Below are 72,089 nucleotides of genomic sequence, written 5' to 3' on the forward strand. Positions count from 1 at the left end.
GCAATACACAAACGACTAAAGCTTTTTATAGTCGTGGAGCAATTCCAATTGCTCGATATTATAAATTTCATATGAAACTTCACGCTAAATGTAAAGCGAGTAAAGATTTTTTTATTTGGCGCGTCATGCAAAAGCACCATATTTTTTATACTTAGAAAAATCTCAGTTAAAGATTCAATTTTGAAATCAACATAACCTCAACAATAACTCCAAGATAGTACCGAAAACGTGCGATTTTTTCATATTATAAATTACTTCGATTTTTTCACTCGTCTAATTTAATAGTCGTTATAGAAATTTATGCAATCAGCACTTATTTAAATATTTTAACCTAAAAATCAGTTTTGGATTTTCGAAATAAATTAAATAACAAAATAACCTAATCAGAACTCGTAAATGCCTAACCGCATGTTTGTAAATCTAACATTTTTATTTTTAATCATTTTTAAAAAGTTATTACGAAGTGGAACGTAAGATCGATATCAAAGTTGAATGTTTTTATTTTATAAGCTTAATATATTTTTCCTTACACTTATAGAGCCTCTAATTTAAATGAAGCTCCAGTTCGTTGACAGAAAATCGCAGAAAATAGCTCATTGTGGTTGTATTTCTTGGAACATTATCGTGCATTTACTAATTGTTAGATGTTTCTTTAATGCGCCTCATCTTTCGGCGGAAGCCCAAATTCAAAGCAATTCATCTTTGGAGAAAGAACCTATTTTCCGGAGACTCAATCCATTTCGCAGAGTGTCTCTTCCTGCTCGTCAAGGTTTCCCTTCCGATTGGTCTCCATCGTCTGGAATTTCTCTAACAGTAAATGTGACTCTCGTAACGAAGCCTCCGTTTCCACAAAAAGAACATGTTCCGGCGATCGAAACCGTTTCGGCCAAAAGTTCTCTTCCGTTCAATGGAATCAAAAAACTTTCGCTTAATGAGCCATTTCCGGTTACTGAAGCATTTCCAGTGATCGAGCATCAACCGGTGAACGAACCTCTCCCCATGGCGAAACCGATTCCGGGATTAGTCCTTGCGGTAAGTGCTTGTTTGCTTTATTGAAGGGCCACAGAATCTGTAAAATTTCGAATACAGGGTTTGAAAAATGTCAAATTATCTAAATAAGATCTGCTATCACCAAGTAAGGAAAATGAAAAGCTACCTGAATTTGATACGAATTTTTCAAATGATTGTGTCCCTTTTATCATAGTCTTCAGTGCCGCATTTACTGAAGCCTAGGCACTAATGACGTAAGTTGAAGGGGGCCAATGTAAGGAAAGCATAAAAACGCAAAAGTCGCATGTCCCGAAGCTGAGCTTACGTCACGAGAATAATAATTCTTCAAATAAAAAAGCAACCAGCATGATATGTTTTTCTCTTGATCCGAATCAGTGAAAAATCCATTAATTTCAAGAGTGAGTGAAATTGTAACAGCAAAACCAGTGAAACAGTATTTGTCCACTGATTTTTCGGTACACAATTTTTTTTGCCGTTGGTGGGGGCCCATAGGCCTGTGTCTGGTAGGCCTAGCCCTTATTCGGCACTGATAGTCTAGTCTATAACTCAAAATATGGGAAGAAAATGCGGCAAACCAGTTTAAGGAAATATTTCGGTGTAGGTTTTGGCTGGTGTGTAAAGGCTTGGTTTGGTTGGTTAAGCTTTAACCAACTCAAATAGGAAAATCGATACATTTTTTTAATTATAATGAAAATCAATTTTAGAGGGTGGCCAAGAAATGAAACATTTATACATATATAATTAGAAAGAAGTCCGGCATGAAATTATACTTAAAACTAAGGGTAAATATTTTAACCACACTTGGTGGCATGTGCACACTCTAATGAAAACAAGTATAAATATATGTTGACGGCAGATCCACGTAACGTGGATAATAATAATTTAAGCAATTGTCAATTGACGCAAGTGGATCCGCCTAAAAGTTATCCTAAAGTTAAATTTAGTTAAGTTAAGTTTTAAGTTCAACTTGCAATGTATATTGTCCAAGTCATGTACAAAACCATTCTTCGATGTTCGGATAAGTTGCTGGCGGTGACGACAAGGTGTTCTGATACTGGGTTCATTCATGGTTGATGGTGAGATACCGTTTTGTTAACGCTGCATGACCACAATTTAAAATTGAACGTAGTTTTTCTAAAGAATGGAGAACGGTGGTGAATATTTGGCCTGTCACGTGTTTAATCGGAGTTGGTCGAAAACACACACATCAGTATAAATATTATCAAATACAATTAGCTTGAAGCAAATCTGCAATTGTTAGACGATTAATAAAATAACCGAACTCTTTTTGGTAGCCCTAAATCATCAAAATTTAAAACCACCACTCTCTTATATTTATCGCGAGCGTGCCTTACATTTTCGAAAGACACGACTCATAAAATTCACGCGCTTATCTCTTCTCTTTAAAAAATATCTATTTATATTAATAGGTGTTTCTGTAAAATACGGGAGGTCACGTGTAAATTATTTTTCTATTACACAAGTTATAGTTATTGAAGATAGAGAGCATGCGCTCGAGTTGATAAAGATTTAGGAATTTGAAGTCCACGTTCCAAACGCTCGTGCCGATAAAGTATTAAAAAGCTTAAGCTCGTGACGAGAAGAAAAATAATTTATAATTTAAATTTTTGTATTTATTTATTTTATGGAAACACCTATAACAGGCTTGGTAACCGTCGTTTAGGTTTCTTAAAAAAAAAGTAAAAATGAAATAATCCGCTCTAATCCAAAAAGGGTCCCGCACGTTTTATATCGAAATGTGATCTCCGTGAATATTTCTGAAAATCGGCTTGTAGATAGATCTCGATACGCTTAACAATGTTTCAAAGGAACAAAATGTTCAAAAATCTACCGTTCGTCCTCTTGCGGGTCCTAAAGTTGTAGTCGCGAGTATAGTATAGTCTAAATAATTTAATACCATCTTTAATTAAATGGTTTTTTAACATAATATCGTAAGAATTGATGTCGGCCGCATGGTTTTTTACTGCGCGTTTTGAATTCGATTTCCGACGAGACTGGTTTTTTCTATCGTTATTTACTTTGAACATTGCGACCACCTAACTAGGTTGGGCAGATAAATCGTGAAATCACATGAAAGAATATTTTTTATTTTAAAGTCCTAAAGAAGATTGTCATATATCTTAGGGTTATATATATTTTAAGAATATGGTTCGCATTAGAACATTATTGTAACCTAGTTAGGTGGTCGCGATGTTCAAAGTAAATACCGATAGAAAAAACCAGCCTTATCGGAGCATTTAATTAATTATAATGTGCGCCACCATAACCCCCTGTATTTCGGTTTCACCTCTAAATTTTCGGACCGTGTCCTAAATGGCTGCTGTAGCAAGGCCAACTTCTTTGACGAGCTGTTAGCGCGAACATCACCTCATCGAAATTGGCTGTAGTATTCAATGGAATCAGTAGATGATCCGGGCACCGGCTTTAACATAGAAATAAATAAATAACATCATAATGCCAGTTTGTATAATGCCAGTTTGTATAATAAAAGAGTGTAAAATATTCTTTGCAAAATTTGGGGTTTCTTTATATAGAGTTCCTAATTATTTGAAAAACCCCGAACTCGCGCAAAAATGGCTTCTGTTCGCGGAAGAACATGTAAGAGCACCGTATTTTAGGTCACCGTCTGCGTCTAAGCCTTTGCCACTCAGCAGTAACCTAAGGGTTTGTGAAAATCATTTTACTAGTGATTGCATAGAAATCAGAGGCACTGGTCATAGAAAAATTAAACTACTCAAAATTGGTTCAATTCCAACATTAAACCTTCCTGAATTGATTGAACAGACCACTGAAGAAACTTCTGAAGTTGAATTACAACTTCAAACTCAATGCGATGGTTTATCAACTAAGTTTAGCGATTCAAAAGTAATTGGTTCTCAAGTTGAAAAGGTTCATGCTGGAATTAATGCAATACCATTACAAGGTCTATTTTCGTACAAACTATCTCTGATATGATGGTTGAAACTGATAAAATTAGTGTTGGAACTGATACATGTACTGAAGAAAGTATAAAATTGGAATTGGCTACTCTCAAAGATAAATTAGTCGCGTTAGCCGTGAAAGATCACTCTTATGCTACAAATTCAATTCACACATTTAGTGCAAGTCGTACGATAACAACGCCAATGGTTTTTACCTCTACTCCATTGAAAAATGTAGGTGTTGCGTATTATAATAAATCACCTTTTTCTCTTGGTGAAGTGTCTGAACAGTCGGAGCAGGATAATTTTGACTATTCTATTGACTCATTATATGCGCCTATTATGGAATCTCCCTCTATTATGGAATCAGACGTATCGTTGCACACAAATTTACTCCAGGAGAAAAAATACAATATCTTTGAAAGTCAACTTGACAAATTGTTATGTCATTTGCGATGCCACGAAAGTAGTTGTTCAAGCCCAATTGATATTTCAAGGTGTTCGAAAAGCGTGAACGATCGAACACAATTGAGTATTAAATTTATTTGTACAGGTGGTCACAAGAGTGTTTGGAAATCCCAACCAGTCTTAGGTAGAATGCCTGCGGAAAATTTGCTTCTAGCTTCTAGCAGTTTACTTTCGGGGTCAACTTTCCACAGGTTAAATTCTGTTTTTCAATTTATGGGTTTGAAGTGCATTTCCAAAAGTGTTTATTACGATATACAACGAAATATGGTAATTCCTGAAATAAAAGCAGCCTGGAGAAAAGAAAAAACTAGTGTTATAGCAGATTTAAAGCAAATGTCAGAAAAGAAGGTCGCTGTTGATAGCGCAAAGTACTGTAGTGTTACTTTCATGGATCAAGACTCAAACAAATGTGTGCATTTTGAAATCGTGAACAACTCGGAAGTTAACTACAAATCTACTAATATGGAGTTGGAAGGGGTTAAAAGAGGTTAAAAAAAGTTGGAAGAATTTGGAGTCAAAATTAGTCAATTAACAAGTGATCGCCATATTCAAGTTAGGAAATTTATCAGAGAAAATTATACTGAGATTAATCATTAATTTGATATTTAGCATCTATCTAAGAACATTAGAACGAAACTGAAATGAATTGCTCGAAAGAAATCAAATCAGGAGTTAGAGCCAGGGGTTAAATCGTTGAGTCGTCATTTGTGGTATTGTTCAGAACACTGTTACCAGAATGTTGATGTATTAATTGATATGTGAAAATCGATTTGCTTTCACATTACTAACGTACATACTTTTCCAAACCTTCCTCACTATCGATCTTGCATTCATGAAGATTTATCACAAGATGCGGCTAGGAAAAAATGGCTTAAGGCTGACACACCTGGTCATGGTGCACTTGTAAACATTGTTCTGAACAGATATCTACTAAAAGACCTTAAACAAGTAAATGCATTCTCACATACATCAACTTTGGAGTCGTATCACAGTTTAATGCTAAAGTATTGTCCTAAACAGAAAGAGTTTGACAGTGACGTCATGGAAGCTAGAACCATGCTGACTGCATTAGACCACAATTTTAACATCAGCCGAAAATTTCATTTTAAAAAAGAAGAATATTTAGATGCACAGAAACAATGCAAAGAAGAATTTGATATTTATTTCTCCAAAGCTACCGGTGAATTGTACGCTAGGGCGCTTAAAGAGCCTAAAACATATGGTTTCATATATACTATCCTAGAAAAAATCCATTAACAGAAAATTGACGTAGGAAGAGGATATTCCTCTAGTATATTTGCCAAAAATAAGAAAAAAAAAACTAATATGGCTCCAATTCCTTGTCCTGCTAAGACCGAGTTAATCACTGCAGCTAAAAAGCGCAGATTTTTTTAGAGAAATTACCATATTTCAAAACTTGGCAAATTTTTAATGTAGTTTTATTTAAAATATTTTTAGAGAGCCATAGTTGCCCTTAATAAACATTGAAAAAAACAGTTTATAGGAACCATAACAATCAAAATCATTTGTTTATATTTATCACTTTAATTGATAATTCTGTTTAATGATAACTATTACTAACATTAAAGGCACACTGTCAAGGGCATTTTTGTACAAAAAAATTGAAGTAAGCTTCCTATTTATAGTGTGTCACATCGCAGCAGTGGCGCCACCTGAATTCAAAAAAGGAAGCTCATTATCGATTTTTGAAATGCCCTTGACAGTTTGCCTTTAATGACTTTGTTTAAAGAGTTTGTTAAAATAAACCATCCATATCATATTTCTCATTCAGATTTGTCCCTTTATTTTTTGACTAAAAATTAAGGTATAAACACAAATTTATTTCTCACTTAGATTTTTTTTACCAAAAACAATTCTCACCTTGGTCTGTTTTTAGTATTTACAAAAAATATTTTAACAGAAATAAAAAATTTCTAATTTTTGGACCAAAGGTTAATGAATTACTAGTAAAATTATTGACGCACTTGTCAATATCACTAAAAACAATAAACAATAGGGAACAAAATTAACTTGTTTTTTAATTTTAATAAACCATCCATCTCGTATTTTTCATACAGATCCGTTTAATTATTTTTTGACTTAAAATTAAGTTATATCACAAATTTGTTTCTCACTTAGATCTGTTTTACCTACAAACATTTCTCATTTAAGTCTGTTTTGACTAAGTTTTTCTAAAAATTATTTTAACAGAAATAAAAAATTTCCATTTTTGGGTCTAAATATGACTAACATAACCAAACATTTAAAGGTCTATGAATTACTAGTAAAATAATTAAGGTACTTGACAATATCACTGAAAAACAGTAAACATTAGGGAACCAAATTAACTTGAATTTTAAAACAAACTTTGAGTAAAATATTTACCCTTACTAATATGGATCAAATGGTAAAAGATCTTAATCAATTATTCTAGGTTAATGAGCCTAAACTGTTCAACTTCAGTCCAAGGCTTGTAATTTTTATAATCATACACGTTAACTTCGGGATAATTCTTTCTTACATGGAGAATTACGCAAACTGGCAAAACACGTCTAACATGTCTTCCAAGTTTTTCGTAACTAGATGAGTGCGGCTCCTATATGCAGTATATCGATAAGTACGATTGGCTAACACAGCTGGGGCACGTGGAAGTCTCGTAGAATGTAAATAGCTTGTATAAAATGCCCTTAAAATTCCCACTCTAGTACCGCGCAAGACTTGATAATCTTCCTGTTGAGTAATACATTGACAAGGATGATCAGTGTTTTCATTTAACAATTGTCTCGCTCATTCAGAAATTTCTTCAATATTAGTGTTTTTTCTTCATTGGTACCAAGGCCTAACCAGTCAGGAACAAAATTTCCACAATAACAGTTCTCAATCATTTCCTCGATATTTATATGGCCTACATTTTCATCACCACGGTATTGTTCTACCCTCTCTAACTCTCTTAGCTCTTCTTCCGGTTCAACGTCAAAAGGATTAATTCGTGGCATTTTATATTTACATGAAAACTTGAAAAGGTGATTAGGGAAAACTAATTTCCTACAATCGTGAAAAAGAGAACAACGAAAACAGCCAATCCCAGCTTCGCGACCCCTTTTCCAATAAACATCCTGTCCAGTCGTTTCACGGAGAAGCCCATCGCTTATTCGTCTACTCAAATTTAAAGTTAATTATTTAATGATAGCAATATTTCAATAAAAATATATTAAACATTTTATTTTGCATTTTAAGTCTATGCCATTGTTTTAAGACCAAAAGTTAGCTATCCCGGAACTTGCCTTTAATGGTAATGCCAATGAAGACCGATTGTCTCCTACAGACCCACGTGACCAACGCGTACACCTGTAGGAAAACATAAATCCTCAGCCTAAACACAGTGAATTTGTTCATCTATTTTATTTAAATTATTTATTTTTTAGTTAATTGGATATTTGTAAAATACTTTTTTTCGTGGTAAATCGACGAGGGTTAAGTTAGACTATGTTATTTTGAAATAACGCTGTACTTCGGCATATATTCCTTCGATGCGAAGAAGAAACTAATAATTGAACAATTTCAAAATTACGTATTAGCACGTGACAGTACCTTTACATTGTGAGGTGCTTTTATACCCTAACATGGCGACGTAAATTTACGAGCAAAACGAATTCTAAGATCCACCAATAAAATAAAAATCCAAGAAGTGCGTTCGAGAATGTGTTACATCACGTGAAAAATAAAATGGGAGTCAAGACGGAGGAAAACGCGTACAAAAGGGTATAATACGGAACTAAACTTGAATTTTGATTAATAAAACATTATGACTAAAATTATAGAATTAATAATTTACAATTAGCTTTGATTTTGATTAATTAAACAATCACAGAACGAGGAAACACCATAAATCACAGAAAATAAAGATTTTCGTTTAGACCGCCGGAGAATTCTGTTCCGAACTTGAATAGTAGTCGAATTTCTTGCCGTTTAGAGACTTTAAACACGAACCGACAGTGCCTGGATTGTATGCACGTACATGTAGTTGAAAGGTCGAGCAATTTTTCTCCATGTTACACAGTAACCCACACGATGACCGGTTTCACCGATATTTAACATGTCACAGACTGCACACACCCGGGCGTAGATTCGGTTCGACGTCGTGCACGTAAAATATCCCTTGATGATAATATTCCACTTTGGAGTGATTTTTGCATTTTACAGTCTCGGAAACATTTGCGGCTGAGTCTTTCCAGGTAGAGAGCTAGACACGAGTAGAGAGATTTGATATTCTGGTCTAAGCGATAGCAAAATCGAGGCGGATCTGCGAAAATATTTAATAATCATCTAGGCTTATACCCAAAGCACGTTCTTAGGCCCAAGTCATCTAGCAACTTATAATGCCTTTAAACAGGTGGCCGATTTACAGTGCGTAGGAGGGTGGTGGCAAGCCCTTCATGCCACGGGAGCCAACAGCTCCCTACAATAACTAATATCTTTAGTTTCTGTATGAAGCTGCAGCACCCTGAACTTATCTTGAAGTATTATCTCCACTTTAAGAAGTTGTCCATACTTACTAGCGCCTTCCTGACATCCGAAACCAACTACACCGTTGAAACCTTATTCACAGTTTCTACGTTTCCAAACGACAACGATTTCAAGACCAAAGCCAATGAAATGTTTGATATTTTCATGACAAGCGTTTATTCGGAGAGTGTTTTATAGTCGTCTCTCAATAAAGTATCGCGCTAACGAGAGATCACGCACTGATAAAGAATACCGTTTCGTCGGATACCTCCAATGTTGTATTGACTTTCCATCCTCAACTTCATACAGTGGAAAGAATACTTCGAAAGAACTTCCAGATCCTGTATCTTGACCCAGAAACTAAAGATTTGACTCTCAGTGAGACCAGAATATCAAATCTCTACTCGTGTCTAGCTCTCTACCTGGAAACGATTCAGCCGAAAATCATTTTGGAACTGTAAAATGCAATCAGCCACTTTGTAATAAAAATGCGTACGTTAGCTCAGATTTAATTGTCGTCACTCCAAATTCTAATTTAACCATCAAGGGTTCCTTTACGTGCACCACGTCTAACCTGATCTACACTGCGTCATGCGAAACCAGTCGTCGTGTGGGTGACCTTGTTAGAGAACATCTGCTAGACATATCAACTACGTGCATACCATCCAGGCCCTGTCAGTCGGTGTTTAGAAGACGCTTAACGGCGACCGACATCATAGAGTTACCGAAGAAAATAGACTAATAGAATACCCTGCGGTCTGAACAAAAATGTTTCCTTTCAGTAATTTATGGTGTTTCCCTCGTCCCGTAATTGTTTAATTAATCAAAATTATAGCTTAATACTATAATATTTCTTCCTTAATTTTATCTATAATGTTATATTAATAAAAATTCTAGTTTAATTCCGTATTATACCCTTTTCCACGTGTTTTCATTCGTTTTGTATCCCAATTTCTTGTTCACGCAATTTAAACCATGCTCGAACGCGTTATTTCAAATTAAAATGGTCCAACTTAACCTTTGTCCATTTACTTGTAATATTTTGAACGTTGGTCGTTATTCATTGTTTTATTATCGTTGCAGAATTATTCAAAATCCAAAGAACTATTTAGAGTTTTCGAAGTATGCATTTCTGAATTTTACTCCCGCCGTCAAGAAATAACATAAAATACGAAAGTATGTTTTCTGGTTTTTCAAAAAAATCAGTTTCTATTTCTTGGTACTTTAGAAAGGCATTTTCAATTTTAATATTAACGTTATACTTGATTTGGTAACCTTTTGAAATTGGTAATGCTACAAGGAGGTGAATGTTTCACGAAACATATTCACTTGACACCCAACAGTAACAACTGTATTGGTTTGAAATACCAAAACAAGGATTATGATCAAATTAAAATACGGAACGTCGTCTTTAAGTACAAATAAATCGGAACTGATTGGTTTGAAGAACAAAAATAAATATTTTATGTCATTTCTTGGCGGCTGGAGTAAAATTCTAAAAAGGAATATCTCTATAACTCTGAATGTAATTTTAAAATTTTTTACTGATTGTTATGTAGTCGATAGTGAGGATTCAAAAATTGCTAAAAATTTTGATTTTTATCGTCATTGAAATGATCTAAATTATATCATATTAAATAATTGAATAAATATCTTATTAAGGTAGGCAACATCTTTAAAAACCCTTACTCAATATGTTTCAATAATTACGTAAATAGTTATTTTAAAAACAAGTTAGGGGTGACGGTCAAGTTAAAAAAATTGAGGCATTTTGTAACTCTTAAACGACTTTTCCAATCATTATGTACATATCAGAAACGTCTTCCCCGAGCCAATAAGCCCAATTTCACGAGGTTCGGCTCAAAAAGTGTAATAATTTGCGCAATTTTTCATGCGTCACTTAGCTTAAAACATTAACTGACTCTCTGACATGGTAAAAATATAGCCTTTCTATAAGCAATACTCGTAAAGAGTTAAGCGGAATAATACACATCCGCGATTTGGTCAGAATTGCACTGCAATTGAAAAGTTTCTCGAGTCAGTTTACTTTATCCGAATATCGTTGATCGATACTTATTTCATAAGATGTGGATAATAATCTACTGAAATTACTTAGAAATTTGTTTTACCCTGGCAACTCGGCCCTAACCCACATAAGTTAAGTTAGAAGAAACCACCTATGGACTGTGAGAAGGATGATAAAACACGCGAAAAGGTAGATTAGTCCATAATTAAAAGGGATAATATACATGTAGCTAAATCCTAAACAAATTTGAAGAAATTTAAAAACTTACTAATAAAAAAAACGCGAAACTCGGATCAAATAGATCTTCGAGTAATGAACTAAATTAAAATAGCCAGAAATTCCAACGGTAGACCGGTTTCGTTCTATTTGGAACTCATCAGTACCGTGCGGGAAATCTGGCTGGCGACTGTCAAATCGAAAAGAGAAACTAAGCCTAAACATTATTTTAATTTAGTTTATTACTCGAAGATCTATTTGATCCGAGTTTCGCGTTTTTTGTTTGCTCGAAGACCTATTGGGTACAAGTTATTAGTAAGTTTTTAAATTTCTTCAAATTTGTTTACTATTTAGCTATATTATCCCTTTTAATTATGGACTAATCTACCTTTTCGCGTGTTTTATCATCCTAACCCACATAATTTGTTTCAATTTAGTTTTTATGTTTTTAGAACAAGACAAAACCTCACCTGCGATTTACTATATTGCCGGTAAGTTGAAGTCTCAAAACTTAAATTTAAACCTCTTTCGGAGAATTAAACAGAGTCATGATTTTAAATTTGACGTATCTTGTTTTCAGATGACACCGTGGATTAACTTGCACCCTAAAGAGGATGAAGGATATGAATTTTCTGGGCTACTCATGGAAATTCTGTATATACTGTCTGCAGATATTGGTTTTACGTAAGTAATTCGCAAAATCATTTACTAAAAAAATATTCCTTTGGAACACCCTTTTCCCTAATTGACTTTGTAAACAAAAGTTACAACCTCTATCCCAAAATAACAGACAATCCTCTCACACCTTTTTATGTTTTTAATGCCATTATCTTCAAAGGATTTATTTTCAACTTTAACTGAGTCTGTGTTTTTTCTTTCGTATATATAAATGCACTTTATAACCAGAAGATTGTAATTGTTTCATAAAAATTTGTAATTTCCCTTTCTTTTACATTTTACCTTTCACTGACAGCCATTACTAAAATTCTGGCTGTTTGCATTTTCCTAGTGTGAGGGTGCCAGAAGCCGAACCGAGGCGTAGGACCAGTCCCGCTTAATTTGTTTTAAATTTCATTTCCCCATACAGCTTTTAGTTATTATTTCGCCTAATGTTGGAAAATTTAAGAATTTTAAACAACCCGTGATATTTTCCCCACCTTACGTTATTCGTAGATGTTCACAAATCTCGATTATTTGGTGATACCAAGAACGCATTTCAATATTTGAAGATTGAATATGTTGACACGATTTTTAGCGTTGCTTCCCAAATCGAATTAAAATTTTTTAAAGTTATTAAAGAAATAGTGACAACGAAAAATCTGAAAATTAATCATAATTTAATTTTTAAGTGAACAAGAGCAAACTAATGAAATGAGGGTTAATTTCAATGTTTTTCGTCGTCACTATTTGCCAAATGGAACTAGATTTGGTTACTGAGTGTGATCACGCATCGAACGATGTAATCATTTGTTCGTGTAATTTTGGAGGGGTTTTTCTATTTCCGGCTTTGCTCTTTCCCAAATGGTGCTAGCGCATTATTTTTCACTGCATATTATTTTCGTGAAGGTATTCTATCCAAAAAAACCCAATCCGGTTTCTACATAAAACAGAAACAAAATGGCTGCCAAGAAAAAACGGCCAGAAACGTTTGATCGGGTCTGTACACGCCGATGACGTTTTTAATTCCCCTTCTTTAGTGACCATGAAAAATTTCTACGATACCCGCGGATCATCTCGACCAAGTTATTATGCTTAACTGTAAACAAATTCATTCCTTGTGATACTTATAGTTTTGTTAGATTTCCTGACATATTTGTCTGAACGAGAAATTTTTAATTACTGTTCTACTTAGGTATGAGACATTGCTTCCTCCAACATTAACGTTTGGCGAAGAATTGGAAAATGGATCTTGGACAGGTTTAAGAGGAATGCTACAGAGAAGGGTACGCACGATTTTTTTATGTTATCCCGTTATAATAACCGTAAGAAACGAAAATCATTTAATCTGAATAACCGAAAAGGTTTCACTTCAAAACGTGGGCGCCACTAAAACGATCAATTCTTATAATTTGTGCTTTTGAGGAAGGGAATGTTTGGCTTGATTTTGAAAACAAAGATGCAAGTGCCAATCCTAACTTTGAAACCAATTATTACACTGAAATTGAGATATCTTAATTGTTGTGATAATATTTAACATTTTCTTTATTTTGAACAAATACAACTTACGTAGTCAACCATTGAGTTGAAATTTCGATCCAACGCAATTGAAGATTATCCAGTTTAAATGCAATTTAGTTTGGATCAGATAAAAATGTTCAAATCAGACTAAAGATCAATTTCATACACTGAAATTGGATTAAATATAACGCAATTTTTAATGAAATTTTCGATCAAAATCGAATTTGGACCTCGCAATTTAAGATATAATTTAAGGGTAAGATTTGAGCCATTATTTTCTTATGTTTAAAAATTGACCTTAACATTGACCTTATGGGCATTCATTTCAAGAATGACGTATTAAATTGAATTGCTCCTGCTGTAACCAGGTATAAATAAAGGGTACTGTACCGTTAACAAAAGGTTTTTTAAAAGTGCATTAGCGAACCTTAAAAAGTGCTTTGATAAAAAGTCAAAGTGTATTTATGCACCACCAGGAAAAGGTTCCTTGTAAGCAAACAAAGTTTTTTGGAATAAGATCGCTAATATTATTTTATTTATAGCTCTATTGGCCACCGACATAATGATTATCCCACCTTTTTGGCCCCCAGACATAATATAACCTAGTAATGGATAGTACTTATCATTTAGATACGTTTCGAGCCGCTTACATATCACCGTATTCTCAAACGAGTCCTAAACTTTAACTAGAATAGAAAAGGGCCCAAAACGTCGAGCTTTGCAACACTTCCTAGAAATGGTGGAAGAGCTATTGGTGGTATACAAACATATTGAAGGCAATGCATGTATCGAAAAAGATAAATAAATTGTTATTGTCATGTTAAATGCATGAGAATATCTTAGATTTTAAATAAAAATATCTTAATACTTTCACAAATCTTTACATTGTTAAGTTAGTTAGAATATCTGAATTTAAAACAAAAATTAAATATCTTGAAATCTCCATTCTTAGAACAATAAAGTGCCGTTCACTCTATGATGATTTGTTAATTAAGAATTTGAAATATCTGAATACTTAACTTTTAGGAAGCCGAAATGATTCTTGGTCCTTGGGCCACTGATTTCAGGAGAAACGACGGACTTGCAATCACCAAGAGCTACTACATGACGACCATGGCAACAATTGCCTCCTCGGGAAAGCCACAAGGAGGAAATTTCTTCAAATTTTTATTAACCTTTGACATTGAAGTACTATTATTATCGTTACACGCTCGAGGCAAATTAAATGGGTGTATTAACCGGTTATACAACGGATCATAGTTTAAAATTAATCGCGTGTATTTCGTTACCTAATTTAAAAAATACACTTATATTATTTTGACAAATCATAGACAGCGTGCGTAGGTGCATGTGTAATGGAAAAACCATTAGCAAGATAGGCAAATGGTCACTTCTCTTGTATGATTATTATTTTGACTTCTTTATGTATAACTAGCTGAAGTTCCCTGGTCAACAACAAAAACACAAACCCACAAAGAAACATAGTATTTTATTAAAAATAATTTTGGTAATGTAATTGTTTAAACGCACCACTTTCTTTCTACGGGCTTTTTCTCTCTACACACATTTATATTAAGAAGTGTACTAGATGGGTAGGTGATAATAAAAGATAATATCAAAAATGATTTAATCCAGAGTGAAATTATAAATCGAGATTGATAAGTTTAAATTGAGATTGATTGTAATCGTGATTATTTTTATAGTTAATCAAGATTTTATGCATCCTAACGAGTCATTACCTGCTCGAGAGATCCTTTTGATAGAAACTGTAACTGATGTTTTCAAATATGCCACTAAGCTATTTGCCTTTATTGTCCCAAACATTTCCACTTAAATTATCCTTTAAAAACACTTAACCTACTGTAAGCAATGTTGCCAAACATAAAAATTTCAGAAATTTTCACTGCACATTTATTGTTTGGGAACTATTTGATATTTAAGTTACTGAATAAAAATTAGATTACTTTTTCATGAAATATTCAGAACAAACAAACATTTGAAACCTTTTGTTATTGGAACTTTTGATTAAATAGATTTTACGAAATTTCTGATATTTATAGAAATTGATTAGTTCGTATATTATTATAGTCACTACAAATTTAGAAATAGAAAAAATAGTTTAATTAAAGCCTGTGTTTTAAAATACATTAGATCATTAGGGTAACTCGGTTCTCATGTTTTGTAATACCTGTATTTTCAGATTTGGTATTTCCTAATCGCTCTATTCCTCCTCCTGATCCTGCTAACTGCATACACTGACCAAAAAGCTGGAACAAAAAGAAAGGACATCTATTCGTATTATTTTTGGTCTTATCTGGCTGGGCTGTTTTGCGAAGGTAAATATGATTGATAAATTTTCATTATTCTAAAATATCGAAAGCGCATTCATTTTTCTGAAACTATATGTGTAAAGACTGATTATACTTTGGTCAAAATCATACAATTTTCAGAAAGGTAACGACCTTGGGTAAATTTGTGGTGGTGAATTTTAGTTTGGTAACAAAACAAAAAACAAAAAACAAAAAATTAAGACATTTTGTACACCATGTCACCAATAATGTATTTATTTATGATTTGGGAGAAAAACAATGTTGAGGCAATGCGCCCGCATCATTCTCAGATTTTAAATGGTTCGAAATAAATTAAAAGTACAATTTATTCGTTTTATAAACCTATATTATTAACAGTGTCTTTATAAATATATCTAAGTATGTTTGTCAATGGTTGGTGTTTGAGCACGTGGGTTCAAAGACTCTCTACACTTCAATATTTGATGTTAGTACATTGAAGAGGTTTGAAAACTGGTGTGGTGGAACGACGTGGATGGAATTTGTTTGCGATGGAGAAGAAAGGTATTTGAACACGTGAAAGCAGTGGCATAGCTATAAGAATTGGGCCCCGATGCAAAATGGAAAAATGGGCCCCCTTTATATCGAATATGTTTGTAATTGTATTTACTTTTTTGGTTTCAGAAATATATCGGCAGATAATTACCTCTTATTTAAATTAACTATATGAATACCAAATTAACTTCCTAAATTCTAGAGCACAATATTTTGAAAATGATTTTGGTCGCGATTAAGCACTTGCGAAGTCATCAATAAGTTTTGATTCGTTCATTTGTTCAGCTTCTTGAGCTTCCATACTGAGGAGCGCCAAAGAAGAGACGTTCTTGTACCATAGTATATCTAAGAAAAATATTTTTTAATTTTAATTTCGAAAACAAACGTTCCGTTGTTAAAGTGAGTTTTGCCGATTTGTTAAAGGCCTTGAATAAAATTATTATTCAATCATAAAAAGCTGATGAAAGAACTGAGGCTACTTGAATTAAACGCAATATAGAAAATTTTGAATTTATCCTTACCATGGTTATTATAGAAAACCTCTTGGCGAGCATTAATGTAACATAAACCATTTTTCAAAGGAAAAATATGGACATTGGTCAAGCTGCATACTGCATAATTTTTTTTTATCAAGTTAAAGAGTTAAGAAACGAATATGAAAATATCACTGCAATTGAAAGCAAGTGGGATATACGAAATAAATATAATGGGATATAAAATAAACGAAGACGAATTACGAAAAGAAATTTTAACGAACTGGAACAATATCACCGTTTAGAAAACTCTGAAATGTGTATTAAAGACAATATTTTATCGCGTTTGCTAATTTGTTTGAATTTCTTACTCACAGCAAATTGATTGGATTTTAGAAAAACGCAATTGTAAAACACGCAAAAGATTTACATTTTTTGAGTCACTGTCATCGCAATTACGACTTTGCTTTAAAACGCTGAAAAAATACTATGATATCAGTGCTAGTTTTTCTGGCATAAATTCCTTTCTAACTATTCCTGTTAAAGTAATTCGCTTTAAACATGCACATTTCCAGTTTCCAAATAATTTGGAAAAAAACCTAGTGCGAGGCTAAATTCATAATGTAGTGAAAGAAAGAGATTTATTAATTTGTACATATTAGTACCCAATGTAATTTAAAACAAGTTGGCAAGCCAAAATATACCTCTCCTCGGAAGAATTGTCCCTAGTGGTATTAATTTCTCGAGATAACCCTTAGAGATATATCTCCGCAATTTAGAGTTATTTGTTAAAAATTTTATCCTAGTTCCATCCCGCCCGGTATAAAATTTTAATTATAATTAAAATAATTGAGACGAACCGACCAATTTTAATTTATTCAGAATATCATAAGTTAAGTAGTTACAACAGTGAGTTAGACGTACTATAACAATGCACAATTGAATTAAACCCTTTTTTCAGTACAAGTTTTTCAGTTGAATATAATACAAAGCAAATTTTAATGAAAGAAATATCTACAGAGGGTATTATAACGACCGTTCGCTTTTTGGTTTATAATTTTAACGGAACCGGGCCGATTTTAATTAAACGATAGTTATCGAAATTTTGTTAAAAGAATATTCCCTAAGGCCGCGCGATAAATTTACGAGAATAATTTCCCGTCGCCGTTATATCGAAAATTTATTTGATTCGGGATTGCCAGAACTCTAATGTTGTGGGCGAGTGATTAGAAAATAAAATGGCAACCAGAGTTATGCAAAATTATATATGTTTATTTTTATTCAGAACAGTCTATGGAACGATCTAGATTTAACTTTCATCAATAACCCAACAATATATCCCTTCTACGTCATTGTACAGAACTGGTACTCAAGTGTCTAAGACTAGATTTGTCTTAGTTCATCGTGATTGAAAAATAAACCAAAACACACTTACACTTAAGTAAATATCATAAATTATACTGAGTAATTTTAACTTAATTCAAACTACCTAACTATAAACTCTGTCTTAATTAACAGCTAAGAGCTGTTCGCTACTAATTACTTCAAATCTACTTAATTAGCCTCACAGGTTGAGTTGATAATTTCAAGGGTATAATTAGGTTATTAAAATTCAAAAAATAATAACAATCAATTTTATCTTACAGCTGACTTGAGTTAGTTCACAATTACTTTGACACTTTCAGTCTTAAACACGCACTGTTCATACACTTAAGTCCATTCACTCACGTTCCAAACGCGAAACACAATTTAACTCTTTTTTTTGACCGAAGACCGAACATACTAATTAAAACCGGAAAGTTACCTCATAACTTTTGACCGACACTAGGACCCCGTCTTGTAGTAGTTCGTCTGACAGCCAAGAACTAAGAAAGACTTAATCTTCTATATTGATGGCAACGGCCTTATATACGTTTATTTTGTGTTATTTTGACCCGTCGAGATTGGACTAAAGTTCGAAAAATTGAAGAGATAATATTTTTTACCCGGTTTGATTGATAGTTCTCCACATGGTGGCGCTTTTATTACTTTGATATAGTTTCCGTGGGAGTTTTGAATAATTATCCTTTTTCTAAGCGTTATTAAAAGGTAACAATGAACTACTTTTTGTGTTTAAACGAAATTTTGTTAAGAATTTAACAAAAATTTAAAAAACCAAAAACCGTACCAAGGAATAAACAAACAAAGTTCAATAAACAATATATACAGATATTGTATTAATCTGTTTAGTAAAAAAACCCGCCTTATCATAATTGTTCCTTTACTTTAATATTTTCCCTAAGGAAGTCAATGGCTCGGCGGTGAACTAGCCGCATTGTTACAATGCGACCCAAGTTTAATTCCTGATCACGATCAAATTTTATATTAAAATACTAAAATATTTAATTAAATATAAGATTAATATAATCTATGAATATTTAATTAAATATAAGATTAATATAATCTATGAATATTTAATTAAAGATAAGATTAATATAATCTATGATTATTTAATTAAATATAAGATTAATATAATTTATGAATATTTAATTAAATATAAGATTAATATAATTTATAAATATTTAATTAAATATAAGAGTAATATAATTTATAAATATTTAAAATGATGTAGAATAAATTATAGTACCTAACGATATAACTTTGTAAAGGACATTCGCCAAAGCAGTTTTTTAGAAAAACACCATAAATTAACAAGCGTTGGTGGCTGAGTGGTTTGAGTACATCTCTTGCACGAGGCAGACCCTGGTTCGATTCCCGGCCGGCGCCAAAAAATCGCAAATTGATACTAAGACGAATACCGTGTACAATTGGTGGAAACCCTGCCCTTGGACGTTGAGAGGTTGAATAACACTCAGCACTCGGTCCGTCCCGAAGTCATTAAGAGAGAAAACGCCCATACAAACACAAGAAACTCAACACCCACAACCATCATAACACGAACTCAACATTCACAACCTACACATAAACATTACAATAACGAAGTATCCAATTTGAAACTGTCGTGACGGTGTACGTTGACGAAAAAAGACCAACGAAACCTAACCCAACCGCAAATCAATCCGTTAACCCTCACCGTCGCACGGTGGTTTGGCCAACCCTTCGAGAAACTGCGAACCCAGTGATTACCCTTTGCCCCGAAAATGCGAACGCGTTCGCAGGCCTGACAGACAGACCCACAGACAGACACGGTGATTGTATAACCCCTCCTAGGGGACTTTGTCCCCTCGGAGAGGTAAAAAGTAGCCTTCGTTCTTACACGTATCATCTGTTTGGTGTTAAATCGGTGTCCAATGGATTCTGCTTCAAGCCTGTGAAGGTTCATATTTCATTTAAATGCAGATTCTTCTCTCGTCGATTTATTTTAAGAAATAAGAGATTTTACACTTTTATTTTTTTGAATATTTTAAGGATCACCTAGAACTCCCCTGACAGTGAAAGGAAGATTTTTGATGGCAACGTGGCTTTTGGCTATTTTGGTCCTAATGAATTCATTCAGTGGTCAGTTCAAAGCCGTGCTTATGGTACAAATACGTGATGACATCATATACAGCGTTAGTGACATTGCTGCTAGAAAGAACCTTATACCCTATCTACCACTGGATACATTCTTTTACGATGTTTTCGCCGTAGGTTTATAACTTTCGTTCTTTACCTTTGTCTGACCTTGTTTACCTTTTTATAGCTATAATAAAAGCATCAATCTTAGATTAAAAAATAACATCGAAATATTTAGGTTAAAGTGGTCGCATAATGATTGCTAAATCAGAAGTACTGGAATGCACTTCAGGGGTTTCCATACAAGCGTTATTAAATGTTACAATGGGGGGATGGTATGGGTCACTCAAGAACGTGACGTCACATAATAAATAACTATACCGGTACCTAATTTATCAATTATTTTCAGGGAAAAAACGTAAATTTATATTTGTTTTCGCATTTATAATAGTGTAAATTAGTTTCTTTTAAAGTAATTAGGTGAGGGATCAGAGTGTTTGTTAGAGTTGCGGTCTTTGCAATTGTTACTGCAAACATTTTACCCCCAAAATTCATTCTTTAAATTAGTTAACTTAATGACGAAACTAATTACTTCCAGGAACAAATGGAGTGTTTATAATTAGAAAATTTGGTGTTCTGATTTCTTTATTACCAGTTATTTCGGTTAATAGAGAAAAGTCGATTGATCTGACATTTTTACGTTTCATAGGCTAGCTAGGGTTTCAATCTGGCTTCATTTACATGCTTATTGACGAATTATAATTAAAACAAATGTTGTTGAGAGAAAAGAAAGCGCAATACATTTGTCGGTTATTTCATGTTGATTAGTAAATAATCTTGTCATGTGATAAAAAATAAGGATTTTCTAATGAAAGGACACATAACATTAACATTAGTTAAAATCAAGCCATCAAAAAAAATACGCAATTACCAAAAAATATCTGTAGAAATGTAGTCAGAACCCTAAGAAGAATTATTTAATCTTGGGTTGATTTATTTTCATGTAAAATATATTTAATTGCAGTTAATTCTGCAAAGATAGTGTTGTTATTCATACTTTTTTGAAAAGATCAATAATATTTGGCAAATGTATTGCTTTTAAACAAGTCTTAAGCTATTTCTCCAGGCTTGTCCAAAACAGTATACTAAAATTTTTAATTTCTCAAAGGCGTACCCAGTATCGTGTTAAAACGCTTACAGCGTCATTTAGTACCATACTTACCGATATTATCCCACTTATGATTGTACGTTGCACGTTTTCACGTAGTATTATACTTATGGATTTTGGAACTTATGAGTTAACGTTAATTACACAGCTCACACCTTCAATTAGTGTCATACTTATCGATATTGTTACCTATAATTTTAACCCACCATTCTTAGCTTCATTACGAAAATGAACTTTCATAAATGTTATTACGAAAATAAAGCTTCCGTCCACCAAGCATGGCTGCCATCTTTCAAAGCTGTGGCGCAAGTGTACTAAATATAAAATTCCATAAACGTAAAGGAATCGTGGGCGAGAATCCTAAAGCATTTGGGTTCGAAGTTAAAGGTGGGGAGTTCAAATCCCTCCGATGATCGTTGAATTGAAAAGTTTTATATATTAATTTTTCATAAATTAAACCTGATACTGGTGTACTTGGGTTAGATAACGCTTTTAACTGGTTAAATAAAATTAAATCTATTTTAAAGCCGCGTATCACCAGCGCTATGATAAATGCTGACGCGGCCCTACTACTCCTACTACATTTCGATAAGACAATTAGTCCCGCTCTATGTATATATATGGATGCCAATTTTAAAACTTATAGGGGAAGCCTCCCGGAGTTAATCTTAAAAATTTTAATTATATTAAACAATTAGCCATTTAGGTTGCCATAGAGCCTTCTAGCGGCCAACGCGAGAAGTTCGCGCAGCTACTGGATTTCCGTCTGCTAACACACTAAGCCTCTGCTAGACAGGGTGTAGACGACCTTAACAGTTGGAAATCCAGTAGCTACGCGAACTTCTCGCAGTGGCTGCTAGAAAGCTCTATGGTAATCTAAATGGCTAATTACTTATCGAAACTTGGGCTCGATTCTGAGATTATCGGTAGGGAAGTTAACGGGAGAAATCCTCGTCAACTTGAAAATTGTCGCTAGCGAGAAAAAATGCAATTCTAAGGCTCTCGTTAGGAAAATTGTCGTTAGAAGAAACCTAAGATTGTCGTTAATTCTAACGACAAAAAAAAGTTGTAGTTAGAGCCACGGGCGACAATTTTTTTGAAGATGGCGATATTTTTGAGACATGAAATTTGAGATTTAGCACAGGAAATTGAAAATAATCGTGATTTATAACTTCAAAAAGTAATACGATATCGAGCTCAAGCATTTGAGTAAGTTGAGTATAGATTTAAGCGTTTATTTACGGTAAAAAAGAACTAACGTATACTCATTGTGATAGGCTTGGTGAGAGTTTATCAGAAACCAATACACTGCCAATACCAGTGAATATTAAAAACTATTATTAACTTACTAGATTAATATATCTAAAAATACCATAGTCAAGTAAATTATAACACTAATAAATTATTCCCCTGGGGTGTAATAACAACAAACAGTTACTTTTACTTTACCATTTGATTATGTTTTTAAAAGCATCGGTTCCAATGAACTTTGGTGAAGTAAGATGAAAATATTTACCAAATACTCAACTAGGAATTTTTTGTACGTTTATTATTCACAATGAACACTTTTTCTTCTTCATCATAATGTATTTTTCTTTACGCGCGTGAAAACGTTATGTTTGTGTCAAAGCAGAGAAACGCGTAGTGGTAAACGAGGCTTACAACTTAAGCCTAACCTCTGTAGAATAAAACATTAATACCGTCTGCTGCTATAAAGTATGAACGAAACAACTGATAAAACGACGCGTCATTATAGGCTCTAGCTAGAGCGATAGCACGTGACTAAAAATTTCTGTCGTTAGCCTCTCTCTCATAACACTGCCGTAACGAGACACGTCTTAGAATACAAATTTCATTACCGTTAATAAATTGTCGCTTACAGATTGTCGTTTCGCCTATCGCCAGAATTTTTTTCGCTAGCTTAACGATAGCCTCAGAATCGAGCCCCTTATTTGTCAAGTTGGTGTTTTTTAAACCTAATTTGCAATAGACAGATGCTACTCTCTCAAAAATAATTTTCGCTCAGTTAGGGCATAAAAACTACCAAAGGGAAATAAATGTTTTTCGTATTCAAAGCGTCACTTAAAGGAAGTATAACCCTAACAGGCGAGATCCAGATTCCTTTACTATTCATTCGTGGCGCGAGCAGTCTAAAACGTAAAACAATCATACTTCTGGCTGGCAGTTTTTCCCTATATAGCTAGAGTGACGGAAGCTTAACATTCCCTGCAGGGCTATACTTCTTTTAAAGAACCTTTACAAAAGTTCCAAACTCATGGCATTTTCTTTCAAATAAGCGATTTTACAAACAGTTCTGAGAATAGTTTGAGGTTGGTAACGATATTTATCAACTTACAACTATTTCGTATTTGTATGATTTTATTAAAATAAAACTTTTAGAGGTAACCGGCAAAACTGAGAGTAGGGAGCTGTTCGCTCGTGTGGCAAGAATGGCTTGCCACCTCCCTCCTGGGCACCCGATTAAAGGCATTAAAAAGTAGCTAGATGACTTGGGCCTAGGGTGGCATTATCCTTGCTGATTATTATTATATTTTAAAATGCAATATTACATTTATTTAAACGTTTAAAAATTGATTTTGCTTTATGGAAAACTGAAATAGCAGGAAATAACTTTTTACCGCGCCAGATAACAAGTTGTGTTAAAATTCCTAAAAAAATAAAGGGAAGAAAAGATAAATCTTTTTTAAAAAGGTGGCCCAAATATTTCGTTACACTAGCAAGACTTTCTTACCTTTTTTGTTTTAGATATAGGGTAATTATTTCTGAAATCATCAGACTTTGCTGCATGATAGTAACAGATTTTAACCAAACTTTTTTTTTGCGTTCATCTACCTCTACAATGAAGATTTCCGAAGTTTACTGGAAATATTTCAAAAATTTTAAAAGTTATGATTTTTTGAAATTTGAGTTTTTTGGTTTAATTTTGGTGTATGTTTTTTGACATTAATTTTAATATCGCGTTCGCTAAAGGTTGGGAAAACATAAAAAAGGGTATCCTAAGATAAAACTGTACGCTGAAACAGAATTTGAAATCTATTTTATTGTATCTGCTATAAATTTTGATATACGAGCCAAAACGTGGGGTGACACTTAATATTTTACTCACTAGGCGGCACACCTCCAATATCAAGAAGACTTTTTTCAGTGCATCATCTTATACACAGAAACGTTCTTGTAAAATATCGTTTTGGTCTAAGCATTATTTCAATATAAAAATAATATTAAATATTTCTAATTTTTGACCAATTATTTATTTCAATTTCTTTAAAGTAATATAAAAATTGTGGCACTGGGTGAAAACTCGGAACAACTCCTTCTGCGTTGAGTTTGCAAGTTCTCTCCCCACTGGTTTAAGGGGTTTTCCCCCGAGTTCTTCGGTTTCCCCTTCCATAAAAACTTGTCTAGGTTAACGGTAATAGTTGCTGTAGGGAGCTGTTAGCTCGTTCGCGTGGCATGCAGGGCTTGCCACCACCCTCCTACGCATTGTAACCCGGCCACCTGAATTAATGGCTTCAAAAGTCGCTTGGGTATTAGCCTAGCTGATTATTGTAAAATAGATTTCAAATTCTGTTTCAGCGTACAGTTTTATCTTAGGATACCCTTTTTTATGTTTTCCCAACCTTTAGCGAACGCGATATTAAAATTAATGTCAATAACATACACCAAAATTAAACCAAAAAACTCAAATTTCAAAAAATCATAACTTTTAAAATTTTTGAAATATTTCCGGTAAACTTCGGAAATCTTCATTGTAGAGGTAGCTGAACGCACCAAAAAAGTTTGGTTAAAATCTGTTACTATCATGCAGCAAAGTCTGATGATTTCAGAAATAATTACCCTATACTGATATAGAGCTTTGTGATTTCAGCAAGCGGAAGATGGACAGTACAGGCAGGTTTACGAAAATGCATTGAAATTCAAAAATAATTTCTTAACTCCGATCGAGTTCCTAACTCCAAAAGTCTACCAAGACATTAAGAACGGACTAGGGATTGGCGTTTTCGACTTGATAATTATGAAAATGTTCTTGTCCGTAATTTGCGAAAGCCTTGAAGGAGACCGAGCTCTTTATTTCATTGACGAAAAGTTCTTTCCTTACCAATACATGCTGGCCATGAACAAAGATTTTCCTCCTGATCTTCACAAAGCCATAGACAAGAAGTAAGAAAGCATAATAGTTGTATTGTTTTCATCTGTTCTGGTATTTAGAGTAAGAATTTAAATTCATAAAAATAGGAGTAAATCACAAAGGAGTCTGGGTCGCTACCATCCGTATTGTATTATTCGGTGGGATTTTGAAACGTCACCAATATTAAAAGAACAGTGCAACCGCGACACCTACTGCACTATATTTGCATTATAATTTCAAAATGGTTTTAACCAATAACGTGGCTGCTAAGTGCCGAAAGGTGCTCTGTTAAATATATGTTTATCTTTAAATATTACGTCGTCGGCAGCTGTATAATATTGACAAGGCTTATCGTGATTGAGTGTACGGTATTGCTTTAGAAATAAGCAATTAGCAGCTAAAATAAAAGTATGTATATTTTAAATGATGGTATTTCGGAGTTAATATCTGTTTTGTCATTTTACGCGAGTTTTTTAATATGAGCAACTAATTGATCAAAAAGAAAAACGGAAATATACTACGAATACAAACAGCAGTGCTACATACATGAAAGAAGATAATTAATGTGCAATATACAAACTTGGAGGAGGAGGAGGTTAAGGTGGAATAAGAAGAGTTTCAGCTTAAGGGAAGAAGATAATATTTGTGCGACACAAATACTAAAACAACATCAGCTCTTCAAGATGACGATGACGGTTCTTTTTATGATGACTTTAGTAGAAAAGGAGAATAAAATTCTAATAAAGATCAAGATCCTCGATCAAAGAAATCTACTTTTCCCAAACCAGGGTTTCTTCCGTTTATTAAAAGTGAAAACGACGAGATTAGAAGCTACGCAAACTTCAAGTGCTACAATAAATGTGGAGTTAACTTTATCAACAAAACCACTAAGCACATCTTCGACCAGGTAGAAGAGATTCGAGATTTATATGAAGATGGGATACTGAATGAAAATATTCAAGTTATGAGTCCTTTTTTAAATTCGGTTGGGAAAAATGGTACATTGCCGCATTCAAGAATTCGTTAGTTCCTAATGTAAAATGTCAAAAGATAAGAAAACCTATATCGGATTAAGGGACAACTTGTTAGCCCTCTCAACTCGAAAATCTAAGAAAAAACTGAACCGTTCTGATTCCACAAGAAAGAAAAAGTCTACCACTAACAGCAGAAACACTATGGCTACTAGTCAAGCTAGCGAATACAATTCTGTAAAAGTATTGAACATATCTAGTCTGCCAGGTTCAGGTAATCCTAAAAACATTTGGCAAGTTTTGAAAAAGCAAACGGATAGCTAAAAGCTTTCTGTTAAATGATTTTGACTAAAAACTAAGATATCTTATTAACTTTTAAAATAGGAACAAGTGATCATCAGCTATTGTTTTATCTGATACATGGTTCGTAAAAATGCTGCCGCACTATAATGTTAGCACCGGTTTTTTTTGGGGAGGGGGGACCTTTGGGGCGGGAAGAAGAGGCGGGCCTCGAGTTTCTAACGTCACAAATTCCAGAGAGAGAAGAAGCAAGGTTCCCCGCTTAAGGAAAATCCCTGTTTCCTTTGGCGCGAAGCAAAGCGTGCAAAATTTGTACAAGTATTATAGTGACTTACACCTTTCATCTATTTGAAAATAAAAATAGTTCAAATTAATTATAATTTATATTAAATATAATTAGGGATTGCAATTGCTGGATCCCTCATCCAGCAATCCAGCTGGATCCAGCGCATTTTTCGGTCTGCTGGATCCAATACCACGTGTTGGATCCAGCAATGCGGATTCGCAAGTAATTAACTTTTAAATAATTGGCACGTGAATCGCGATTCGCGCGCCGCGAATGGCACAAAGGTGCACGTTGCCGCTTCGATAGGTGGGCTACAGCCCTGCGTGAGACAAGGCCATCAATACCATTTGTTTCTTGAGATTGTACTTACAGAAAAATTTTAAAAAAGGCCTCTTGTATTATGTATGTGGTTTAATATTTAATAAAATGTAGCTAGGTGCCAATATTTACAATAGTCTGGTTTATTTGTAATTGTCTGCCTTATTCTTCCAAGATGTGAACAAGAATCTCCTTAACTAATTGGTGTAGATAGATACCCCCAACCCACGTGCGTTACAAATTATACAAACGTGATTTGTATAATTTAATTTAATCCTTTAATCCTTTAATATATTTTTTTACTTTTATTAAGATTTCAACATTAAAGTTTTTGCAATTTGGGCTATAAGATACAAATATCTATACCTATAGTTGCCAGAATTTGTGCTAGTCCTAAAGTTTCTTATTGATATCTAATAATTAGATTTTCAAATTATTCTCTTTTCAAAAGGCATATTTTCTTTATTAGCCACTATTGGCCAGTATTTTCCACTGGACTGGACAAAAATCCAAAAGGTGGCTATTTAGAACACCGATCTTTTACAGCTGAGCCAATGACTGTCACGTCTACTAATTGAAAATAAATAATATCATCGACATACCATGGATGAATAACAGGAGAAGTTTAAATTTGTCACGCTATTTAGTACAGTGCGACAGCCAGGTAACGCTAGCATCACCTTTCAAAAATAAAACTCTGGTTAGTTCCCCATGGAAAACTTCCGAGGAGAGGTATATTTTGGCTTTCTAACTTGTTTGGCATTTTTGATAAAATTCTTTAGTTTTTTGAAAAATAAATAAATTGCTGGATCCGCGTTGGATCCAGCTGGATTGATGTCGGTCCAGCAAAAATCCAGCTGGATTGAAAACCCTGCTGAATTGCAATCCCTAAATATAATATTTTATTATATATTTAACTAAATCTATACCCTTATATCAAGGTTCGAAAAAATGCTTGCCGCATTTATATGCTGTTTTCAAAAAATAATGCGTTAGACAGACAAACCTAAATATCAGGGGACACGATAACTTGTGACGTAGAACGCTCCTGCGCACGTCCCGTTTTACACACAATTCTGGGCTTTTCGGTGTATGAGTTTCACGTACAGTGTAGCCGATGCCGATGCCGATGCCGCCGTGTCACGCATATCTCTTAAAAAGTTAGGACTAGAAAAGTCAATGATATCTCGTTCGAATAAACATACCTCAGCATCGATAGCCTTTCATAAATTTTGGAAATCGGAGCCCTAGAAGTTGGGCAAATGCCCAATTTACTAATTTCGGTGGTTTCGATTTGTGTGGTAGTTCTTTTATTTAAAATTAAGTCCGTTAACGTTAAAGAAATATTTTTGGTTAGGTAAGGATTTAGCGGTTATATTAGTATATATTAAATTTAAGAATAGTTTTCAGGGTAATTTACGGGACCCAAATTTTCGCGGTTTTATATTGTCGCCTAAAATTCTACATAACGTTCCTTAATTTAAGACCGATTTTCATGAGAGTTATATTTTTGAAAAGCTGTGGTTTCCATATAACATAGATCTGAAATAACGTTGCTTAGTTTTAATTCTTAGTTAGGTTTTTTGGCCAGCGTATACGGACCATCGCCACTTCCGACATTGTAAATCAGCGTGCTTATATAGGTCTACCCGCGAGTTTCCCTCTCGCATTTTTCAAGGCCGTTCGCGCCTCGCTTTCAACGTATGACCAGATGTAAGAATAAGTGTGACACTCAACGTTTGCGTAGAAGTAACAAATAAATGTGACACTCAAAGTTTGCGCAGAAGTAACAAATAAGTGTGACACTCAAAGTGTGATCAGAAGTAACCAATAAGAGTGACACTCAACGTATGACCATAAGTGACAAATAAATGTGATACTCAACGTCTGACCAGAACTAACAAATAAGTGTGACCACAGAAGTAACAAATAAGTGTAAGTGCAAATAAGTATGGCCGTGGATATATATTGGTTATGTCACCGGCGTTGCAAGTTGCTGTGAATAGCTCAAACAAACTAAACACATCAGGTGGATTGTGTGTATTCTGACCCTCGTACGTCTTGCTTATCTCTTGGTCGAAATAAGAGACGCAATAGCCGCGATAGAAATCTCTCGTTCTTATGTACACTATGGCATCCCTGTAATCCTTGTTTTTAGGAATGTCAACCGGTAATATTAGCTCTAATTTCTACAGATTTACGTAGAGAGTAGCTTTTGTTTGACAGTTCATTGACTGTAGAATATTTAAATGGCGCGAATAAACTTCAACAGCACTGCCATTTATACGAGATGGGGAAATGAAGTATCCAGGATGCCTTGAAAGAAAATCCAATGCTAAGCCTTTCATTCCAAAAACGCTAATTCTCAGGTGATCCGATGTTTGCCAGGATATAAATACAGTTGGCGTTGCTTTATTAGGTTAGAATTCAGGAAGTTCGTTTGATAATTCAGTGAACAATTTCTCAAAAAAGCTATATCCTTCCCTTATAGATTTCAAAATAGCAGCGTCTCTATTAATAAACTATTTACGAAAAGTCTGTTGCATGCTTCCAAGTAAAATAGCACTGTTAAGCTCCACAACGGCTGGTCTTTGTTGAATAATTGCTTGGCGAGTGTGTGTACAACTCTGACAAAACTGACGGTTTTTGCATTATCTTTGATGGTTTGACATTGATTTTTGACACGGGTCTCTGTAACGTAACTTTTCAAAAGCCTTGGTACAACACGCATTTGGGAGTCTTTAGCACGTTCTTCTTCCCTTTTATAAAGGTCTTCTATCTCTTTCCACCCATATTGACCTCTGTTTCCTGTAAAATCTTTTTGATCATCATCTGTCGAGGCATGAAGTTGGATAATAAGATTTTTAAATCGTGGGTTGGGCATGTAACCCAATAAATATCTTTATCCTTCGCAAATGGGTGTTTGAACTTGTTAAAAATATCAAAATTGTATCCTCTCTCCTCCTTTTTATAACCAAATGCACCTTTCGTATCCATTGCCATTTTTATAAGTGATAGATTGGAACTCGCAAAACAGTCCAATAACTTTGAAATCAATTTTTTTTTTATCCTTGAAGTTTCGTAAAATCAAGTTATCAAGAAAAATATGTTCAGATAATAACTGGACGAGTAGTAGGGCCAAAATCTGAAGACACGTCTCTTCATAACAATTGTAAAATATATTGAGATGGAGTTGGGCTTTTCAGATGAACATTGGAAAAAACACTATTGGTGATTATAAGTGATATGTAATCATGTTTGTCATTTGAGATTCAGCAAACTTAGCTCGACGTAATTTCTATAGAAAACTCCCTTCTTATAAGCTTTTTTACCCAATATACAGAGTGTCTCCATTTGCTCGATCAGGCCATTTTTTCTCAACATATATTTATGCTAGGGTTCTGAAATTTTCAGGGTTTATTTGTTAGGTATGGAAGGCTTTGATTACTAAATTTCAGAAAAATCGAACGATTTTGTGCCGTTTTAGTCGAAAGTGTAAAAATAATTTTGGTTCGGTTGAAAAAGACCTATTTTTCACTGAGTTTGGAGGTCGGAGGAAAAACAAATTGTACTAGCAGGCAATAGCCTTTAACGAATTGTAGGTAACATGCATTTCAGTTTTAAGATTTCGAAAAATAAACAAATTATAATTAGCCCAAGTGACAAATGTTTTTTAATGACTTCTACAAAATGTTTTCAAAAATGACACCTTCTGATGCAATGCACAAATATGCACGATGTTGCATATTGCGAAATGCTCCCCGAACCATTTCTGGAGTCACCCGGCGACATGCTTCGATGATTCTTTGTCGTAAATCTTCAACGCTCGTCACAGGTGTTTGGTATACGTAGTCCTTTACGAATCCCCAAAGAAAAAAGTCGAGTGGTGTTAGATCAGGGGATCTTGCAGGCCAACGAACAGGACCAGTTCTTCCAATCCATTTTCCAGGAAACTCGTCGTTTAGATATGCAACCAAGTCACGATATTGGTGAGGTGGCGCCCCATCTTGCTGGAACCAGATGCGTCTGTACTCGGCCAGAGGAATGTCGTCCAACACGTTGGATATTTCATTTTGAAGGAACTACAAGTAGTTTTGACCGTTCAGACTTTTTGGCAGGAAGAACGGGCCAATAATTCTGTCACCTAACAGACCAGCCCACACATTTAAGCGAAACTGCACTTGGTGGCGGTGAGGAAATCCCCAGTGTGGATTCTCGTAGTCCCACATATGTTGGTTTTGTCGGTTGAAAGGCCCATCTCTTCCGAATGAACATTCGTCGGACATCAGTAGTTGATCGTGAAAATCCTGGTGTGCGTCAGCCATGAGGCAAAACCAATTGCAGAAGTCGAGTCGGCGCTGTCTATCACCGTCATGCAGTCCTTGGTGAAGTGTCGCTCGATTAGGATGAAAATGGTGTCTTTTGAGTGTTCTCCAAACATAGTTTCGACCCAACCCTAAGTCAAAGCTGGCAGTCCTGACGCTCGCTCGCGGATAGGCGACGAAGTGGGCAAGTATGGTGTTTTCCATGTCTAAAAACCGTCGTATGACTTGGTCTGCAATTGGGAAATCTTCGTCTAAATAACTGACTTTCTAGAGTAGCATTACGACGACCTTCTCCGTAAAATTATTCTAGCATATGAGCGCGCTGATCTCGAGTGTAAAGAGGCATACTGGACAACTATCGGCCAAGCTGAGATAATGTTTTAACTTTGAAATGTAAACGCTTTAAATACTACTCGGACAATTGATATTTCACGTTAAAAAACAACAAAAGAAAAATAAGCGTAATTTTTGGTCTACAAATCTTTCTTTGATGAGCTTACTCGTAACCACGTCGAAATGGAAGACGCGCTCTTTGTCTACTTTGTCTAATTAGGTGTTGAACGTAATAATTTTCTTTAACAATAACTTTTTGCAGATCTGATTATTAACTACATAGCTGAAAGCATAAGTTCAATAAAATTAATGTACATGTGTGTTGTGATTATGTACGATTGTTTACGTTAAAGGCTATTGCCTGCTAGTACACCTTGTTTTTCCCCCGACCTCCAAACTCAGTGAAAAATAGGTCTTTTTCAACCGAACCAAAATTATTTTTATACTTTTGCCTATGCCCTACAACTTTTCCATTGAAACATTTTGCGTGACACCTACCCGTGAAAAAATAAATTTTCCGAAACGGCACAAAATCGTTCGATTTTTCTGAAATTTAGTAACCAAAGCCTTCCATACCTAACAAATAAACCCTGAAAATTTCAGAACCCTAGCATAAATACATTTTGAGAAAAATGGCCTGATCGAGCAAATAGAGACACCATGTATATTAATAAATAGTTATATTTATAATATATGGACGTATTACGAAAAAGGAAAACAAGCATTCTTGATATCTCTCATTAGAGCACGATGTAGAAATTAGAATTCCAATCACTTTGTTGATAAGGGATTTCACCGCTGATAATTCTGCTGAATGATCAACAGAATCAGTTTGCGATGCACTTTCACGAACGTTAAAACTGATTTGAGTTTCCTTGTCTTTGAAATTTGGATGCGAATTTAATTTTTCTAGCAACTGCTTTTCTAGATTTGTAGGGACTACAGCGCTTTCCTAAACAGCATTTGTTTAATCAGCATTTTCAAAAACAGTGTTTTTCAAATCAGCGTTTTGTCGAAATAGCGCTTTGTCAAAACAGCGTTTCTTTATAAAGCGTTTCCCAACACAAGAAATTGTTCAAACGGCGCTTTGTCATAACAGCGTTTCTTTATACAGCGTTTCCCAAAACAACAAATTGTTCAAACGGCGCTTTGTCATAGCGGCGGTTCTCAAAACCGTATTTTGTCGAAACAGCGTTTCCCAAAACGGCGCTGCTTTCTTTAGCACTAATAATATTGGCCTATTGTAATACATATTTTTCTGCAATTTCGGCAAATTTCATTACCTAATGGTTTCTGCCGATAGTTAGTATTGCAAACTTACCTAACCTATCCTAACCTAACCTAACCTAACCTAACCGCTGAAGTTTATATGTATGTTATACATTTTCCATCGTCAATTCATATAAATTTTAAGAAACCGCTGTCTTGACCAAAACCGCTGTTTCAAAATCGCTAGTTTGAGAAACGCTATATTCAGAAACGCTGTTTATCGAAAAAGCTGTTTTGACAAACCGCTCTACTGAGAAACGCTTAACCAAAAAACGCTGATTAAACAAAACGCGGTATTGAGAAACGCTATTTCAACAACCGCTGTTTTAACAAAGCGTCGTTGCAACAAAATGCTGTTTTGAAAAACGCATTTTTGAAAACGCTATTTTTACAAATGCTATTTTAGTCAAGTGCTCTATTCCCTTCATACCGTTTTCCTATCATAAGGTTACACTGTGTTTGAACAGTTTTAATTTCTTCTTGCTGATACGCTCAATATCGTTAAAAATAAAGCATTGCGTTTTTGGCATCTTTGACAGTTTTCTTATTTTCTAATTTATTTTTATCTTTGGATTTATTAGAATCAAGACATATTCCCTTACCCACTGACACTGGCAAGGCGATACATCACTTACTTGTACGTATTTTGAAGATTGTTTAACGTTAAAATTATTAAATGTAGACTTGTCTTTCGTTATAACACTCGTAAATACATTTGTTTGATGGTAATAATTATATTGAGTTCTCGTCATAAATAATTATGAAGAGAGCTGATTGGTCAATAGCAGCCATTTTTAAAATTACCCAGAGTACCTTGTTGCACTTAAATAAGGTCTCAAGTGCGAAAACCAAAGTCCGCTGTCCTTCGGTTTTTCTTTTCCTTTTCATAGATGGCAGTTTTATCGCAAAATATTGATAACGTTTGACAATCCCACCGAATTTTACACTACGGAAGGTGGCGACTCAGACTCCTTTATGATTTACTCAGAATTTGTTTGGCTAACGAGAATGGAATGGCTACCGAGCTAACTCGAAAAAATCATGCTCGTTTGCTTAATCAAGGCCAATGAGAAAAAACTGGATACGATAGCTCATCATCTTGTTTGATAGAACGCACTCGTGCAGTTCGAGTTTTTCTCTTAAATAAGCTTTGATGTCTTCATCGACTGGTGCCTTGGGTATAAGCCTAGCTGATTATTATAATTATTATTGTTATATAATCGGTGTTAAAAGTTTCCAAAAAAACAGTAAGCGCTTAAAAATACTTTTTGTTTGTTTCCGGTTGAATAATACCTGCCAGAAAAACATAAAAGTCGCATGATGACTTAGACCTAGGGTGGTGCCTTGGGTATTAGCCTAGCTGATAACTATTATTATTATATGTATGTTCTCAATAAAATTATTAAAATTTCTGTATTGTTAAAAAGCGAATTTTTATCTAGCACATTAAAGAATATAATTTAAATTTATTCTTAAAAACAACACATGATGCTACGTACGGTTTGTTGATAAATGCCTCCAACCTGCGAATGTGCACTTAAATGCCTTAAATGGATAAACTATCATTTTCAAGAAAACTGTATTTTCAGAATTACTCAGATCACGGAAGGCAATCTATTCTCCGTGTGGTTGGAAAAGGCGTTGAGACACTACCGGAAATGCGAAACGGACGACAGTGGCAGCGAATTCAACACTCTGAGCTTCAAAAACCTCGTCCCGGCGTTTTACCTGCTTCTTATGACGCAGTCCATGGCGCTGCTGGCTTTTCTTTTTGAAGTGTTCCACTTCAAGTTTTGCAAATTGTGTCAAAATTCTAAACGCTGATGATAATATTTATAAACGCTTATTCAAACGGTCTCAGTTTATGCTATTCTTAAATACGTCAGATGATATGTTTTTAACTGCTGTTTAGTCTTAGACTGCTGCCTCTAAAGCATCAACCGTTGAAATTGAATTTGTTTCGCGCCAAAACATTGGATCCGCCATTGTTGCAGTACTTTGTTTCAGAATATTTTTGCAAAATTTTCATTACCAAAACATATTTTACCACTACCCAAAATGACAAGCAGTGTAAAATTCTTTTGGGTACTCAATTTAAGAACTACTCCAATAATATTAAAACAATCCATTAAAATAGGCCTTGCACTAAGGCCGCAATTCTAGATCACCTAGCAAAGATTGTTAGGGGCGATTTTAATAAATGCCTGCCAAGTTCTTATAATCATTCTAACTATATAGGCTTGTTGAGGTTATCCGTATTAGTTGTAACTCAGTCAGCCGATTTAAAAACATGAAACTTCGCTAAAGCTAACATGTGCCCAAGGAGGTGCCTGAGGTTTAAGCCTAGCTGAATATTATTATTAAAGTGCTTTCTATAGGTTTTGAGGGTGAAGAGGCTTTTATCAGATTTTAAATTTTACCAGTAAATATGAATTCTCTGCTCATTTATCACTTTACTTATCTATTAGAAAACAAGGAGATCTCAATGTTGCCTTATTATTTCAATTTAAATGTTATTTTATATTCAAAATTATTCTTTTTAGATATTTCACTTAAGGTTCATACAAAAAAAATGATCTTCTGGATGGTGTTTTTTATAATACTAATGAAGATTACACTTTTCTCACTATAGATAGCATCTTTACCATCTATTAATGAAGAACCACGAAACTATTATATTAGAGCCAGTCGTAGTTTGAGCTTAAAACAAAATCCAAGTTTTCGCAGAAGTAGAAAAAAAGGTTATCATTATACCATTTGGTATCGGTTAAAAGTGATTCTATAAATAGCTAAAGAATAAACTTGATTTAAAATAAAATTTTGATTATAGCTCTGGAAAACCCTGTTGAAAACTAAATCGTAACATGTTAACTATATAATATATGTAACTCTAATATTTAAGCAAAAGTCACTTGTACTACTTCAATAAAACCATGTAACGTTGATCATACATCTGTTCATTTAATTACACAAAATAAAGTACGGTGAAATCTATAAACAAATTCTGAAATTTAACTTTCTATCTGGTTTCCCTAGTTTCATTAGTTTTTTTTAAAGATAAACACTTTAAAGTATGTTAACTTTGTACATAGCTTTTTCAAATACAAAAGCAATATGTAAAATAATTAATTTTTATACAATTTTGTATTTAAATTGCAATTATTGATAAATATCTGGTTTAATTCAAATAAAACTAAAATAATTTTAATGCATATAAAAGTTAAATTTATTTACTAGTAATGATATATTATACAACCGTTAACCTAATTTAGTAAATATACATCCAATAATTTATTCTTAGAGGTAGTTATTTAATTGGGATGATCTGTGACATGGTGGTCGAATTCAATATTTACGGAAGAACCAATGATAAACCAGACTGATTTGATATTTTCTAGTGCACAGGAGCTTACTTTTCGAGCATGAAGGGGCTGGGGAGCAGCGCGGCAAATCACATCAACATTATCATTGTAGTGACAAATATTTTGACTTTAAAACATTAGATAAGATAGTCAATATAAGCATATCAAAATTTTTATTGGAAAAAGGTAAAATTGACACTTTTCCGATTAAGCCCAAATTGCTGCAAAGTTTTTAATACTAATGATTATGTTAGTTTAGTTCATTTAACATTCAAAGCGACCTAATTGACCTTAAAATAAGGTTGGTTGTTGTAAACCGAAGTTACACAAAACGTACTGAAGCAACAACTAGTTATATCAGATTTAAATCTGTTTTGTAATTTCATTGCCGAGTCATGGGTCTTTTACGGGATCAGGCTATTTCGGTGTGGTAAATTTTGGTGCGGGATGTTTCGGTGCGGTAATTTCGGTGCGTAAAAATAAAATAATTAAAAATAAACGCAATATAAATATCGAGAAAGCGTAGGCTATTAAAATAAAATGAAAAAATTTAAAAGTGAACATTTTTGCGTTTAAAAAATAAGTAAATAGTAGAATATAAATATCGAGATTCTCCAATTTCAATTTATTTTAGCTATGACAGTGTTCCTTAAAAGTAACCGTGGGGGTGTTAAGTTAGTAATTTATAACCATGAATACGTTAAAGAAAGGAAACTAGGAGACAAATAAACTGACATTCTCCAATGATTTGGCATCAGTCTCACAAGTTGAAGCCTATGTTGAAATGAAGTTCAAAGCAACAACAACCGATTCTACAAATCAAACTACCTGCAGACGTAGTAAGGGAAATGAGTGAAGGTTCCAGGGTTTATTTGCCTCAGAAATCTACTATTAAGCGAAATTTAAGGTATTTGTTTTATTTTAATTATCTTTACAGGCGAAATCGCTCAAAAAATAACCTTCCAGTTCCTTTGTCAGAATCCATAGCAACTCTTGAAAGTCCAGATGAGTTCGAAGTTACCATTTTGATTTTTAAATTTTTATTATTTTTATTCATTTTTATGTATTTTTATTGATTATTTATTTATATTTATTTGCACCGAAACGACCTACGCACCGAAACAGCCGGCACCGAAACGACCAATGCACCGAAACAGCCGGCACCGAAACGACCAAAGCACCGAAAAAGCTACAACGAAATAGCCGGCAGCGAAAGTTCCCACACCGAAATAGCCTAGACCCGTCTTTTACCGTTTAGATTTCCAACTGAAAAATTTTATTTCATATTTTATTCCAGTTGATTTGAAAAAAAGGGGCTTTCTATAAAGTAACTTCGTCATCTTTTTCTTACTGTTACTATCTTTTACTTTTAAAAGTCTACGAGGGAATCACAAAGCGTCAATGGTAAAAGCAACGTGTTCTATTTCTACTTTTTAAAGTTCATTAAATAAAAAACTACAACAAATACTTTGGAAGCATTGTTCTAAACAAATACATAAGTTTGTCGCACAGTTCTCTTAGCCTGTCCTAAAAATGTTTTGTATCCTTTATTTGAAACCAGTTCTGTGATTAGCTCTGAAAATGTTTGCATATCCGACTGTTTCTTCTGAAATAAAAAAATTCGCGAGCCTTTTACGATAAATATTAAGGAGTGCGTGGAACATTTTAACTAGTTGAACAAGACATGAAGAATTTATGCTACCGCCTATTGCTGAATTAGTGTTTTTGAAGTGCCTAGTAGGGTTTTCTAAATAAAATAAACTAATAACGATCTATCGAAAAAAGTAGAGCAACAGTTTTTAGTTAGAAAGCAAAGCTTCACTGAATTTTCAACCTATTTGTACTCTATAAAATAAAATTCAAACCCTTGTCTTAATGACATGTTAAGGGGGAAGTCAGCAATACCCTAGAAATAAGACGTTCTTACGACACTGCCCTATTCTACAATAATTAAGATATTAGATCGCGGTTTTTGCATTATTTGTTTGAAACCTTAACTTGTCAATGACTGAAGATTTATATTCGAATTTCTTTATAATATTTAATTTGAAATATTTTACAAACTATAGTATTTGGAAACTGGCGGCCTTGAAAAACTAGTGGACTGATTTTTAAAATTAAAACTGATCTCGATAGGTTTGACATAAATGTAGTTTACGATTGTAAATGGCTCCGCTAGCTCAAGGAACGTATTTTTTATTCAATTAAAACCTCTTTTTTTAGTAGTTCGCGTAACTGACGCGCGAGGGCGCTACGGTCTTGGTAAGCAACTTTCTTAAAAATTATCAAAATTTAAATGTAACGCGCTAAAGTATCGTTTTATTCCGCGAGCTAATATTAAGAATGGCCGGTAGGCCATTCTTATTTAAGGGTTCGGCGCGATATCCTAAGGCTAAAATTAATACAGCCAAGCGCAGGAGAATCTATAGTCGGGTCGCTAAAAATTTTAAGACTTTATTTTGAGCAATTTTCATGCCCAAGATTCAGTATTGTGGATGCCTAGCGGGATTATACTTACTGTCAAGAATTATTGTCTGGCAGTACTACAATTAATATTAATGAATCAGCGTTGGTGTACAGTACAGAGATAGCCATACGGATTTGTTGCTACTGTCAACTTCAGCGAGAAACGTATTGGAATCCCGTCATTTAACGAAAGTAAGTCGATTGTAGATAAGAAGCTTCGTACTGTAATGAGTAAGTGTACCATTTTTTACATGGAAGGCCAACTGATCAGCTCGTAGCCAGTTTGCCAAAATTAAATTTTGGCCGTCTTCGAGTTAACGTTGTTTTTCGCACCTTACTCAAGAAATAATAAACCATTTCTTATGGGAACTTTATTTAAATCTCATTATTTATACGAAATTAAGTATTTTTTAAATAAAAATTATCATTATCGTAATTAATTTACTTGCTGTTGAATAGTAATTAACATTTAATCGTTAAGCCTTTGCTTCGTAGGGAAAATTAGCCCGTAGAACTTGATCATATATTCTAGGTTAAAAATAACATATTTAGTTGTACTAGAAAGAATTTTGTGGAAAGTGAAATTTAGTTTAAAGTTAATTTTGTTTTATCTCTTCCATGAGTTTTTTTTACCCAGCTGATTTTTTACAGAGTTAAAAAAAATAATCATTTAATTTTGATTTAGGTGTATCCATCTAGCATTGTGTAAATAATTTTGGGAATTTTAATTACAGTAATGAAGTATGGTAAATATTTGAATAATTTTTCATAACAATAAACGTTTTGGGCATTCTTTTATGTTAAGGCGTCTTAATTATTCAAAAGCTTAAAGAGTGAGTAGACTGAAATTATTGTTATTTGAGGATCAGTAGTGTACGAGCCATACCATTGTAAGATAGTACAGCCAGAACAGAACCATTCAAGTACTGTTTATAAATGTGCTTACATACACTAAGCGCGTAGAATTTGTTTTTCGTTTTTTAATATAACATATATTCATATTAATTGCCTTTGTGGCTATTTTTATTTACAATATCTGTGTACTGTACCCCATTCTATTTATATTGCCTTGTGGCTATAAATTACACGTTGCCTTCGTGAATTTAAATAACACTTTGCCTCGGTGAATATAAATTACACATGGTTGGTTTTGTATTTAAAAGCTCTGCAGAGTTGGAAAACTCTTGATACATGATTGACATAAAAATAAACGATTAAAAGCTCTTCACAAATCATGCTATGCTACCCATAACCACTATCTTATCAAAGGTCTGTTTTTGATTGAAAGTTTTACCAAAATTAGCGTATTTCACTTGCTTACTAGAACCAGTTATACACCTATTATCTTGTTATCTAAGTCTTAATGGGAAATTAAAACTCAATTTGGCATAACATTTTGAAATAATGATGATAATTGGTTAAGTAAAATATTGAAAATAATATTCAATATTTTAAATTACATTCAATAATATTAAAATGTCTGTTCGAAATATATTTAAAAATAAAAGCTATTTATTTTCTAACTTGTGGCTTTTATTTTCAATTATACATTTTAGACAAAATATGCCCTGAGAGGCAGAGCAAAGGGACAGCTATTAAATAAAAAATGCTTTTATCAAAGCAGTTGGAAGGTTGATTTAAGGGGTAGTTCGGATCTATGAAGGCATAGATATTGGAAATGTTTTAGAATTAAAGAGTTATTTTAAAATCAAAATATATTTCTAAAATAATTTCCATCAATTTTTCCTCACATTTTATATATTTTAAAACCCTTTCCTTAAATTTGAGCCTTGAAACTGTACAGTAAACTAAGAAAATTTTCAATTGTAAGGGATTACGTGTAAATTACAGCATTTAAATTGCTGAAACTCATTATAGAAACTAAACTAGTAAAAAAGTCATCAATAAATGAAATTTGCAAATCAATTTAATCAAAGTTACGACTGAATGACTTATTTCAATTCGACTAGGTCTTTCTTGCAGTGGCGTCGCTAGGCTGTTTTAGGCGGCGCTTGAGCCACCTGTAAAATTTCTGAAGCGCCACCTTAAATTTCCGAAAAGCGCCTCCTAAAATTCCCAATTTTTCAAATTCACTTGTCGAAAAGTTTCTTCGAACTTAAAAATGGGTAAAAAAATTTAATTTTTCCTAGTCCCTCAATGTTTCAACTTTACAAACCCCATATTACTCACTAGGACGCCCCTGACAGTCTGAATAGCTTAAGCGCCACCAGTTTTGAAATCCTGCTGACGCCACTGCTTTCTTGAAAGTCCCTTTAACAATTCAAACAGGCTACTGCAGTGTACCTGCACACATTTCATCAGGCCTATCTAGAAAGAAATGTGGTCATTTTAATGTAACTGTAATGTCACTCTTTTTACTACCAGCGGGTACTTGACTTATGAGGATCTTCAGTTTTTCATGATGCATGCCAAATCTAAAAACTGATGTATAATTCTACTTTAAACCAGAAGTTTAAAATAATAAGTGCCGACTTGAATAGAAAGAATTTAGTACATGTCTGTTTCATAAATTCATTAAGGGAATTAGCTTACATAGAAAGTTGCAAACTCCTTTGACCGTTTAATTTCATATGTATTTATACAAAATTTTAATTTAACATATAAAACAGTATATTTATTAAGGTTATAATATTTTGCGAGTAGTAGTTTGAAACACAAAACTGCAAATGTTTCAAACTACAGAAACCAGTTACGACAGCATAGCAGACGTCTATACAGGGCTTCCACATTTGATATCTAAAATTTTCCTCTTGCGATAATTTCATTAAATGAAAAATCCTGTTTTTCGCGTTTTTGACCTAGAAATTTCCATTTTGTATCCCTCACTGTTAATACTAATTTATATAGATATTAAGATTAATTCTGAAAATGAATCCAAATTTAATGTTTTATTTATTACGAAATTACATACATTTGAATAATTTTGCATAAACATATCCTCAAAAGTTGCTTTAGATATTTAGATCGTGACTTTCATTACTTTTATAATGACCCATTATTAAATTTCCATCGTTTTTCCCGTTTTTCCTATTAAATTACATTTTTCACTTTTAGCGTTTTTAAAGGTTGAAAAATTCCTGAAAAAGGAAAAATGCCCTGCATATGGAAGCACTGCGTCTATAGCATTGAAAATCAATGACAGATATAAGCGTTTCAAAAATATGGTGCCTTATCAAGCAACATAACTCAGCTCGTAGTATCAAGGTTTCTTAAGAAACCTTGCTAGTATTTCTTTTTCTTTCGAATTTTTTATCCCACAGCCCTATTTTATATCCATGGCGGCCGATTTTAAAATTCATTTTAAATATTTCCATTAGAATATACATAATTCTGAACTAAACACGCGTACTCCTTTACAATTTAAATTTTGATCAGTTTACTATTACAATTTCAAGGCTCAAATTTAAGGAAAGGGTTTTAAAATATATAAAATGTGAGGAAAAATTGATGGAAATTTTTGTATAAATATAATTTGCTTTTTAAAATAATTCCAAAAATAACTCTTTAATTCTAAAACATTTCCAATATCTGGGCCTTCATAGATCCGAACTACCCCTTAAATCAACCTTCCAACTGCTTTGATAAAAGCATTTTTTATTTAATATATTTCTGCGCGAATTCGTTTCTTAAAAGTCCGAAAAGAGTTAATGGTTTTTAAGTATTTTTCTCAAATAAAATGTTTCCTGTTATCGTTCCCCTGGTAACGATCATTTTCGAAACCCTTAGTAGCAGGGGCGTAGGAACGTTCTAGAAGTTGGAGGGGCAAAGAGAAACGAAAAGGGTCTGGAGAATGGTTTTGAATTTTTAATGGGGTGTAGCTTCTCCGAATGCATGTGTACTGTTTAACACTATGTAAATTGGCGGGAAAAGACTAAAATTTAAACACAATTGAGGTTCTATAAACTGTATATGCTTTTAAAATGATAATTTGGGCCTTTTGAAAATTTCAACTGACCAAAATGTTGGAGGGGGCAATAACATTAGTTGCCCCTCCCAGCAAAATTCTAGGGAGGGGCATTGCCCCCTGCCCCTCCCGGTTCCTACGCCCCTGCTTAGTAGTACATTTTAATCTAAGGTTGAGGAAATCGCTGTTCTACTGAATACGGCAAAGTTGTATAGTTATTTCGGGTTTTTATAAATCTGTGAATTTCAAACGGATAGAATACACGAAATGGCGAGATTTTCCCCCCAAAGTAAGCCACCGTCACTGAAAATAATCCACATAAATAAATAGATTTCTAATCAGTAAGTACTTGTTCCATAATTTTTACATGAATCGTTTACAATTTCTAACCGAGTATTATGTTTTCCAGGAAGGCGAAAGTAAACCAATTTCTCGATACTGAAGTATCTGCGATTTCAACCAAAAATTATGAAATGGTAGTTAAACAAAATTTGGCTTCGACATCGATTCCACGACAATCTAACTCTGAATTTACAGCGATAGAAGTCGAAAACGAAGTTGGCGAAAGGGAAGTTGATCGGAATTTAGCCTCTCGCCCCCAAAACGACGACGATTTGAATCAAAAATTTATCCGGAAGAAGTCAAAATAGTGAGAAATATTTCTATTACACCAACTAAAGGCGAACGGACGCTCATCCAGTTGAAAACAATTGCTTTGAAGAAAAAGTTAGAGATACTTGTGGAGAAGATGAATCCACTTTTCCTCCCTTGATAATTGAGCTTTGCACACCGCCACAACGCAATGAGATGTTACTCAAGCTGACTGGGAATAGGATGGTGGCATCAAGCACTTCATTGTAGATGTCAACTAACCCAACAATCACCAACTTCCCGATAGGCGGGAACTTTAAATTTCTAAAGTATCCCGGAATGAACTTCTATTTTACTTTCTTTTTCAATGTAAATTTTGCAAAGAAGAACGAATCGGGTCTTCATCATAATGGAAATCTCATAGGTAACTAGAATACTGACGGCTTTGGCCGAGCTTGTCGCCAGTTCGTTTTGAACCTTCAGCCACTGAGAGGCCGTAGAGTGGTTCCGCCAAGGAGGATAATAATCCTCCTTGTTTCTGCTACTATCGCGGGAGCTAGGTGACGTCATTCTCTCTGGTGACATTAAATTCTTACCAGAACCACTCTTTGAGCTCTGATTGCCTGAGATCTGGCTATCGTCTGCCACGGCGTTTGGCATAATTCTAGTTACCTATGAGATTTCTATGTTCATCATCGATGGTGAAATCTACCGTAGGCCGACCCGCAATTTATGGCATTCAAGAAATACAAATCGAGAAACCACCGACTCTAAACCACTTGGCCGTTTGGGGATTTGTCTCCATCGGCAGCGGTTACGCTAACACGTATGAAGTATTGTCGGTACTTAGAATTCCAAACATGCGCAAGCCTTCTTATTTGAAAAGGGAGATTGAAATATCAGAAGTACGTAAAGCAAATAATGTCGCGTGTATATAAATAAATGATGTTGTCAGAAGCTACGGCAGTGTTTTCCAACCATTTTTTGCTTAGTGCCCCACCTGACCACTCAGAAGGTTTCTTGCCTCCCTTTAGCTAATTCAGGTAATGAGAATGGTGAAAACGTATAAGGCTTAAACATTTTTGTTATATACTTGCTTTTTGGCCTTCAAAATATTCTAAATCCCCCCCCCCCCCCCCGTCCGGAGTTGGGAAAGACTGGGCTACGCTATACTTGGCTTGGTAGCTTGTATCATAGGCGCTACAACCAAAATAATATTCCTTGGAGTACGGAATACATATTGTTGTATTTGCGCTATGGTTGGCTCCCGGAGGGATACTGAGATAACAAAAATGTTTGCTCAATTGGATCAGCTCGTCACCGGCGGTGGAATCCGACATCATAGTAGAGGGGTTCAACGAAAGTAATAATTTACACGGTGTTGAGTATTTTAGAATTATTGGTGACGAGGATTCGTCCGTTCACGCCAATGTATAGAATTTGGTCGCGTATGGAACGAAAGTGCGCCTATCACTTGGTACGAAACTATCGCTCGAAATTATACACATTAGCCAAATCCTACAAGGCATCTCTAACGCTAGACAGGTGCAAACGAATGGGGAAAGGCGTGAGAGCGGCTATTTCGCACGTTGCGGATGAAATGGAAAGATATCTAAAGGAAGTGCGGGACGATACGACCAACATGGCTTCCAGCTTTGAAACTATCGCGAAACGGAACAGGACAAGCGGTTACGCGAAATTACACTCTTAAAACAGTTGGGTTAAATATTTTGGGTTGTTTTAGTTTTAACCCAAAAATGGCTAAAATTGACTAGTTTTGGGTTATGGTTTTTCTTACATTTTGTTCTGGGTCAAAAAACTGGGTCGAAATGTCTAACCCAAAATTTTGGTTATTTTTTAAACCCATTCTGGGTTGTTATTAACCAATTTTGGGTCACATGTTCTTACAACCCAAAATTGAGTTACAAAATTCGCGGGAAAATTAATTATGACGTCACTATCGTAACGATGCGTCAGTAAGTCGCGCGACGCCATATTTTTCGCGCGAAAGCAGCGTTTTTTCGAGTGAGTGAATGTTGATTTCATTCTTTTTACCTTTTCAATTATTCCCGTGAAGATAATTAGTTTAACGACTTTATTGTGCAGCATCTTCATAATAAATATTTAGGGTAAAAGTCATCCATGAACAGGTCCATTCAAGGTTATTTCCCCAATAAGCCTAAACATGCATGCTTCAAAGTGTTAGGCTTAAGTGTTGCCAGAATAACAAGAAGTAGTAATTATAATAAATAGACCTTTGCACAATTGCAAAAGCAGATTGCGTTCTATAATATATGTTTAAGTAAACTATTACGTATACCAAATGCGCCTAGATCGTGGAATTAGATGTATGGTCTTCTTAAAATTATTGAATTTGATAATCTACCATAACCAAATTAACTTAAAAATCATAGATGAAATATATTATCCAACCATTGGGAAAAATTTAATTTTTGTAAGCTCAATAGCGAACGGGGCTGAATAGTGAATATCTGATGGTTTTGAAGAAAGTTGGAAGTACGCTGTAAAGTACACTATATCGAACAAAAAACACTACTTGGTAAATACAAAAATATTGTATACAATATTTCTTTTGTTTATGACCTCTTTGCGATAAACTGCCCAAGTGGTCAAACACAAAGAGATTTATATCCAATCTAATTACTCATAGAAGTGAAGAGAAGCACATTGTGAAAAAACTTAATTAAAAGAGACTTAAACAGTTTTAAATTCACAATATATTTATTTTTAACATCCAACCAGGCCCCTCTTTCCCACTGGGCACTCTGGGCACGTGCCCAGGGCCCCGCGATCGATAGGGGCCCCCTAGTTCCTGCCAGATCATCAAACGATAACCGATATTTATTACCGAAAAACATATTTATTTCGAAAAAATCTATTCTAACAAAATAGTGCTCTGCCACGGTCATAGGGGCCCCATTATCCTAATGTGCCCAGGGCCTCCAATAGGTTAAAGACGGCCCTGCATCCAACGTTTCGGAGGAATTCTTCCACCTTCTTCAGGGATTTTTAAAAGTCTGACGATATAATTGGTAATACTTCTAACTATTAAGCGCACAAATGTTTTTCGTCCCAAAGTTTTACCATTATATCGTCAGACTTGTAAAAATCCCTGAAGAGTTAGTAATATATTTATAAATAAAAATATTGTGAATTTAAGACCGTTTAAGTCTCTTTAATTTATTTACTCATACATATCAAAATTGTTATCTATTAAACCTGATACTTTGTATATATAAATTAATTTTCAAATTTAATAGGTCTCTTAGAATATGAAGTTTAGTAAAAAAAATTCTCTTTCGCTTAACCGAATTTACAGCCATTGGGTTAATTAAAATATATTACTAACTCCAAGTCATTTTACCAGTTGTACCTTTTTAGTGGGAACATTCAAAGATGTAATTTCTACTACATAGCTTAATAGAAAATTAATCTGATTGAAATATTTCAGTTGGTTAATGGTCTCTTTGCGATGAAACTGCCCGAATCATGAAACACAGTTTATGGGTAATTCCCACGCTAACACTTTTATAGTTTTTTAAAAATCAAATCAGTACCATAGTATGGTACTGAATTGATTTTTAAAAAATTTATAAAAGTTTTAATGTCAGAAATATCCATAAAAGTGCTAGTCTGTGAAAGTTTCATAAATGTTTCGTAAATCCTGTTGATTTAACAAGGGATGAAAATCAAAAACCTCCTTTTTAAGAGCAAGATTTGACTAATTATTTTATAAATAGCCACAATGAGTCTGAAATAGGTCAGAGATAGAGGTATGATATAGAAATTATTTTTCAAAAACATTTATAAAAGTGTTATTGTGGGAAATATCCATAAAAGTACCAAAACCTCAGTTACTTTTACAAGGGAAAGTAACTAAAAATCCTCCTTTGTAAAAGTAACTGAGGTTTTGGTACTTGTTGCCCATTGTGAACATCAGTTTATTTATGAAATTTAACTTTTAAGTAATTAAATTAACGAAAATTACTAAATTTGTGAGACTGAATTTTCGTGAATCTAAGATGTATTCAGCCAAAATGTGTAATAATTATATTTTTCACATAAGTTGAACAACTTGTTAAATTTTTTCGTAATTATAGTTTCATTTTTTTAATCCTAATTTCACTGAACTTTTAAATCTAGTCTTTCATTGTTATTTTTTAAGATAATATACTTTTATATAGCGAGGCTGAACTTTTTATAATTTGTGAAGCAAAAAGCAGTTTTAAGTCAAATTCCTTTTCATATGGTTTGTATGTTTTTTAAGTTTTGTAATAAACAATTTTAAATTTGTTTTACCACAGTTTAATATTAGTATTTTGCTGACAGTTGTGGTAAAATACAGGTATCTTAAAAATTTGCAACATAATAGTTCTGTTGAGTTAAAATTTTAACTTAAAAAACCAAGGAACAATATAATTTTTAAACTACAATAATGTCATAATTTAACTATTTACAACATTTTGAAAATAAAAAAAATTCCTAAGTGATTGAGTTTGGTATTTATTGATTGTATTCACAAAGGGTAGATGAACGGGCTAGGTTATACCTGCTTAGGCTAGAAAGGATTCTTTTAGGTGAATCAGAGGTAGTTTTGATTCTTTTACTAAGAATGTTACGAAGTTTCGGTATATATAAACTAAATGAGTGTATTTTTAAGCTAAATATCAGTAAATATAGTCTGGAAACCAACTATTTTTGTGTCCCTTTGTAAACTAAATATGGATTCCTTCATAGTTTTGTTTTGTAAGGCAACCAAAATTGGGCTGTTATTGATGGGATATTAACCCAGTTATGGATTAAAATTTAAAAAAGACCTCAAATAGGACTATTATTGTAACCAATAATGGGTGGTTTGGGTTAATAAAAGCCGAAAATGGGTTACTATTGCAACTAAAAATGGGGTGTTTCAGTTTAAAAAATAGCCCAAATTGGGTTATTATTGCAACCCAAAATGGGTTGTTTCAGTTTAAAAAAGAGCCTAAATTGGGTTATTATTGCAACCCAAAATGGGGTGTTTCAGTTTAGAAAAGAGCCCAAAATGGGTTATTATTGCAACCCAAAATGGGTTGTTTTAGATATTAACACAGTTTTGGGTTACGAAAAATAAACCAGTTTATGTTATTCTTGTAACCAAACTGTGGGTTAAAACGTAACAACCCAACTTTGGGTTGCAAGTTCTAACCATTTCTGGGTTGAAATTTAAATAACCCAAAAAAGGGTAGGGTAAATACTGACCCAGCGTTGGGTTACTAAAATAACCCATTTTGGGTCGATTTTAACCCAACTGTTTTAAGAGTGTAGTTCAAAGCCATTTCTTCCCCAAATGATTTTCTAATCCTGCTTGTTCTTACGGAATAGAAAAAGAGGAACGAAAAGGTCTATCGGTGAAGAAATTCGATTGGTTCGTTGAGAATGAAAATGGATACTTGGGTGCCCCCCCCCCCCTGATAGATTATTGGTAATTAAATGCCCCTATTCAGCGAGCTTTATCCATCCACTTGAAGCCCCCGAAATCAAAGCTGGTTGGTGACTGTTTGATCTAAAAGCATAACCACGACTATAACTACCAAATTCAAGGTCAACTATACATCACCAAAAGAAATTACTGCGACTTTGTAATTAAGACGGCACTAGGCTCGATAAGTTAACGAATTTATCCAGACCCCGCATTCTGGAGAAAGACGTTTCGAAAACTCGAATTCAATTTCGAATGCAGTATTCCTCCAGAATTGGCTGACCCAAGATAAACAAGATCGATGCGCATTCGAGAGCCCGAGTCCTTAGTCATGCCAGAAAAATCAGTTTACCAAAATAAAATTAAATAAAAAGTATTGCGAATAGATATATTACAATAATAAATTTCAAAACTTGCGAAAGAAATACGCATTTAGAAGAAAAATCTATCAGAAGTTCTAAACATAATATACAAGCTAAACAGAAGAAACATTTCCGTACCCTAAAGTTTTACACCCTAAGAGGTTTTCAGTATTTTTGGTCGGTTCATGATCTCAGACTCCCCCCGAGATAGCCCTCTCTGTTCTAGACTAACGTAAGTGTCTGATAAAAACTCTATAGTTATCATATGTCAGGTGTCAGTCAGAACCAGGTGGTTATAAATCACTATTTCTATAATAGAATACGAATAAATACAATTATATATAAAGCGTTTTTTCTTAGAGTGCGTGCTTCCTAATATATCAAAGTGCTTTAAGCACTTTTCGCACGAGCTCCTTTGAGGAAAAAATGCGCGCGTGCCACTCTTAACTTTAACAATACAATGAATTTAACTAAGTCTCGTGAAAATGAAATAAAAATATTTTTCTGACAGCACCAGAAAGAGACGTGTTTCAGCGCCATCTCTTATTTTTCCCCAGAAACACAAACACACGTAATTCCGCCTTAATAAAGATCGACAAGATAACGAAAGGATAGCAAACCGAACTATAAGGGTGGGTGTGGTGCAGTACCTCAATGGCTTAATAGATGACGTTTTTAGAAAGATAGTCCAACCTGGTTTATTTGGGCGGACCGAGGATTAGCACCATGTGGTATTTCTTTAGTAATATAAAATACATTTTAGATTGAAAGTTCTGATATTTTCCTCCAGCACCCCCGTGAGTCCCACCAGACTAGAACTACACCAGTCTAGACTCAGATCCTTATAATCCTAAGTCAAATAGTTCATTAACTATAGACTAGAATAAATGTTGAACAACAATCATCCTTGTCGTTTATACTGTCTTACAGCAAAATCCCGGAACATTCATTGTTTTCATATATCAGTATAATAAAAACCAGAAGTAGAGGTCGGGGATGGTTAACTTTTAATCAATAGATAAAGCTCTCAAAATTATTCGTAAAATGTTTTGATCAAGTAATTTATATTTCTGTATTATCCGATTAATTTTTTCGATAAATTTGTAAAATTAATCGGAAAAACGACGTTTTTTTCGATAAAAAGCTCAAAATTTACGAATAATACATGTTTTTTAATCATTTTCCGAAATATTAACCGGTAAATTTCTTTGTTTACATTTTTTTCCCAAAAAAAATCAATTTAATCATGGATAATGATTAACCGTTACCGACCTCTAACCAGAAGTAGAAAAAGGCTTAAGTTAATATTCATTGAAAACACACAAAAATTTAAATTTTAAATAATTCATATTTCAGCTGGATGAAAATGAGAGATTTAGAGCAAATAGTTATAAACGCTGGAAGTTTTTCTTTCGGTGATTCTGTACGTTGTGGTTTGTTGGTTTTATGAATCCATCACGAACATTCTTTGTACCTGTTAAGAATTGAAATGGATATTAGGTAAGCAATATTTTTATATTTTTTATGAAATTTAATTGTTTTGTGTTATGATGGAAAATATTTCAAACAAAATACCATAGTTTTAGATTATAAATTATTATTTTTCAATTTTTCAATGTTTATGTTAAATTATTGTTTACCTTTATTTTTAATAAATAATTAAGAAAAAAATAATTATCTTTATTTAAGTTATTGTATGTTTTACGTAATATTTATGTTAATTACTTCCAAAATTAAAAGTCGGAAAATGGAAGCTGAAAAAATGCTACCAAACCAACCGTGTCCCATTTTTCGTAGAAAATGGTCTTAATTGGGAGTTTGTCTGTACTTTGAAGCCAATCTTTTTAAAATCATTAATACTTTAGCGAATTTTTATTTGAAGTTATGCATTTGGATGTGTCTGTTGCGAAGCAATAGTTTTTGAAATAAAGAAAATAGGTCTTTCGTATATTTTAACTAAAGGATCTCTTACAATAAGATAATTCTTTATAATGTTACCAAGACCAGAGGAATGATCAAGGTGTACTGATCTTTCTTATACCGATAATTAATAAGGTTAATTGCACTTGTAAAATCAAACACTTATACAAATTAGCAAATAAAGAAAATCGGTCTATTGTTTCGCATACTTGCAAAAATTTCAATTATAACCTTAATGTTTTCGTAAGCGCAAATTTGTATGTACCAAAGTATAATATATAACACACTTAAAGGGTAGACCCTCACAAAAAAGGTCCTTTAGAAATTTATCATTGGAACATTCGTTTTGAATAATTGCAGTTTAAATGTTATCCCGAAAACGCTTCCGAATGTTCAGTGTTTTCGGCACTCTCATTTTGAAGACTCGCCATTATCTTAGATAGCAAAAAAAACTGAAGACGTTAAAACAATTCGACCATAATGCCCGTGGATCGTCTAAACATAAAGACACTCTTGGTTTAACCAAATTGTTATATTTTAAATAAATTCTTACCGTACAACTTCCTCAAACCTCGGATATCATCGTAAGAAATCTTGTAGACTGGGCGTTTAGGATAATATGGCCACATGTAATTTGACGACGAAGAATGTTTTAAGCCAAGCGTATGTCCAATTTCATGAACGGCTACTTGCAAAAATTCGTATCCTGCGTCGAAACATGCATATTAGTTAGCTTCACGAGTTCTATACCATTCTGCAGTAGAATATACGAAATAATTAAGTAATTTCAGTTCCGTTTAATCAGATTTTCGACCTTAAGCTATCACAACTCCTTCTTTTGGTTGGCAACGAAAACCAGATAGGTAGCGTAAAAGCATAGGCAGCCAGTAGCGTCATGACTCTTTATGGTTCCCAATTACGCGTTATAGGGGCTATGATAGATCAAATAAGAGTTATAAAACGGATATATTTTCAATTGACTAAAATTGTACATTGTGTTTCATCCATTGTAACACAGAACAATCACGAGGCCCTATAATTTCCCAGAATCCAACGATAGATAAAAGTATAGCTACCTCGAAAAAGCTTCAAGGCGGCACCTAAAGAAGTTTTGGTAGCTAATAAAACCGGGCTATTTTTACAAAATATTTTACAACTTTGATTACGACAATGACCAAATTTTCTAGTAATACTGTATCTTAGTTTTAATTCCTTTCAAAAGTGTTCATATCAATTGTTGAAAGAAGGAAATGTGTTTGAAAGCACGAAGGTATTCAGTGTTTTTTAGATTTAATTGAAGAATTATGAAAAATATTGAAAGGCAATTATGGCTGTTATCACTATTTTAGATACATTTTTTTCAAATATTTAAGACAGTCGTTTGGATTTCACAATGGTTTCTTAAACAAACTGAATATGATATTACAATTTTAACAATTAAATCCATACGCGGTGTCTTGATTTTAAATATATTTCCCGCAAATATTTAAGATTAATGATCAAATTGAAATTGAGTGTGAAAGTTTATATTGTAATAACTTGGAAATAAATTGCGTGACTTCATTTTAATGATATGTTCTGCAAATATTTCAGGCTGTTATTTGTGATTCATAAGGGAAACATAAATAACTGAATTAGAAAATGAAATGATAATTGATAAAAAAACGCAGTGTCTTTGATTTGAGGCATTTTCCTACAAAGATTCTGTAGGAAAACCTTCCAGGAATTGACCTATCCGTTACTATCACCATCGTTTCATGCAATTACCTGGAATTGCTTTTTTCCCAAATGGATCGTCAATCCAATTGATTTCGTCATTAAAGTATACAGGGTCTTTTTTTTGCTCGGAAAAGTGTTTTTTTTCAAAAACTATTTATAGTACCGATTTCAAATTTGGAAGGTCAATTCTCTATACCGGGGGACATCAGTAGGAGAAATTTGAGCGTTTTCGGTAATGTTTTTCACCAATTTTGAAAAATTATTTTTCGACCACTAGGTGCGAGATAAAAAATTTCTATTAGAAAGTTGTAGGCCGTCATCGAAAACCCTTAAAAATTGTTCACTCGACGAAAAACAACTTATTTATCAGTGGAAATTCGAGCTTGAAAAATTTACAAGTTGGTGAAGCCAAATTACGATTGTTTGAAACGATAATTGAAAAGGGAACAAGTCTAATACAAACGTAGTAGAGTTTTCACACTTGAAAAAATGTACACGTTTGGTTTTTAAATGCAGATATTTTATTCACATAAATTTTTACAAAACATTTTCAATAATATCACCATTGGCTGCAACACAGGTTTGTGCGCGGACAATTAAGTTCTCAAACGCTTTCTGGTGTGACGTCTCGGCAAGCACTGACTATTCGTCTAATGAGTTCCTCCCTAGTTTCAATGGGCGTGGCGTATACCTTTGCTTTAACGAATCCCCAGAGAAAATAATCCAGCGGTGTTAGGTCAGGTGACCTTGCTGGCCAATGCACTGGACCATTTCTCCCTATCCACCTTTCAGGAAACTCGTTGTTGAGGTGCTCAGTTACTTGCCGGGAAAAATGCGGAGGGGCGCCATCTTGCTGAAACCACAACTGACGTCTTTCAGCCAATGGAAGGTCGTCGATAGCGTCACTCAGTTCGTTCTGTAGAAAATGTAAATACCTTTGGCCGTTGAGGTTCGTCGGCAGGAAAAAGGGACCAATCAAACGGTTTCCAACAAGTCCAACCCAAACATTGACCCGTTCAAATTGAACCTGGTGATGATATTCAAAACCCCAATGTGGGTTGATGTCAGACCAAAGATGGCTGTTTTGATGATAAAAGGGCCCATCTCTAGAAAATGACGCTTCGTCGGAGAACAAAACATGGCGCAAAAATTGTCTATCTTCTTGGACAGCATTTTGTAACCAGTTGCTAAATTCATAACGTCTTTGATGGTCTCCGTCAATTAGTCCTTGGTGGAGCGTAGCTCTGTATGGGTGATAGCGATTCTTACGAAGAATTTTCCACACACGATTTGCAGAACAACCCAAATCAGCAGCGGCGTTAGCGCAACTGTGACGAGGATATGCCACAAAGTACGCGAGTACATTGTTCTCGAAGTCTAAATCCGGTTGACCCAATCCGCGAAACCTAGGTTGCAAGTTACCAAATTGATTGAAATCGTGAATTGCTCGTCTTACTGTATTTACAGATGGTGCTCCATTTGGATGTCTTTCTGCGAAGATTTCAGTCACTCTTCTAAGGTTTTGCGCTGCTTCTCCATAGTAAATGGCAACTATCTCGGTACGCTCAGCTACTAAATAACGAGGCATTGTTCGAAATATTATCAAACACTGATAATAATCTCCCAAAGTTTTCCTTTAAATACCCAATGCATGTTTAGGATTGACCTATAGCCTCGTGTTTTTTAAATCCGGTCGTTTTTTTAACCAAAGTTTCAACTGGATTAGGTAATTCGGTTTCAATTATCGTTTCAAACAATCGTAATTTGGCTTCACCAACTTGTAAATTTTTCAAGCTCGAATTTTCACTGATAAATAAATTGTTTTTCGTCGAGTGAACAATTTTTAAGGGTTTTCGATGACGGCCTACAACTTTATAATAGAAATTTTTTATCTCGCACCTAGTGGTCGAAAAATAATTTTTCAAAATTGGTGAAAAACATTACCGAAAACGCTCAAATTTCTCAAACTGATGTCCCCCGGTATAGAGAATTGACCTTCCAAATTTGAAATCGGTACTATAAATAGTTTTTGAAAAAAAACACTTTTCCGAGCAAAAAAAAGACCCTGTATATAAGAAGGATAAACGTAATTTGGAAATAAACTGTACGCCAAGGTCCGCTCGCCGAACCTCGACCTGAAATCCTTTCCATCCAGGAATTCCACAAAAACATCCGCGTGATTTCCACTGGCTTGTCTGAAACTCAGCGCTACCACATTTGACCAGATATCAAACGCTTGTTGTAAACGTTGAAGAATCACTTTGCGGTTTTTGGTTCGACTAGATCGAGTTAATCTAGATAAAAGAGTTTTAAAACACGTGTTACATGTAGGTCAGTGGAAAATATAACACCCATTGCTATGGTAAAACAATTCTTACTAACGAGCCAATAACTTTAAATCCATATTCAAATGGAAATTTACAAGTATTAATTTTATTTAAATTTCAGTATATTGGCTAATTTTTCTTCTAATTTATTTGCTCTTCATTTTACTATAATTTTTCTCGCGTGTTTGTTATGGTCTCAGTTTTCCCATTAAACTGCTTTTTAAACCCTGCCATTCTTTTCATTCTTTTAATTCGTAAATCGAATACGATCAAGCAAATGGTTTAAACATAAAAAGTTGTGCACAAAGAATAATATGCGTGTAATTTAAATCTTATTTGCTTTAGCTCGAAGAAAATCGTTAGATGGTGATTAAAAAAATTAAGTCTACAGTAGTAACTGGTTAAAGGGGTTTTGCCCCACCTTCTAAGGTTTCCTCTTTTCTATGAAATCGGTAAAACTAAGTGTAGGAGCTGTTTGCTCGAATGGCATGAAGGGCTTGCCACCACCCTCATTCGCATTGTTACCCGGCCACCTCCCCCTATTCGGCTTTCCGTTGCTATGCAACTCGTTTTGAAATTTTTAATATTTAGGCTTAGTTTCTCTATTCGGTGTTAAAGTCGCAAGCTAGATTTCCCGCACGGTACTGACGAGTCCCAAATAGGACGAAACCGGTTTACCGTTGGAATTTCTGGCTACTTAATTTAATTTAATTTCGATTTTCACTCGACTATTTGGTCCGTGTTTCGCGTCTTTTTGTTCGCTCGAAGACCTATCGGTACAAGCTATTAGTAAGTTTTTAAATTTCTTAAAATTTGTAGGGTTCAGCTTTATTATCCCTTTTCATAATGGACTTATCTATTTATTCGCTTATAATATAATCCTTTAAAAATCAGTCGCACGCTGTCTACGAAGGCAGTTTACATCGCATTAAAACAAACTATAGCCCCTATGCTTTCAAGTATTTAAAAAAAAAGTTCAAGAACCCGACATAATGCTCCGTGGTTTTAGTTCATAAGAATTGTGCATAACCATCTTTGATCCAGAAATCATTCCATGAACTTATATAAAAAATTTGTTTTGATAAAGTTTAGGTCCTAAAATTTATAACTCAAAATGTGTTTAAGTTTATAATCAATTTTAACTCTAATGCACATTGGAACGTAGAAAAGAATTCATTACCTAATAATATTTTGAGTACACAGAAACACTGGCTAGCAGAGCAGAACGTTCTCTTTTATGAAATATGAAAACAAACGTGAATCCGGTACTTACAAATAGGTGAGTCGATTTTTCTTCCATCCACCGTAAATCGATATGTCCTCTCTTTTATCTCGCATATGATTTGACTTTATTGTCCTTAAGGATAATAGTTTTTCTCTTTCTTCATTTTTAACGCCACATTGCATATAATTACTAAACTTTTTATCTTCATTGCGCGATTTCGTTAGTTCTAATTTTGGAATTTGATCTTTATTAATGTAATATCCGTTAATCTTTCGATATTTTACCTGTTAATAAGAATTTATTTAAAATAACTTATAAGGTTATTGACATTAGAATGGATATTATCAAAAGTAAATGAACCGAAGTTACCTATGTTGGGGGCGTTTTCTTTATGAAGGCACATCTTGACCTCAAAATTGAAATTTTGCGCGCTCTTAGGCCGAAAAAATGTTTTTGCTTTTATGAAACCATTTTTTATACATGGAAATAGCTACACCCACAATTCCCAATATCAATTTATCGCGTCAAAAGATGGGTTATGGAAATTAACTTTTATTTGACTCGATTGTATCATCATTTTCATAAGGAAAACGCCCTCCGATTCTGAGCGCTATTTCGATAACATCGGGTCATTTACTTCTGGTGTTATAAAGTTATTTATTGCTGATCCAGGAACATAACATATAGCTAAGAATCCAGGAGATTCAAAAATATTGCACAAGAGGAATTATTGTGGTATTTCCTAATGTACCCTATTTCACCGATTTATAAAAATATTTTCATATAAAAATTTATAGTATTTTAAATTCGCATGTGTTAAAAACCAGGTTCCGTCGCTTCTATTGTGTACCTAAAGACTAATTATAAAAAAACTCCTTTATTGTCCAACTTTGTTTGTAAGCATGGTTTGATTATTAATAATAATCAGCTAGCTAGGCTTATACCCAAGGCGCCACCTTAGACCAAGTCATCTAGCGACTTTTAATGCAATAAATTATGGTAGCATTGTTATATTGCGTAGGAGGGTGGTTCCAACAGCTCCCAACACTAACTATTACCGTTAATATTCTAATTATTTTTTTGTTATCAAAAGGATGTGTTGAATAGTTTTGGATTTAAATGTTTGGAGAAAAGCCTTGATCACAAATCCGTCCGTATTTTACAATTTGAGCTAAAATAGCATTGGCGGCCTACAGGTGCTGGGCATTTTGTTAGCATTCACAGAAAGTAACAATGTTTTGCAAAGATGTTGGCTAGTGATATGTGAAAGTTCCTTTAGTATTCACGAAGTACATGTAAACTAATTTAATCTAACCAAAGCCTAACCGACAAAAAAATTAAGCAAACCATCAATCAATTCTCGAATTTAAAAGATATATCTTTTAAATTCGAGAAGATAAGAGACTGGATAAAATTTTACCGCAGCCAAGAAAATAAGGAACCGTTGCCACGTTTCTTCACCTCTGAAACTCTACATTTTAAACACAGATCTTATTATCAAACGTGTATTAGGAGTTTATTTGGTTCCTAAAACCAATTAAAGTACTATAAAATCCTGCTTAGATAAAAACTCTAAAACCAAGCTTAATGGAGTGTATTTTTACATCAGTATATACTTCAAAGGGGGGTTAGAGAAATATCTCACAGTTGTTGGCGCCAATCACTTCAGAAGACGTCAGATTTTTGTAAATCAGTCAGCTGGTTAACATTCTTAGGGTCATTACCAATACATTACTCGAGCATAAGGATAATTGGATCAACGCTAATAATCGTCTCAAAATAGTCACTATCCCGATTTATAAATTAATTCATTACGGGTTACATATTTAAGCTAGAGATAAAGACGTAGCGCTTTTGCATCCGTTCGCTACGTTTCAGTGGTAATAACCGGAAACATTATGAAACACTTTAATTTTCCTTTAACAATTGTGATATTTATTTTAAATTGAAGATTAGGCACAGCTACTAACGTAAAATATTTCTGAAAATGAAGGGTCAAATAAAAATTAGAAAAAAGCTTATTTTATATGTGGTTGCTGTTATAGCTTTAACCAGAAATATATTAAAGTTATTCTAGAAAAAGTAACCAACTTTCTAAAATGCACCTTCCTGCCCCCCCCCCCCCCTTGTTATTCCAAATTAGTTTTTGAAGAAAATATAATGCGGGGCTAAGTAAATCAAATAGTGACTTAATTTTTAATTATATCAAAGGAATATGATTAGTAAATTATTATAATTTTAAATTTTAAATCGATAGTCGGGGCAATACCAGCGGTAAATCTTTAACTGCTCTGATATGAGTTTTTTGTTGATACGTGTTTCATTTTTATAGGCTATTTGGAGTTTTATCAAGTTAAAAGTTTTAATAAATAAATTTTGTTTAAATTATTAATTGTCCATAGATTATTTTAAATAGCTAATTTTATTTATTTTAGATTAAATAATTTATATTCATACATTTACATCATAACTAATTTTCATACATTTATATCATTACTAATTTTTATAAAATTATATCATAACTAATTTTAATTAATTTATAATAAATTATTGTTTTAATTAATTCAGATAAAATACTTTTTTCAATTTAGTCAGGTCAAATCATTTATTTTTAGTTTATTTATATTAAATAACTTATTTTAATTAACTCATTTAGATGAAATAACTTATTTTTTTAAATTCATTTAGATTAAATAGCTAATTTTTATAAATTCATTTAGATTAAATAGCTAATTTTAAATTCATTTAGATTAAATTTCGAATTTTAAATTCATTGAGATTATATTTCGAATTTTAAATCCATTTAGATTAAATTTCAAATTTTATATTCATTTAGATTAAATTTCGTAATTTTAAATTCATTTAGATTAAATTTCGAATTTTAAATTCATTTAGATTAAATTTGGAATTTTAAATTCATTTAGATTAAATTTTATAATTTTAAATGAATATTGAATTTAAAGATATTTCTTACCGCATTATTTTCTATACTTTTTGTAGTTACCTGCCGGTAAAACTGAACCGATAATGAACATAAGACAATGTTAATTACTATAAGTCGAAACATTTCGTAAGGTCCCTAGCCACTTTTGTCGAAAACAACAGATACAATTGACACAAATTAAAAGCCAACCCAACCAGTTAAACATTTAGTAGAATCTGCGAGAGAATATTGTGTCACCTTAACATTTTTATAGATTTTTCAAATAAACCTTTGTCTAATATGTTCGTCTAAAACATGACGCGTCCAAAACACTAATATATTTCTTTTTCGGAATAAATGAAACTACCGAAGATGTTTCAAGTGAAATTTGAATTATTATTATTATTATTTATCATGATGGTTCGCGTTATAAAATGCTGAAGTCAGGATATATATAAGAGAAGTCCAGGGAAATCCCTTCCGAAACACCCACCCGAAATGATGAAGTCTTACGCGTTAATGATCGTAAAATGAATGCCTACTCGGGAATACCTGTGTTCCTCGAAAAACATTGACACGCTTGGTTTGCTTCGACAGTCCGCATATAATTTAATAATGTTAACAGTAAGATCCTTTTCCATAAAACATTAAATCACTCTTGTATCTCATTGGTTCTCTTATAGTTACGCCTTACGAAGCGATTGAAGCTTGTGACGTTTTTTCTTCGACCCTCTCTTTGCGGGAAGGAAGTCGACCATGAAGTAAATTTCATTTAGGTTTGTAATTACTCGTTAATTGACAATTCTTGGATAGTTTTTACTTTAAAATTAAATAATCGGTATATTTATATTGTTAAGGTGCAAGAATTTTTAATACCATTATAAATATCACTATAAGTTAGTATTAATAAAAACCACCTATGGACTATACACGGTGTCTCAAAATATTCGGCATGGAAATTTTTCTCGAAAACCACTCATAATAAAAATCTGAAATTTTTAGGATATGTTCCTTAGTAACCAAAAAGACTAATTTTGAGCCCCTCCCAAATTTACATGTATAAGACAAAATTACTTTTTTAGGCTTATTTAGTGAAATTTGGTAAGAGCACGTTGAGACCAATCGAATGATACCAATATCAGATTATATTAATTTTCAAGGTCACCGAAAGTGACGTCACATGATTCGTATTACCGGAAAGCCCCCACTTTGACCCGTAAGACAAACAGTTCTTTGTTACAAATCACTAACCTAATTAAAAAATATCTTGACCCATCGTGTACCTTATCACATGCTTATTTTGTCAGGGGCTCTTGGACTATAAGTACTTTTAAACAAAAAGTATAATTTAAATATTACCAACTTGTTTTTTTTTCGGGACCCATTATCTAGGTCCAAACACCCCTATATTCACAAAAAAATGTATTCTTAGGTTTCAGAGTATTCTCTTCAACTTTGTCATTGACCATTTTTGTCTACCACCTGCCGGTGAAAAAATAATTTTTCCAAATCCGAGAAATATTTTCCGATTCTTCTGAAATTTACAGATTAAAGAGGTTCATTACTAGGGAACATAGCCTGAAAATTTCAGATTTTTGGTATGAGTGGTCTTCGAGAAAAATGTCCATGCCGAATATTTTCAGACACCCTGTATTAAAAGGCGAGTAAATCTGTCGACCCACCCAGCGAAATTGGAATTTATATGCAGTCGAATTTCCTGTCTTGTGTAGTTTCGGGTTTTCTGTTTAAAACCGTCTGCGTTTCAGACGACGAGTTACGAAATAGCAGTTTCTTATTGGTCTTTCATATAAATTCCAATTTTGCTGGGTAGCTCGGCATTTTTACCCACCTTTTAATATAGACGTATAGTGCAGTGAAAATACGTGAAAAGGTAGAAACGACCACAGTAAAAAGGGGGCAAAAAAGATTAACCTTAATAAATTAAATGTCATGATAAAATTTACGAAATTCTCGGACCAAAACGCGAAACTTGGACCAAATAGGTCGTCGAGATAAAAAAAATTAAAATTGAATTAAATGGCAATAATTAGCAACCGTAGACAGGTATCAAATACTCATCAAAGACTTCATAGCGTTATTTTCGTAGAACTAGCAGTGGTTCGATTTCCTGTGTACTATAATTAGATTCATGCATTCCTATTAGGCTTGTTGTTGCTTAATTGTTAACCAAAACTAACTTATCTGTATTTATTTACTAGGCTAGTTTCTTAATCCAAACTAGTTAATTAAATTTAAAAAATGTTTATTTAAAATTAGTTATTAAAAAAAATAATATTGCTTGATTATTTCATTATTATTTTATTAAACCCTACCACTTTTGTGTTCGACCAGGAAAATATAACCAATATTGATTTCATTTGATACGTTTCAGAATTTCTTTTTTAATTTATAGGCCTATATATACATATATATATATATAATATTACTATTATAATAATTATTGTTTTATAACAATGCATCTTTCCAATGAAAAATTGTAAGAGCAACAAAGAGGGTTATTGATTTGAGAATAAGGGTTGCAACAAAAACTTCGAAAGCGAACCACACTGACCATCCTATGCTATTGTATTATTTTGTGGAGCAGGTTTTGGGTTTGAGATTTTCTTAGGTTGCTGGTTCAGGGAGGGCTACATTTTTAAATATTTATAAATAATAGTAAGAGGTTTGATTTAAATTGCGTTTTGGAAGTTTTCTAAACGCATAATTTCCGGATTTTCTTTTAGTGTTAAAGTTAAATTTATATTGGGGAAAAAGTCAAGTTGGTACCATTCCATCCGACTTCGATGCAATGTCGAGAGTGAACACAATTACCCAAAAATGATGTATGAAGAATTGGACTGGACGCGGGGTTTTGGTAAGTAGCCCTTAACAACAAATGTTACCATTTTTGGTAAATTTACGAATAATTATTACACTTTTAGAGTTTTAATCAGCCGACGAAAGGTTCAATTAAGCACGCAAGTTCCTACAAAGAGCTTAATTAAATTATTTGTTCAACGTTACCTAATTACAATCTCAATTAACTTTATTCATAACCGAATGCATGGCGTAACAGACACCTCATCATATATTTCTTGAAAACAAAATCCCTTTCCGGAAACCCATTGGAAATAACCTCTGAAGTATTAATGATTTTTAAATGAGTGTCTACAGACAAACTCTCGATTAAGACCATGTTCTGCGAATAATGGGTCACGGTTGGTTTGGTGGCACTTTTACTGCTTGGATTATTCCGGCTATTATTATTTGATCTTATTTACATAAATAATCGGTTAAATATTTTCACTTTAATAAAGAGAAATTTTCCAATGTTTTCAGAATTATTTATAAAAAATACACGTTTCCTTTAAAATAAACTAAAATGTTTTAAAGCATTAGTTCACAGAATAAGAAACTGTCGGAAATATCTAAAAAAATTACGTAAATTCTTAATCATTTAGAATTTAATTTCAAGCATGGGGAATTTATGCCAATAATGACAAATTGACATCAGCAGTGGTAGGTACTTCTGACAAAACCGTCAGTGATTACAAAGGTAAAATCTTACCTATAGGAATCTGAAATAAGCAGTTAAGAGTAATCACAAATATATTCAGTGCACAAAATATTTTGAACTACAATTTGTTCATAAACCGTCCAAAACGTGAAAGTAAAGGCTATCGCATGTTTAAAGCCAAGAAGGTTCAAAATGTTCCTAATTCACATAATAAAGAAAACCAAGCAACTCATATCAATCAACAGTACTAGCTTCTTGTACAGCGAATAAACTGCACTGCGTCCACATTGTATTAAATTTCAATGTTTAGTTGGAAAATGTGGTTTTGTTCGCACGTTGCGAACTCTCTTGTGGAAATTGGTCTGCCTAATGGAGGGGTAAAATATGTGTTTAATGATCTTTTAACTTCGGAAATATTTCAAACCGTATTTATCAAAAATTAAATTTTAAGTTCTTAAAAACACTGATATGAAAATCCACTCTAAAATCCCGAAATTGTAGCAGTAAGCCATATAGCGTATAACATGAAATCAATATGAACATCGTATTTTATAATCTCAACGCTAGAGGATAACTGAGATTCAAAATCCGACTACTCGGTTTATATCCCGAATATTTGCCAATCTTTTCTGTCGTCTTCTGGAGAACTGAATGTTTCCAGGGGCGTACCGAAGAGAGTACGTTTGGGGGGGGGGAGGTAAGTTAAATTTGCCAAGTAAAAACCAAAGTTTGTCAAGTCGCCTAAGTTTGGATTGTTACGGTAGATTTCAATTTAATTGTTTCATTAAAATTATAATCGGTGGCGCCATCCGCTGTTAGCGGCAGGAACTATATACTATACAATTGAATTAATGGTACTAATGTACTTTAGAAGTTATAGATGGCGCCACCCGTATAATGATAGAGTTGACGGCTGAGTGCGCCGACTGGAAATTTCAGAATTTGTTTCGCGAAACCACGACTACCGAACGAGCCTATGTCATTCTAGCGGGACTATTCCCAATTCAATGGCGAAAACGGCTCGGCTACTAGTTATATTGAGTGAAGCATTTGCGTACTCTCTTTATATATAAAGGAGATACACGAAGAAGAAAACAGAGATTGAACGATGTTACAGCAATTTAAAAATCCCATCAAACCCGCTTACTATTTTCTCGTCGTGTAACCCGCTGTAGTAAAAAATAGATACATTTCATCCTGACGAATACTAGTTGTTGTTTAACTGAACTGCTTTGAATAACTGGAATTATTCATACCGAAATATAACATAAACAATTCAAACACTTATTACAGAAATATTAACGTAAGAACAACCGACACTGTATCACACCATATGATCACACGTTATCTTTATCCAACGCAACTTAAGGAATATTGGCTTGTGAAATTTTCACTTTCCTAAAGAATATCACTATAATATTCACGACTTACCTAATTTTCCCTAAAAAAACTGTAACATCTACTAAAGAAATTAAAACTATTTTTATAAATTTTATACAGATTGCCAAATTTAACGTAGAAAATGAACACTGAAATAATAACGAACAACCGATATTCTCTATCACGCGTCTATCTGCCTTTCAATTTTATAAGGTGCTGTAGGAAAAATGACTATTTAAAAAGGTTTTACCACAAGGCTGAACTAAAGTTCCGACACACTAGCTGCCTAGCGTAGAAATCAGGTCTTGAAAGTTATACATAAGGAGAAGCAACTACATAGAAATATCAAACATAGTTAATGACTTTAGGGAAATAAATTGCTGGGAAATTCTAAATGATTTGTTTACTATCGATTTAGGAGTTTTTTTAATTAACTAACAAGTTTCATAATTTTCCTTTTGCCAAGTCCACCTCGATTTGCCAACTCTACAAAACTTTGGATGGGGGGGGGCTCCCCCTTGTCCCCCCCAAAAGGTACGTCCCTGAATGTTTCCCGTGTGCCGTATAGATTAAATAATGTAGGTTTAGCTCAAGAACGATTTGTCCACTGTGACTAGTGAGACGAGCTTGTAAGCGAATTACCAATTGTTAGTCATTAACACCTGACAGTAACGCGAAGACGGTATTAATCCAAGTACAATGGTCGACAGTCCGACGAATAGGGAAAGGACTAAAGAATAGGCGAGCGAGCATAGCCCGTCAAAAAGCCGAAATATCTAAAATATTTGTATGATAATCAAAAAAGAGAATCACGTTTACTAGCGAAGCGAATCCAAATTTAATTTCAGTTAATATTTAAAGCTTCTTACCAACAGATTAAAATTGAAAACCAAACTATAAAAATGTCGGCAATTTAATGCGAAATTTTTGGAAAAGCCAAATTACACATGCTTTGTATAAAGATATGTCATTAAAATAAATGAAATATTTAATAACATTAGTTAATGATATTTAAACTATATAAATTAATGGGAAAATAGAACGTTTCTTGCAACCTCGAATAACACACAGAAGATATACAATTCATCAAAAATTGCTAAATATGCGACGTTCTTTCAATAGGAGAAATCGAGGGTTCCGTCACTTCGAGGAATCGTGTACGAGATTCCGAATCAAGGAATCTGGAATCAAGATTCTTGATTTTGCTAAGATTCTAGATTCTAGCCAGATTACGTGATTCCGGCATGATTCCTTAATATTCTTTTGATTCTTTGATTCTTATTTGATTCCGTGATTCTAGTTCGATTATGTGATTCTTGTTCGGCTACACACTTGTACAAGGTTCCTTGAGTAACCTATTCGCAACCAAAACCAATCTAGCTGTTCGAATATTATAAAAAATATTTAAAAATTAAATCGAAGGTGGTCAGTTGAGGGGTCAATGGTTCACTGGACCTCTTAATAAAAGGGTCCCACTGGTGTTTAAAAAATCCAGCCCGAAAATCGAGTAGCAGGTGACTTTTCACTCTCTACGTCATAATTTCGCAATGGAAATTGTAATAATTCGAAAGCAGATGTGGCCTTTAATTTAACTTGGTCTACGGATACATATTATGGATCAGCTCAGGTATTTCAGGGCACGGGGTTGAAGGCTTAATCGATAGTCACTGCCACTCACTGGTTTTCTTTAAAAAGTTCCTTATTTCCCACCCTGTAAAGGGGCTCACTTTATTTTCCATCTGCTTGAGATTCAAACCTCGCCTTCCAAGTTCCAAATTCGAGCCAACGCCGGGAGTAGTGGCTCACTCCTGTAATCCCAAGCGTCTGCGAGGCAGAGTTTGTGCATGCCCGTGTGAGGACGACCACCAATCCCCCAACGGGTGTCCCCACCCCTGTCCCCTCGTATCCCCCGTTGGCATTCCCGTTACACATATCTCGCCCTGATTAATCAAATGGACTGTCACACACGTTACAATCGAATAAAAAAATTTCGAGCCAACCAAATTGTAATCGATTGTAATACGCCCGAGAATACGACGAGCTAATAGCGAGGCTAATACTGCTAGTATGCTCAGTAATACGAATACGATTCAACTATAGCCACGTTCACACATACGCCTAAAAAGGTTTCGAAGCTCTTCAAATCGTTTTCGACCATAACTGTGAACCTAGTTAAATCAGAGATAATTTATAATATAATAAATTGTCTCTGGTTTAATCGCTTAAAACCGTTTCAAATCACTCAAAAACCGTTTTCTAGCCTTAAAGCAAGTGTCGGCTCGACGTCAAGTAGCTCTTTTTTCAACAGATGTCGCTATCGTTGACACCAAAACAGGATAGTTAAAGAGTAAGTTGCAAATTATTCGTTACCACCTTAATATTACTTTTAAACGAAGAAATTACGTTTAAAATACCCGAATATAAAGTTTCGTTGCTTTACGTTTGGTAGATAATTAGAAATAATTAAAAGAACGGGAAATGTTTTTGAATTATGCCGTGGTCATTGACGTCATTGACAACGAGTTATCTCATTGGTCGCTTTACAAAAGATAGAGTTTAGGCTTGCATACAAATTCTTGATGCCACTATGATGCTACTAATTCCGTTTACGAAAACAAAAAAAAACCCTATTGAACCATGGGATTCTACTAACAGAATTCTAATGCGGTGCTCGTGCTCCGTGCGTGGATCACGGTGCGCCTTAGAGTCGAGCAATTTGATTCATCGTACAGTTAAATTTAGAGAGCGCGCGCATATTTTGGTTTTTGTTGAGCTCGCACGAAAACGCACGAGACCCTCTACACGGAAATATTAGGAAGGGCGCGTTCCAAAAAATAAAACTTTTTATACATGTATGCGTATATATTGTTTTATAGAAAGAGCTATTGAAATAAGCCTGCACAAGGCGAATCGATATGAAACCGAAGGCTCCTCGCGCCGCGCCGCGTGATTTGAAAAATTAATTTCTAGGCTTATATTTTTTATTTCGATAATAAGCCTAATGGCGTTTTTATTTGGGTAGCTCCGAAACCGCTTTCAACTCCCTTTCGGATCAAATAAATTGACGTGTGACGTCATCGATCCTTAAGAGAGCGGACGAGAGTTCTTTTCCAATGATAAACGTAACTTTTTTCGAATTATTATTTTTGGCGCGCTTTTCCCAATCAGAAACAATTGTTTCTCCAACTTTCTTGTATAGAATTCAGACGCATAGGCCTAAAACGCTGTAAAAATGAGTCAAAAGGTGATTTTCGGCAGAAATAGCACTACGGCCACCATGTCCTTCATTGGTGGAAAGAACTCTGAAGCTTCAAATTCCGCGACGAGGGAATAACACATTTCACGGGTTAGTCGAAAATTCTCCCTTAACTATAATTTTATCTTATTAGTCTACAGTCTACATTTACATTACAATATAGTAGAGGTAGTAAAACCTTTATGTACTTCTTCATTTGAAAATCTATGTACTACATTTTCAATAAACCCCTCAATTCTCCGATGTTCCGCTTTATCCTTAAAAATATGTTCAAAAATATCTTCCTCCCCTGAACTTGATGATGAAGATTCTAATAATAACAAAATAATTCGTAAATCTTCTTCCCTGACCGCCGCCATTTTCCACAAAACTTGCTCCGAATCCGTTGATCCGTCACTTATTTCGGATCAACAGAGAGCAAGAAATCAGCCTCTCTCGCGGAGCAACGTCCCAATGGGACACGCGAATCTCTGCGGGATCTGCTCTCGAAAGCCCAATGGGACACGCAAGGACTTTCGGAGCACTCCGGGAGCAGAGAAAGCAGCCCAAAGAAAAGCGCCATAATATTACAATTAAAAATATCTGGTTTGAAAACTTCTACAAGTAAAATGAATCCCTCCACTTCAGTTCCTTCTATTTTAGGAATAAAACTACAGCTTCGATTTGCCCCAAATTGCTCGTGCTACTGAGGAGAAAATTCGCGGAAAACTTCAGGATTTTGGAGAGCGAAAAGGTCAGTTTCGGACTCAAAATTAGTACACTTCGGCTTCGATATTTGTTTCGACAATGACATTTTTCGAAAGAGAACGTCCTGGGCTTCAAAACAAGCCCGCATTCATTCGTTTTTATTGCTATCGATTTTTCGTGCAACCAACACTTGAAGAAACATTTTGACCCAAAAGGCGATAATCATAGGTACACCTCGCGTTGATTAGATCGTTTGTAAAGTGAAGAATAACATAAATTACAGCAATTATAAACAAAATTTTTAACACGGGATATATAATTTAGGTTAAAGTCCACTAAATAGAGCATGAGTTGTTTAAATATAATGCTCAACAACGGCTCTCTGACGACGTTATCATTTGGGGGGGGGCGGAATAACTTATAAAAGGTTGATGTATATGACTGGAAGTCTTCACGCCATGCACACAGGAGAGAGACTCATTCACAACAATACCATAAAGTAATACAAAAGGCCCGAAAAGAGTTATATTCAAGCTTGAATGGTTTTACGTAAAATGTCATAGGTGGCCGCAACGACGTCGGAGAATCCAGCGTGTACCGCACTGAGGACGTCTAATAGATTGGTCGGCAGAGCCCTAGTCGTAAGTGCCCGAAGAAGAAAAACCCGAGCCGTCCGTCGCGATAGGCAAGATAATAAAGCGTGGGAAGCGTCATCCACTGCGGCTCCACACCGAGCGCAGGATGCCGTGGGACTAAGATTAAAGCGATGGAGAATCGCCCTAGTGGGAAGTCTACCGAGGCGCACGAGTAGCGTTTCATCCCGCGGCGTTAACGTTATCCGCATAATGGCTAGAGAGCCAGGACAAGGCTCCGCGTCTAGAAAAGGCCTTTGTGTCCTAGTTTCTGACCACTCTTGAGTCCATGCCGATGAAATTGCCCTGCGGCAGTCGCTTTTTCCCCCGCGAGGAGGAAGTCCACATTTGGTGGGCGTAGAAGCTTAGTAACTCCCGCCATTTCATTGCCCGGAACTCCAACATGAGCCGGACACCACAGGAGAGTTATGGGCCACTGGTATCCATCACAAAGGCCGCGAATGGTGGTGACATTGATAGCCGGGATCACGAAAGCCACACCCACCCCACCCGAGCCCTTAGGCAACGAGCCGTCGGTAAAGATGACTGTAGCGTTCTTTCCATGAGGTTCTAGAGCCACGAGGAAAAGTTGTCACAGCTAATCCGAAGTATTGTCCTCCTTAGCGGTAGTCAACCAAGTCGAGAGAATCGTCGCGGCGGGCGGTTGGCAGGACGGCGAACCCTTGAACGACAGAAGGTTTTGAAAGGCGTCTTATAGATCCAGGAACACCGCTAGAGAATGTTGGTTGGTTGCTAGGGCGCACTGTGCCGTCGTGGTCAACTGGAAAGCCTTATCCTATACGTCGGCCGCCGACCCTTCTGGAAACCCGATTGGTTAAAATTTAACTTAATTTTTCATTGATATAGATTCATGGCCATCTCTAATAACAGCGGCCTTTTCATAATACAGGTGGCAATGATTGAGCCGACAGTTGCTGTAAGTGTGACAGAGGCTGATGACTGATTCCTTAAATCAATTTTAGATTCCGTGATTAATCATTGATTCCGTGATTCGCACGAGATTCCGTGATTTGTTTGTGATTCTTCGATTCGAGTAGGATTCCAAGATTCCGAAGATTCGAATATTCTCAATATTCCTGATTAGATTCTTAAGATTCGGAATCACGGAATCAAGGTCCGTACGTGATTCCTCGAAGTGACGGACCCCTCGGGAGAAATACTAAACCAGGCAATAAAGGTTTTTCGATGGATAAAGCGTTGCCTTGTTATTTTGGGGCTACACCAGGATCCACGAAAAAGAGAAAATTGATTGGACGGCATTAAAGCAATGGTGAAACGTCTATAGGACTGCCGTTCAGGCTTAATTTTTCATCATGGTGTATCCTGCTATACTAAAAAACAATTAGCAGATCATCTTCAAGATAACTAGTTGTTTTAATGGATAGTTTGATCTACTTAAAATAAACTAGCATTACAACCGTTTTAAATGCTGTTTAATATTCTGTTTTCAACGAAATTGAATTTCATCATAACAAAATAAATTTCGGCATATTTACTAATTTAATGAGTTCGAGTTAAAATGGTGCCTTGGGTAAGAGCCTAGCTGATTATTGATTATTATGGTGATTTCTAGTATCAAGGCATTGGTACCCAAAAAAAAATACGCTTTTGAGGAGCATTGAAACCCAGTCACCTGAATTAATGGCTTTATAAGTCGCTTGATGACTTAGGCCTAAGGTGGTGCCTTTTCATATTAGCCTAGCTGAATGTTTGTTTGTTGTTTAATATAGTAACGGTGATATGTCATTAATTTGTATGTTGTCCCTATTTTCAATTCTTGGCGACGGCGTCATCTATTAGTGACTCTTTGAAGAACAACGATTACATTTCGAAAGTTACGAGACCAAATTTATGAGACCGGATTTATCGTAATTAAAACGCTATCCAGAGACATTTTCTGGAGAATTCGTAAATTCTGGCTCACGTATTTTGGGCCAATTTTTAATAAGTTTACCTGACACTCTATCTACATCCTTAAAATGTCGTACTTAGAAGCTCAATTAACATTAACCTTAGGTAAATTAAACTGTTATCAGTGGTTATCTAGAATGTTTTTCTGCCCCCCCCCCCCTGTTCCGACGCCCCTGCGGTGGGTGGCATTGGTTTGATGTTTATTGATATACTTTTGAACCGTTGAAATTCATTTATGAATACAATTTCAAATGGTATACAACGCGCTTTTTTCGTTTAGCTTACTTTACTCGTAACTTCTTAATTTATTTTACGTGTTTTCTTATCGGCTTTAAATATGTGATACATTTTCATTAATATGGTTACGTTGGTTTTAGATTTAGAGATATGCGCTGTTGTATAGCCTTCACTATTCAGTTAAGGCATTTTTGTGTGCGTTATAAGCCGGGAATTGTTAACGGTAAGGTGTTTTTGGTTTTTTCTATTACATTTTTCATTACCGTGGGTATATGGATTGACTTTTTCTTTATTTCTATGTATTTGAATTACCTTTTTGTTTGTATGGATTGACATTTTCTTTATTTCTATGTATTTGAATTACCTTTTTGTTTGATTGGGTTTATATAATAATATTTTATTACATATTTCTGTGAATACAATGTTTATTACTATGGGTATTTAGATTGACTTTTTCTTGATTCCTAAGTATTTTAATTAACTTGTTACTTAGTGGGGTAGTTATTATATATTTTTCTATTGGTTATTTTTCTTGTTTGTTAATAATGTGGGGGATAATTCATGTCTACGATTTTTTATTTGCATTGATTTTTATCGGCTTCGTTGGGTTGTCGTCATGAGCCCACACAGTTTTTATTAGTGCTTTCACTTATAGTTTTGGTTTTCGCTTTAACTTTGGTTTTTCCATATAAATTTGATTGTTTAAGACCTATAATGCAATGGGTTGGTTTTTCCCTATAAAATAGTTTCTTGCACGTATATTTTACGTTTCGTGAGCGTTCTAATAATTTTAAATTTTGTATTTTCTATTTCTCATTTTGTTGCTTTGGTAATTTAATAACGTTTTGGGTCTAAAGTTGGTTTTTTGTTC

General features: G+C 34.2%; 1 protein-coding gene across 4 annotated transcripts; it reads left to right on the forward strand.

Moving 5' to 3' along the window:
• The first annotated feature begins 523 nt into the window (after nucleotides 1-523).
• Nucleotides 524-36,209, forward strand: LOC149956621 (ionotropic receptor 25a-like). 4 transcript variants are annotated; one of them, XM_090164726.1, is made up of 10 exons: nucleotides 524-1,032; nucleotides 11,622-11,660; nucleotides 11,750-11,853; nucleotides 13,022-13,112; nucleotides 14,374-14,535; nucleotides 15,548-15,683; nucleotides 20,072-20,289; nucleotides 25,216-25,508; nucleotides 33,860-33,915; nucleotides 34,868-34,956. In XM_090164726.1, the coding sequence occupies exons 1-9, from the start codon at nucleotides 553-555 to the stop codon at nucleotides 33,885-33,887; spliced, it is 1,551 nt and encodes a 516-aa protein (XP_090020852.1). In that variant the 5' UTR covers nucleotides 524-552; the 3' UTR covers nucleotides 33,888-33,915; nucleotides 34,868-34,956. The 4 variants fall into 4 exon arrangements, with proteins under 4 accessions (XP_090020852.1, XP_090020851.1, XP_090020853.1 ...); XM_090164725.1 differs by lacking the exon at nucleotides 33,860-33,915 and having other exon boundaries at nucleotides 34,868-36,209; XM_090164727.1 differs by lacking the exon at nucleotides 25,216-25,508 and having other exon boundaries at nucleotides 34,868-36,209.
• The last annotated feature ends 35,880 nt before the right edge of the window (nucleotides 36,210-72,089 follow it).

The sequence above is a fragment of the Leiobunum rupestre genome, chromosome 2, assembly GCF_980474605.1.
Source record: "Leiobunum rupestre chromosome 2, qqLeiRupe1.1.hap1, whole genome shotgun sequence".
Classification (NCBI taxonomy): Eukaryota; Metazoa; Arthropoda; class Arachnida; order Opiliones; family Sclerosomatidae; genus Leiobunum; species Leiobunum rupestre.

Excerpts from the sequence above, each read along its gene's own strand:
- LOC149956621 (XM_090164725.1), top strand. The coding sequence starts at position 553 with ATGAAGCTCCAGTTCGTTGACAGAAAATCGCAGAAAATAGCTCATTGT. Across the intron at positions 11,854-13,021 it reads TCTGCAGATATTGGTTTTAC|GTATGAGACATTGCTTCCTC; the intron begins GTAAGTAATTCG and ends TGTTCTACTTAG. Across the intron at positions 25,509-34,867 it reads CACAAAGCCATAGACAAGAA|AATTACTCAGATCACGGAAG; the intron begins GTAAGAAAGCAT and ends CTGTATTTTCAG.